Source organism: Hibiscus syriacus, unplaced genomic scaffold, assembly GCF_006381635.1.
Source record: "Hibiscus syriacus cultivar Baekdansim isolate YM2019G1 unplaced genomic scaffold, ASM638163v2 tig00112114_pilon, whole genome shotgun sequence".
In the NCBI taxonomy this organism is placed as follows: Eukaryota; Viridiplantae; Streptophyta; class Magnoliopsida; order Malvales; family Malvaceae; genus Hibiscus; species Hibiscus syriacus.
In genome coordinates, this window is record NW_024063255.1 from 1,489,946 (window position 1) to 1,560,580 (window position 70,635).

Here is a 70,635-nt window from a genome sequence, read left to right on the forward strand (position 1 = left end):
TTACATATATGTATCAAAGTTCTGTTGGAATTGTACCTAGAATCAAATCACATATAAATTATAATTCAAATCTCTGTAATTTATTAATAAAGTAATGATAAATTTTAACTTTCAATATTGACATTTTTTTTGTCAATTTAATATCTGTAATTTGACCTTTCTGGGAATTCTTTTGCTTACAAACTGAGAATATAGTGTTTAAATTAAGACCGCGCTCGTGAATGAATGATATCGATGCTTGTATAAATAAACTTATATTAAAAATAATATTTTGATCACAATTTATAGAAATTTTATATTTTAGCATCGTTTTTTAGTTAAGATTAAATTAAAATAAATTGTATTAGATGTTATAAAATTTTATATACCTTTAAAGTTTAGTGCCTAAACGATGTTGTTTTAAGCATCAACGATCACATTAGAACAATGTTGTTTTGACCACATTGTATTGATTCTAACGGTCCAGTTGTATAATTAAAATCAAAACCAAAATTTTGTGTTATAATTGAAACGATTGAAAGTTCAATATTAAAAATAACATATTATCTAAAGTTTAGTGGTGTCTGATATATTTTATCCTTAAATAACAGAAAATGTAAACGTACATATGAAGTTATTAATATACAAAATTTAAAAAATTCATATCACTTACAATCGATGCGAGAGTGTCTTCATTAAAGGTATCACACCCTATCTAAACTTTGGATTTAAACAAACAATATCATGACAATTTGGGGACTAACGACATAATTTATGTAAACTTTTAACTAGTATGGGTTAAAGGTATCACACCCTATCTGAGTTAAGTATAACATTATTTAATCAAATCAACTCGAATTATAAAAAATTATGTCGAAGATCCCTATGAATTTAGTTTCGGTTATTGAGATTTATGTATATTATTATAATTTACTTATGTAAAGGGGTTTACGGTGGACATGTGTCCATTGTGAGATCCTAATTGTTTTATTGTTAGTTATCTAATTTATTGATGGTGTTCATTTCATATGAGAAATTTCTATTATTAATATATATGTGTTTACCTTAAAAATATTTTTGAATCCATCATTGATTATTATAAATATCCATAGGTATAATAGCAAAAATGCTGCAACATTTACACAAATAGTCAATTTACACCCTTTTTTTTGGACCATTTTGCCTCATAACGTTTAAAATTTTTGGTCAAAACAGACATTGTTGGTTAGAAATCGTTAGTTGACTAATGATCAACCTATATTACTGACGTGATATTTCACACATGTTTAATTGATCACGTGGCATATATCACATAGTCAAAAAGGATGATGTAATATATACCACGTTATCAATTAAACTCATGTGAAAATATCATATCACTAACAAGAGTTGATCGTTAGTTAACTAACGATTTTCATCTAACATGATCTGTTTTGATCAAAAATCCAAATGTTAAGAGTTAAATTCTAAAAAAAATACAAAGTGATCATTTGTACAAATATTTTTATCATTATCCCTAACTAATAATTAAAATTAGTGAAAATTAAACTAATTTTCATTTAAAAAAAATTTTTAAAAAATTTATTTAATGATTATGTGATAACAATTGAATCAGTTAAACAAAAAAAATAGTGACCTAATCGATTTCACCATCAATCCTATTAGTACAACATTACCACCAAAGCAAAGAAAACTAAATATGTAAATCAAAGTCTCTTATTTTCGTTTATTATGTAATTCAAACTTTATGAAAAGTGGAAAAAAGAAACAATACAAATGATGTGTCAAGATCGTCACCGTTGAAACCCATGAGCACACCCAGGAATGGTCCCTTCTTTCACTCAATCAATCAAGTCAGCCATTAAAGAATAGACGTTGGTTCATCGGTCAAGATAATTAGCTCTCCTACCCTATCCAAACTCCTTTAATATATTATATATACTTACCCCATTTCTTAAATCACCAGCTTTCCCACTTTCGTTTTTGCCAAGTTCTAATCTTTGAGATCTTGGGAACTCCAAAGATCCAAACTTTTACAAGCTTAAAGCTTCAAAGGGTTGGTTCCTTTTGCTGTAACGAAAACTGGGTTTCCTTTTGTTTTTGGGTTTTGAAAGGATGAAGGTCACTCTAGTTTCTCGCAGTGGGAGAGAGTTCATCAAAGGTGGCCTCGAGCTTAATGACTCGGTATGCATTTCTGTCTTTATTGTGATTTGTTTGTTTTTAATGGTTTGATTTGAAAAGAAAAATGAAAAAGAAAGGAAATTTGTTGTGTTTTTGTTTTGCAGGCTACTGTGGCTGATCTGCAGGAGGCAATTCACAAGAGAAGTAAGTGATTTCGTTTTAGTTGTTAGATACAAGCTTGATTATTGCTCTGTTTGCCAATTAAGTGCTAATTTACAGAACTATAATTCTGAAATTGTGGAGCATAATTGCTTGTTTGTGGGAATTTCTTGTGATTCTGCTTGTGTTTTTGTTTGGGCGTTCTCCTGCTTCATATCTTCACAAGTAGAGCCAATTAGATGCTCTTTTCACCCCATTTCCATTCAATTACTGAGCTAGAGATTCAATGCTTGTTTGTGGATCATGATTTCCTAATTTTGTTGACCCTTGAGTCCTGATACTTGACTCAGTATGTCAATCTTTCGACCGGCATTTATCGTTAGGTGTTGTGATTGCATCGGTGTAGGCAGTTTCATTGGTCATTAGATTCTTTCTAAACGAGTTTGTGTTGTTCCAACAGCTAAAAAGTTCTATCCTTCGAGACAAAGACTAACTCTTCCCGTGCCGTCCGGATCAAGGGAGAGGCCTGTCGTCCTTAGCTACAAGAAGAATCTCCGAGACTACTGTGATGGGAACGAAAACAGCTTGACCATAGTTTTCAAGGACTTGGGTCCACAAGTGTCTTACAGAACACTGTTCTTCTTCGAGTACTTGGGTCCTTTGATCCTCTATCCCGTCTTCTACTACTTCCCGGTGTATAAGTTCTTTGGATACGAAGAGAAGCGTGTCATCCACCCCGTTCAAACATATGCTTTATATTACTGGTGTTTCCACTACTTCAAACGGATTATGGAAACATTCTTCGTCCACCGTTTCAGCCACGCGACTTCTCCATTATTGAACGTCTTTAGAAATTGTGCTTATTATTGGACATTTGGTTCGTACATTGCTTACTACGTCAACCACCCGCTTTACACTCCTGTCGGTGACCTTCAGATGAAGATTGGCTTCGGGTTCGGTGTGGTTTGTCAACTTGCAAACTTCTATTGTCATATCATACTGAAGAACCTACGCGGTCCTGACGGCAGTGGAGGGTATCAAATTCCTCGTGGCTTTTTGTTCAACATCGTGACATGCGCGAATTACACAACAGAGATTTATCAATGGTTGGGTTTCAATATTGCTACTCAGACAGTTGCAGGCTATGTGTTCTTGTGGTTGCTACTTCTATCATGACAAATTGGGCCCTCGCGAAGCATCGCCGATTGAAAAAGGTATTTCCTTTTTCCACGAACTACTAAATCGGATATTTTTCTCGACACTGATGAAAACCATACTTCCATGCAATGCCTTACACGCCTTAATCTAAAAGTAAATTAGATAAACACGTATGGACTTTTATTTAGTTTGCCGAGCACATACCGATTCGGATTTCTTTGAGCAACAATATTATGTTATTCCATTATGCTTAATCGAATGCATTAGACAAAGCTCTCTACATATAAACTCCTGTAAGTTCATATATGGTGGCAAATTAACTGTTTAGGAATCTTGCTATGGTCGGGGCTTGTTGTGGTTCATTATTCCGTTGTTGATTAAAGTTTACGCTCTCCCTTTTACTTCTTGTCGCTTGCAGCTATTTGACGGTAAGGATGGAAGGCCGAAGTACCCCGGAGATGGATCATTCTTCCCCCATTCCTGTAGAACAGATCGGAGAACATGCTATTTATTACTCTTTTCGACATCAAGTTCACGATGCTGAAGCAGGCTTTTGAGTTTATTGAAGATGAATGTAATGCATTTGACATGCATTAGGATGGATGTTTTTCCAACTTATTTAAAATCATTGGTGATTTACACTGTCAGTGTTGGTTGTTATTTTGATTGATGGATTTTGTTTCAGTTTCATAATGCAGATACCATTATGAGATTTTATCGTCTTGACATCAAACCGGGTTTTGCAAGTTATTCGAGTTCGGTTTGAAATGTAAATTGGATTCGGTTGGGTCATTTTCGAGTCGAGCAATGACCAAATCCGTTGATCTCGTTGAATTATACTCGATTAAGTCATTATCATGTTGAATTTAAGTATTTGCATGGTTCGGATATGATCAAATTAAAATTTGACTTCTTTCAACACTTGAGTTCCTATTTGCTAGTACAGCTAAAACAATGATACAAGTCTTATCAAATGAAACAAAATTGAGGTAATCAGATGAGCTATATTTATAATTTTTATTTAATTTTTTTTTTCAAAACAAATCGAGTGAAATGAAATTCAGAGTGAACATGTATTCGTGTTAAATTTATTTTCTTTGTCAATAATATAATTGCCTTCTTTGTTAAACATGTAAATTTAAGACTATATTGAAAACTCTTTTTAAGCAAAATGAGAGAAAGTAACATACATTAGATTTAATAATTTATTTGTTTAAGATTTTGAATTTTTCATATTTTTTAAATTATATATTTTGATATAATCTTATTGCGAAATATGACTGATAAGAAATAGTGTTTGGTTGTCAGAAAATACAATGCTAAAATAAAAATTATTTATAAATTTAATGATAAAATCGATATACTCTTAAAGTTTAATGTCTAAAATACTATTGTTTTAGGCAATAAAATAATTATACTAAAATAATATCGTTTTGGTGTTATAGGTTACGTCAATAACCTCTAATCTTATTATCACCTCGTTAATAGTTTAACAATAGAATGTTATAATTAAATATAAAATTAAGGGGTTGTTTGTTTGGCTGTGAATCGAATATTAAGTGGTATCTCAAGCAGTTCTTCCCCCAAAAATTAAAACCCTAAAATTGCACTTTGCTCCCTGCTTCTCTCGCTCACCGCTCTAAACCTAAACAGCCTTGAATTGAAGTACTAAACCCAACGTCGGTCGACAACAGCTCGTCAGCCATAGCTTGCTCGAGGACCTCGGTCGCCTCGTCAGCATTCGGTCTGCCCCTGCCACTGTAAGTTCCTTTAATTTCTTTGAAACACATGTTATACTGTTGACACCAAATGGTTCTCATTTGAACACACTTAGCAACTATTAATTGTGTTCCTTTATAATTTGGTTTTCCAAGAATTTTACACCCAAAGCAAAAGATTAGAAGAAAATGGAGGAGCTTTAGTCATTTTTGTTAATTGATTAACAAGGCATTTGAAAAAAGTGTTTCTTGACTGTTAATCTGAGCAATATGGTTGATAAAGAATCATTATTTTTCTTACATGATGTGCTCGGTTCGATTCGGTTTTCGGTTATCATGTTTATAAAGTCGGTTAAATCAATTTTTGAAAATTTTAACTGAACAGGCCGATGGTTCACCCCTAAATGTTAATTCTCCTGAACGATTAACCGTTTGCAAGGATTTCAAGTAGAGGTGGCTGTGACAGCTATTTCGTGGTAGTGTCAATGTCCACGGCTGACGCTAAAGGCTTCCATAGTGATCTAATTTCTCATTTTGTTTTCATCTTCTGCAGCAATTGTTGTAATTATGATGGACACTGAGGATTGGGAAAGTTGTTCAGACAGTGAGGTCTATCTCGAAGACTGCAATGAGGACGATGATGAAGAGGATTGCTACGCTTCTGGGTTTGTATCCAAGTTACAATTTAGGTACTCTTTGTTTTATTAGTTATCTTTTGGATGTTATTTTCAATAGATATCTTTTTTCTTCTACAATAAATATGTGATTTTTTTTACTTATGTTTACTAGTAAGATGCGATCTGCTTAGAATTGTTGACATTGCACGAAACCAAGCTATTTTGCTTTTGTTTTATAGCAAACATATTAGGAAAGTAAAAGTTAGTATCTGTTTTCAGGAAAGATATCTCGAAGGCTCGATGGATTGATGATTTGGCTATGGCTGAGGTTGTTGAAAAGAAGGGCAAGATGTGGGTGACAACTGGGATAGTTCGCAATGGCAACACATATTGCTCCATCGAGGAAACTCTGTAGGTGAAACCCAACTTGACTTAGAATTTTGGTTGTTGAAAGTTTATGTTCTCTATTTTAATTTTTAAGAAATAATTTTCTAGGTTTTGGTTGAAATAGGGGCCTTGCATGTTTTAGATCGAAATGGTATACATCTTTCTTTAAAAGAATTATATGAGAAGCTTTCAGATGGAAAGAGTGGATGCAATTGGGAGCTTTTTGAGGTGTTTAAGCACCTGAAATCTCTCGGTTACATAGTTGGGCGCCATGGTATTGCTTGGTCTGTAAAGGGTCAAAAGATCAAGTCTGAAACCTGTTCACTTGAGAGCAGTCAAGAGTGCAATGACTTGCAAGAAATGGAGCAAGAAAACAAGAATTCCATCCTTCAGTTGTTCAATAATTTGCAGATTACAGAAGTGACTCCGGTTTTTCAGGTTTATCTTCCAACAGCAAGTTTAGAAAGTCTTCACCGGCTGATCCAAGTTTTATTCTTTGCATGAGTAGGTAAGATCATATTGCTTATTCCGAGTTTCAGAAACTCTTGTACGCTCATGAATACGGTGATTCACTGCATACCTTTCATTCATATTATTGAATATCTGTGTTTTTACTGGATTCCCACATAAAATATTTTTTCCTTGATGTCGAATGGCTGACGGTGGGAGTGTATCGGAAGGATGTACTGTTGCTTACACATGACGGTAACTTTTTAGCAGAAGGTCTAGTCATGAAACGACTGTTTGAACTTCTCTTAATTTCTCTGTTCTTCCAATTGCTCTCAACTTGAGGCTCTCCTGATCTTTTCTAGACGACTGAACACTGAATCACCCCCTTTTCATGAATGAAATCAATATTGTTCTTCTCATTTTATTAACACTTGTTATCTCTATAAGCTATTATCTTATTGTAATTCTTTTCCGGAAGTGGTTGAAAAGAAAGTTTATGCAGAGCTTTTCTTCAACTGTTAACCATCATATGCTAGCTTTCCGACTCTATCAGGCCTATTCTATCGCCCTTTATTATTGAACATGATTTCTGTTCGGCTTGGACTCGGGTGTGAGTATTGGATACGGGTATATGGTTGCACTGTGTATTGCATTGATTGATTTGTGAACTTAGGACCGCCTTGCATTCTTGAAATGAGCATGTATTGCTATATGGGGAAATCATGTATATATGCGCTGTTGAGATTCATTATCCGTTAATGTAGAAATTTCACTTTTTGGCTCGACTGTCTTCTTATACAGGGTAGTCCACCATCCAGAGTAGAAATCGAGGCCATCGAAAGAAAACACAGTGCCATCCCTTTGAAGTTCTGTCAAGTAGAAAATGGGCGTGTCAGTTTCTTCTCCTTTGCTAAGGTCGAGCTGCCGGTCTTACCTTGAAACAATTTGCCCTCTAACAGAAGATACACCAAAAGAATTATCGGAGTTGCCGGTCCTTGTGTGAAGCTCCTGGATCGTGTATTTTCATCTTCCTTCAACAGATATTCAGAGATCTCTAGATTATGTACTATACGAAGAATGTTATGTTTGTGAGAAGATTTCTCCTTGTCGTACTCTCTAAGTTTAGTTACTGGTTTTAACAAAAATACTTTCATCGAGGTAAAATGCTTCAATCAATTGTTGTGATGCCGTAAAAGCTCTATCTATTACTTACAAACCATGCTCTACGTTCCACCAGTTAAGATCAAATGACTACGATAAACCATAAACATCAAAGAAATTTTGTCGAGTTTATTCGAAACATACATGTTAGCATTTTGAGATATTACTGATCATTTGAAATATACATACTGCGCGAAGAAATGTAAAACCTAAGTTTTTTCACCATCCTACTAAAGCACATATGGAGCGAACATTTCATCGAAGCCCATGTTCTTCATTGAAAGGAGGATTGAATTATAAGCAAGAATACAGTGGCAGGATTGAATTATCAAAAAAATGTTTTTTATTAATTTACAATTGTTGATGTCATAATAGCCCGTCTAGCTCAGTCGGTAGAGCGCAAGACTCTTCTTTTTCCTTTTTTTCTTTAATGTTTTATGGACCACGAAGGCTAAATCGTTATTAGGCAAAGTTTTGGACGTATTAACATGAACAAATTTATTCATACTACAAATTCTGTTAAAGGAAAAAAGAAAAATATTAACATGAACAAGAAGAAGATCTTCCAACAAATAAACCAACCCCCCCCCCCCCCCCCCCATCACTAAAAATAATAAAAAATTAATGAGCCATTGAAACATGATGACTGTAATTAAGGCTTCTCTGGTCAGGCAAAGCAAGCTTAGCAGTGTGATCCATGAAATCTTTGAGTTCAACAACAGATTTGAAAACCATCTTCAAATCATCAGCACAACAAAAACCCACATTCCCGTTACCTCTAACCGCCGGCCAATCCTATCGACTTCGACCCTCCTGCTTTCCGATTCGAAAACGAATAAAACCACCTTCGGCTTCTTGGTGCGGAGGGTATGCCAAGCTTGGTGAGCCAAGAACCTCACGTTAAATAGTTATATAATCCTAATTTTAGATATAATACGCATCCGATCCTACTCGAACGTATTATAATATCCAAATAATAATATAACCCTAAATACCAAAATATTTAAATGATGCCTCTTATTATGCTTACAATAATTACACACTTAAACATGTTCAAACCTACAACCTCATTATTATAGCCAGCAATTCTTCAAACGTATTTGCAACTGCCGTAACCTGCACAAAAATAAATAAGCAGTCAAATAATTTTTTTAATCATTGGTATTCAAGTTTTTATTTGATTAGATATTGTAAATGTCTATTATGAGATGACATTCTTAATCCAAGTTAATCTATTCACAACACTAAAGATTCGGATCTCTATAACCTTATTTAAAAGGATTTAGTGTTTCATTCCAATAGACCAACTAATTATTGATATTATTAAATAATTCATCACGATGATATAATTCTTTTTATTGTTTTCCTTTTTTGGGGGATGAATGATTTTTTTTTATAAAAAATTCAAACATTTTGAGTTGAAAGAGATAACGGTAGTAGTTATTTGAATTAAACCAGATTAAATGTAGGACTAAATATATTTGAATAAACTATTTATTTAGTCACTCACTTATTACTTAACTTTTATTTTGGTCTTCAAATAATTTTTTTTTTTAAATCATACATAATATTGCGTTTAAGTTCTGTTTTGGTCACTTCCCGTTAAAACAATTAACAGTGGTGTTGATGTGGTGTGATATTATCTTATGGTGAAACTTCAACATCATCATTAATTTTTAACGGTAGGTGACCAAAACGTAACATTAGTATGATTCTGAAAAAATAATAGTTGAGTGACCAAAATAGAAACTAAGTAATAAGTGGGTTACCAAATAAATAGTTTACCCTAGGAATTTAAACATAATGATAAAAACCAAAGTTTTTCCAGTTTACTTGGATCGTTGGCCGTGATCAAACCAGTGCCCTGAAAATCACAGGCGCTTTCCTCGCTTCCTTTAGACCTAAAGTAAGCATTCATGGCGAACGCTGCACGAGACTTGACGGTGAATGGTTCGGCACAAGCGCTACCGGGTAGAATCGGACCGCAGTCTACATCTTGATTGCATGCCCAGTCGAGGTTTCTCTGCAGCTCCGCATCGCTAGCTCCGGGCGTCGGCAGACAAAACTTCTTGGTATAGCCCTCGAATGATCCTCCTCCTCTAATCATTCCGCCTGCGGCGGAGGAGAAGAGGTGGAGCACCACCGTGCCAAGGAGGAGGAAAGAAACGATGCTCAATGACTTCATTATTCCAATTTTATAGTAATTTTTATTTGACTCTTGATTTTGTTTCGGGGTATACTTCGTGGATATATAGAGAAGATGAATCAACTATGGTGACATATGGGGAACTCAGAGAATTAACAGCTTCATTGATCCATAAATAATGTTTCTATAATTCAAAAGTTGATTTTTTTTTCTAACATTGACCAAGTCTCATTTTTAGTTAATAGGTAGGGATGTTTAAAAAATGGGTAAATTACACGTTTAGTTTCTCAACTATCAATTTTATTCCGTTTTGGTCACCCAATTATTTTTTTATTTCAAAATCATACCGAATGTTATGTTTTAATTTCATTTTGGCCACTCGTTGTTAAAAAGGTAACATAACTGTTGGTGTGACATATTTTAAATTTCTTCAATGATGATGTAGCATTGTCTTATGGTGACATGTCATCATCATTATTAATTTTTTAACGGTGAGTGACCAAAATGAAACCAGAATATGATATTATATATGATTCCGAAAAAATATAGTTAGATGACTAAAAAGGAATAAAAATGATAGTTAGAGTATTAAACTTGCAATTTACCATTAGAATTTATATCCAACAGATGCAATAGGTTTGAAATAATTTTTTTGAAAAATCAAATTTAGGTTTAGGGAAAATCATTTTGACCCATTATAGATATGAAGATATCTTATATATTTTTATATTTTTATTATTTAATTTTCACTTAAAATATATGGAAATATATATACATACTTAAATTATGATATTGAATTAAATTCTATTTTGATATATTGATTTTAATAAACCGGTATCTTATTCAATATTTTTAAAAACTAAAAATAAAAAATTAACAATCAAATTAAATGAGTCATGATTAAACTTCTAATTAAATTCTGAGGTAAAATAAAATTATATTTAAACTAAATTAATATCATTTCAAATTTTTTAAATAAAAGATTATATATGTATATATATGTATATGTGTGTAGGAATGTATTCACATTAGTGTATGTATATTGTGCGTATGTGCGTGCGTGCGCGTATGTATGTGCGTACGTGCATTCATGTATGTATATATGCGTGTGTGTGCGCATGCGTGTAAATGTATGTAGATGTATGCGTGTGGTGGGGACTGAAAAGTGAGAGGAAGATTTCTTTTTAAAATTTTTAAATTTTTATATAATTTAATTATATATATATATATATATATTGAAGATTTAATTTTATTCTCTTAAATTTTAAAACTCTTCCTATGTCATAAAATTCTATATCCGTATTTATATCTATATAAAACTTAAAAGTTTCACTTTTTTCCTTAAATTAATGAAAACAAATAGTTGAAATTAATATAAGACAGTGAAGAACTTTAAAAAAAAAAGATTTTTTTCAACTGAACTTTAATATTTTATTCGGTTATTTATTTTAAGTACGAACTAACGAGATTAGAAGAAAGAGGTATTTTTTTTATCAATTTTGTATCACACGAGATACTACTTAAATAAAATAATTTATATTAACTAATTTTATAATTTTTCGACGTTTCTCTTCTCTTCCTCTTCCTCTTGTCCCTCATTTTTTTTTCATAATGTTTAACTTGTGGAAAAAGAACTATGAAATTTTCAATGGCACATCGTTTAGCAGACCCACCGGGATTTTGAAGAACAACTCCTCCTCAGGGTCCGTGGTGCCATCGTTAATCTTATGGACATAATTTTAAAATTTTAAGAGGGGACGAGTTTATAAAATTTCAAGAGATGAAAACAGATTTTTAATATAATATATATATATAATAATCTAAAATATATGATAATTTTAAATTTTTAAGAGGACGAGGTCCCACACGCTCCTTTTGATCCACCCCTAATTAACCTCATTGAACTAGAAACTGTTGCAGAGCTTGCTTGTGGTGAGCTCTATATTGTAAGTGTTCTTCAAGGTGACAATGTTGAAGCTTTTTTTTTTTGTTCATATTGGTGATCATATCCAATGTCCTTTCCTAAAGTGACCTCTTAAGCTTGATTCTGCCAACTATTTCTTTAATCTTTAAGCGATGTTAAACAAGTTATTGAAGTTTGCTTCAGCAGTTACAGTTGTTACATATATTACATCGTAATTTATTTTTTTTAAATAATTCAAATTTTATATTGTAGATGTGATTTGCGATATCACGATGATCTCAAAAAGTTCTATGATACGACCGTTACACTGCATCGCGACTGTAATTTAATATTACGATTTTCATGTTTAGACAACAGATATGACGGCTCATGTAAAGATAAATTATCTCTAAAAAATTGTCGAGAAAAATTATAAAATTCTTCCATTATCTATCAACTTGACTAGAACACAAATCAAGAATCATAAAAAGATGAAATTAAAAAAAAAAGACAAGAGCTATATTATTCACTCTAATATCACCTGAAATCTTTATTAAAATTGCGATAATGAAGTCAATCTTTGAAGGTTAGGATTTCTTGAAGGAGATGAAAGGATTAAATGAATGAAAGTTTTAAACTTAATTAGAGAGTTTGAACTCTATAAGACGAAAGGATCTGATTGACAAATCATTGTAGAGGTAAGAGAGACTCTCTTAACTCAATTTGTTCAATTCACAATCGTTAGGATTTAAACTTCTAACATTGCTTAAGAAATTTAATGTCGTACCCCAATAGACCAACTAGTTGTTCATAATCGTCATGATTTGAATCCTTTACCTTAGTTAAGGGATCTAGTGCCTCATCCCTAAAATTTAAGTGTGAGTATTCTTTCTCGCTAAAATTTAACTTAATAAATTGAATAGCTCCAATATAGATTAAGATCAAAACCTGAAAAAAAATTAAAGAATTAAATATAGTAATCAAATTAGAGTGACGAAATTAAATCTACAACTTATTCACTGTACGGAGATTAATAACAGAATTTCAAAAAAAATCATTTAATCAAATTATAAATAGAATTACATGGCATGATAAGGATATATTTATTTAGTAATAAAACTTTTTTTAGAAAAAAAAAATCAATATTTTTAAGGTTTTTTCTAATATTTTTTTTAGACAAAAATGATATTCTTTAGCGTTTGTTTTTTGGAGCAAAGTAAAACCTTTACTCGTAGCTAATCTTTCCTCATCTCCAATTCTTCAAACATATTTGCATTTTCCATGACCTGAATAGAAAATAAACGCAATTAGATAAAGAAAAAAATGACGAGATTTATTAGTTTAAATAGATTATTAAAATTTAACCCCTAAATCTTAAAAACTGATTTTTTAAATTATGGTTTTGGTCCCTATACTATATTTACATCTAAGATTTGATCATTATACTTTAATTTACTATAATTTTATTCTTCTACTTTCATTATACCCTTTAGTCAGTTCGAATGATTAATATTGTTAACTATTTCGGTTAAAAATATCTCTTGTAAAAATATATTTGAATTCACTAATGATATTATAAATTAAATCATTTTAAATTGAAAGGATAAAGACTAGATTATAAAAAAAATCAAATTTATCTTTAGCTTACTTGGATCCTTGGTGGTGGTCTGAGCAGTGCTTCTAAAATCGCAGGTGTTCTCTATGCCTCCTTTCCTCCTATGGTAATGACTCACGGCGAACGTTGCAGGATACCTAACGGTGGCCGGTTCGGCACAAACGACATAGGATTGAATCGGATCACAACCGATGCCTTGACCGCTTGCCCAATCGAGGTTTTTCTGCAATGTGGCATCGCCGACTCCGTCTTTCGGCACAATGAACTTGGTTTTTCCCATACTATTTACACCTTGGAATGGATCGCCTTTTCCCCTATGAATTACAAGACGCTGCTCTATGACTTCATGAATCCAAATTTATTATTTTATTTTATTGCAATTTTATATTGCTTGATATTGTTTTGGGGTTGTAATTTTGTGTGTGTATATAGAGAATACGGGTCAACAAAAGCGAGGAATATTTCAACGCGATGCGCGGATTGATTTTAGGGGAAGTGTAACTATATTTTAATTTTAATTTAACTTAGATATAATTTAGTTTTTTTTAAAAAAAAATCTATATTTTTACTATATTTGAGTTAATGACAATCTACTTGCTTTGTGAAATTCAGGTTACTCATGAACTAAATTCCCTAAGGTTGGAATTGCGCTTTATGGAAATTTTAATATTTATTTAATGTCAAGTTTTATTTCAATTACACCTTTGTTTTACTTACTTAAATTGCATGTTCATAATCTGTTTGACTTTAATGATTGTCCATGCAGGTCAATCTAATTCCCAAAAAGGTTAGATTATTCGATTCGTGACTAAGAAATTCTGGAAGAATATTTGAGAGATTATTCTGTGCAACTCTAGACATAAAAAGACATGCCCTTCACATGTTAATAATCACTCAACTTTCATTAGTTATATTATGATATAATTAGCTGACCCTATTCTCATATGTAATGGGGGTAAGGGGACAGCTTCCGTGGAAGACTTTCGTTATAAATTGCCCTCAGTGGGACTAAATCCCACGACCACAAGGTTAAGAGCCTTGTGTTCTACCAACTAAGCTAGACGGGCAAGACTATTAATTATATTATGATCATTTACAGTATTGATTAAACACGAAATGGTCACTAGAACGTTATTTTTGTTACATAATTAATAAAATTGTTTAGTGCTTTTTCAACTACCTTTCTAAAATAAACTGGAAAAATGAGGCTATGATTAGCATGTATAATATGGTGAATAAGCAATATTTTCAGATAAGTAGATCTACTAATTAAGAAATAACTTGGTTAAAAACAAACAAAGGAGTCGCTAAAAATTTTAGTCATGCTCGTTAACCACTTTAACACGTTATTTATCTTATTTAATTTTCTAGTCTGTCGGAATCTTGAAGGCAATGAAAGGGTTTGGGTCGGAGAGTGGAGGATGAGGAGGAGGCGACCGTTAACGTCCAACTTAAATGATCATAATTTTTTTACGGAAAAGTACGAGTTTAGAACATATGAATAATAAAGTAATCATTTTGTAACTTTTAATAATCGATGTACTCAACAAAGTTGTGCCCCATAGTTGGTAGATTATTTTATAAATTTTAATAGTCTAAGACTCAATAAAATACAATCCTATAATTGGAGGGACATTCAATGAAAACAGTGACTTAATTGAAAAAAATATATATGGAGGGATATTATTGTAATTATCCCTAAATATATAAGATAAAATTATATATATATTTCGGGTCGGGTCGGATTTTTTTACCCTAAACCCGACCCAACCCGAACCCAAATTTTTTTAAAAAAAAATCCGACCCGATCGGGTCGGGTCGGGTCGGAACCCGTCGGATTCGGGTTGAGTTGCCATCCCTACATCAGCCTTTCATCACATAGTTATTGAACTTTGACAATTGAGTGACCGTTTTGTTAGGAAAAAAATATTAGTGACTATATTATAACTTTTGAAACGTCAGTGATAAAAAGCAAAACTTACTTAAAATTTAGTGATCTTTTATGTAATTGACCCTAAATATAAATTTTGATTAATATAGATTAACAATTAAAATATAATTTAAACTTTTTGTTTATTGTATAAACTATTTTTAAAAAAAATATCTAGAACTGAACTTACGTACACACAGACTATATTATAACTTTTGTTATAATATAGTTATTGAACTTTGACAATTGAGTGACCGTTTTGTTAGGAAAAAAATGTTAGTGACTATTTTATAACTTTTGAAACGTCAGTGATAAAAAGCAAAACTTACTTAAAATTTAGTGATCTTTTATGTAATTGTCCCTAAATATAAATTTTAATTAATATAGATTAACAATTAAAATATAATTTAAACTTTAAGTTTATTGTATAAACTATTTTTAAAAAAAATATTTAGAACTGAACTTACGTACACACAGACTATATTACTCGAATTTGGGTATAAAAAAAGAACAAAATTCCTTTAATCACCATACCATTCTAAGAATTTTTTTATTAACTAATTTAAATATGATTACACATATGGATTATGTTTTATGATAATAATTTTAATAAATAAAAAAATAAATTCTTTTTAATCTATATCCAGAATAAAGAGAAAGACAAGAAGGTGAAGGGAAATCCAAGTAATTTTTTATGGTAGTCCTTAATTGTTTTTGCTTAGAAGTTATCTTTAATTAATTAAATCAGGCCAACGACAGTCTGCAAGCAATTAAAAAAATGAACAAAAATTAAAAATATTATTTATAATAAAGGGTTAATTACAGAAATGTCACTTTTGTTTCAGTTTTATTCTACTTTGATCACTTAATTTTGATAAGATATATTATGGTCACTTATGTTGTTGATTAATTACAAAATGATCACTTGAACACCAACTTCTGTTGCATTGATGATATGATAAGTTAACAAAAATAATTAAATTCTAATTTGACCCCTAAATTTTAACTAAAATATAATTGTTATTTAAACTCTGATCTGATGACATTAATCCAGTAGCTTATGATGCAAATACAAGGCCAAAATATAAACCCGAATTACACTCGAAAACCTCATATTCAATATCTTTTTCTCAAAGCAGAATGTGAACAGAAGAGAAAAGCAAGCATTTTGGCTGACTAAGCCTCCCAAGATCATCCGTACCACACCTTAGATACCTGCAACTTGAGAAAAAAAATTATCTTAACACATCATATCATGATTGAAATGTGCCTCAAGTGGTGATATAATTAAATATTTTGCTAATATAAGAAGACATTATTACATGCTGATTGAGTAATGTATGGAGTTTGATTCCCACGATGTAATCGAGTTGGACGGAGAAGCTTGTCTTGAATAGAAGAAAGTTTGATAACAACATCATTCATGTCCATCCGCTCACTCGGTGATTCAGCGGAACAAGTTAGTCCTATTTCGAATATTGAATTCAAGCAATGAAGGTGGCTGTCATTTCCCATGTTGTTTGCATTGTGGGTGATGTCTGTGAATTGTCCTTCTCTAACACACTCTTGAAGTAAAATGGGATCTATAATCTCAACCACTCGATCGGGCAAAGCTGCCTTAACAAAGATGTGAAGACTTAAACCTTCTTTGAACCTTTCATCAGTTGGCCTTTTTCCTGTAAATATCTCCAGGAGGAGGATGCCATAGCTATACACATCACCTTTCGTTGATAATTCGATTCCCATGCCATATTCTACAATTAGTTCATCGCAAATTATATATACAAATAATTGTAGGAAAAACGCTATAAATAATTATTATAAAAATGAAAGAGAAAAATACAATGTAATTACCTGGTGGAGCATAACCAATAGTTCCTCTTAATCCAAGCAAGCTTGAATGATTAACAAAATGGTTAAACCTGTCTGCAAAACGGATTTTTGCTAAGCCGAAGTCACTTATGTGGCCAATCATTTCATCATCGAGTAGAATATTGCTTGGCTTGAGGTCACAATGAAGTATTGATGTTTCACAACGATGGTGCAGATATTCGAGTGCATGAGCAACATCTACGACCACATTAACTCTTTGGAAGAAGTTTAGGCTTCTAGTCGTCTCTGGTTCGTTCATGCTGATATGTGGATGCAACCAATCCTCTAAGCTTTCATTTGCCATGAACTCGTAAACCAAAGCTTTAAAATCATCGCCTTTATAATCGACACCTGAAATGGTTGTTAATACATTGACAATATTCTGATGTCGAATGTTCTTCAAGGCCTCACATTCAGCCAAGAAACTTCTTGATGCTCCACGATTCAGAAGATTAAACACCTTTACGGCAATAGTTGCTCCACTCTCTTCAAGAATTCCTTTGTATACAGAGCCGAAACTTCCTGAACCAACTAAATTTTGCATGGCGAATCCATCTGTGGCCCTTAGGATGCTTTGGTATGATAACTGTAAAAGCGAATTTTCTGCACAAGTTTCTGTTGGCTTTCGCTCTTTATTCTTTCTAAACCACAAGATGAGGAGACAAGTGAACACCAAAGCCACACCTAAAATCGCAACAAAAACTGCAATTTTTAATTTTAGGCAAGTGTTTGATGATGTTTTCGGGTTACACCTTGACAAGTGCAATTCAAGGATGCCTCCACAAAGCTTATAGTTTCCCTCAACAAATGTTGAACTTGCATTCTTAAAGACTCCTTCACTTGGTATCAGTCCCTCAAAATCATTGAAAGAAAGATTTAAATATTGTAATACCTCAAATCTCACAAGAAATTTTGGAATCTCTCCCGAAAGATTATTATCAGATAAGTCCAATTCCACAAGACCTGTTAGTGAACTCCAAGATGAAGGAATAGGCCCATCAAACAAATTGCCATCCAGTAACAGCTTCTCAAGACTTACGCAACTACCAAGGTTGTTTGGAAGCAAACCTGATAACCTATTTTGAGAAACATAGAGTTCACCAAGATTTTTCAAATTTTCTACTTCATCAGGAAGTTCACCGGTCAAATAGTTTGATGATAAATCTAGCCAAATGGATAAGGATCGAAGCCTAAGTATTTCTCGGGGTATTGGGCCAGTAAGATTGTTATCTGAAAGATCTATTAGAAGTAAATCTTGACAATTGCCTAGACTTGAAGGAATGCTTCCCTGAAGGGTGTTGATACCTAAATCAAGTTTAGTTAATTTTGTTAAATTTCCAATAGAATGAGGAATAGTCTGATTGAGAGAATTCCTACCAGCATAAAATAATTGTAGCTTTTGAAGTTTCCCAATATCAAAGGGAATGGGACCTGATAGTTGATTTTCTGATAATGATAGCAACTCCAAATTGGTGAGATTTCCAATCCTATCCGGGATTCTTCCCGTTATTTTCTTTTGTTGAGCTGCTATATGTAAAAGGGTGCTAGAAAAATCCTTAATGCATCCTGGAAATACGCCTCCAAATTTTTTTTTGGATAAGTAAATTATATTTCATCCAAAAAGAAAAAAACCGCAGCTTAGCTTCTACAAAATGAACTGTCACAAACTAAAACAGTTCCCAGTTTATGTACAAGAATCTATTACCATCATCTACTCTATGTAAACTAAGGCTATACAATTTTGCTTTCACTGCCTCCTTAATTCTTTTTACAATTACCTCACTTGAGCTTGAGATGCCTCTAAAATGCCTATAGTTACGCTCTTCCCAAATATAATACAAAAAACCAGTCCAAGCAAGTTTTAGAATCCGTACTCGAAAAGTTTTTCCCTTCAGGTTTCCAACCATCCAACTAAGGCGTTGATCCCAGGAAAGAGCAGCACAACGAGTCCCACAAAGGCTCAGAACAGTGTTCCAAACATCCATAGCAAAAGGACAAGCAGTAAATAAGTGATCCCTTGATTCAGAGTCCGAACCACATACCAAACAAGCAGCATCAACAGCTAAACCAAAACGGGAAAGCATGTCCTTAGTTGGCAGCCGATCGAGGATGGCCATCCACGAGATTAAGGAGAATTTGGGAATATGGGACGGGAACCATATAAGCTTATGCCAACTCACCTTCTCCCTTCTAACTCTGATACAGTCCCATACCCATTTGCCTTTAATAAGGCGCAAATTAGTACCATGAGGAAACAGGTTACTCGCAAGATCTCGCAGCCTCAAAAGTTTAGCCAAAATCCAGCTATAGTGGGGTTTACAGACTGCTTCCCAGTAACTCGCAGATTGGAAACAATAAGCTTTCACCCAAGCGATCCACAATGAGCCTTTCTCCGCTAAGATATTTCTTATAAGCAACAGACAACAAGATTTGCTCCAAAGAGAAAGATCCCTAAGTCCCAAACCACCCTCAGACTTAAGGGAGCAAATTTAGTTCCAGCCTACACGGGCTCCTCTAGCCGAGGCATCACAACCCTTCCAAAAAAACTGCATACAAAGCCTCTCAACATCCCTAATGACCCCTTTAGGTATGATAAGCTGCCTACACCAAAAATTAAAAATACTGAAGAGGACCGACTTAACAAGCTGCAATCTCCCTCCAAAACTGAGTTTTTTGCTGGACCATTGGCTCAACTTGTCCTTAATTCTTTCAAGTAGAGCAGTGCAGTCCTTACCAGTGAGCTTTCGAGTGACTAGGGGAACCCCAAGATACCAAACTGGAAGCTGAGCCACTCTAAAGCCAATAGCTAACCGGATCTGATCAAGGGTGTTTTGACTCAAGCCACAAGCAAAGAATTCAGTTTTCAAGACATTCAACTTAAGCCCTGAAAGTTCATAAAACATTTCCAAAGTACTTTGGACTCCAAGCACAGATTCAAGGGAACCATGACAAAAGACCAATAGATCATCCGCAAAACAGAGATAGGCTAGTTGGATTCGTTTGCATTTGGGATGATACTTAAAAACACCCTTCATAGCAGCAGTATTCAAGAGAGAAGACAACACATTCATCACTATAACAAAAAGATAGGGTGACAATGGGTCACCCTGCCTAATCCCCCTTGCACCCTTAAAGAACCCCACCAGGCTGCCATTCAAAGAAACATAATACATAGGAGTAGTAATGCAACCATTGATCCAATTACAAAACATTTCAGGAAGACCCATTGCTCTAAGAATGTTCAGCAAAAAAACCCAATTAACAGAGTCAAAAGCCTTTTGGAGGTCTATTTTAATACCACACCAAGGAGAACGACTTTTCCTAGAATATCCTCTAACCACTTCTTGAGCCAACAAAGTGTTATCCACTATATTCATGCCCTTAACAAAAGTTGTCTGATTCTGGGAAATCATTTCAGGAAAGTAGGGAACAAGTCTATCCACAAGGATTCTAGTTATAGTTTTATAGACTACAGAACAACAAGATATCGGTCTAAAATCTTTTGCAAAGAAAGCATTTGAGGACTTTGGAGCCAATACTAAAGTTGTAGCATTAAAAGCAGGCAGCAAGAAAGAAGTTTGGAAGGTGATTTAAACACCAGATTCTTTCATCAGAGGACACAAGTAAATCAGAAAAAGAATACAATCAGATTAGTTATGGGTGAGGATGGACAGAGATATGATACCTTTGATGGTATGGCTGTAGAGTTAGTGAAGTTCTTCACTAATCTTATTGGCTCCACTGACCCTTTGGTTAAGGGTTCCCCTATTGAGAGTTTGAAAGATTTACTAAGGTATTCTCTGCCTGATGGAGATGTTTCTTTTCTCACTAAAGAGGTTAGTAATTTGGAGATTAAAGAGGCTTTATTTAGGCAAGGGAAGGACAAAACCCCGGATCCAGATGGCTTTACTTCTGGTTTTTTCAAAGCTACCTGGGAAATTGTGGGCAGTGACTTTATTTCTGCCGTGAGGTAATACGCCTCCAAAATTATTTAAGCCTATATAAAGAAATTCTAGTTTGGTATTATTGACTAAAGTGCAGACAAAGTTCAAGTCACCTTTTCTCCCATGTCCCAAATGGTTTTTGCCTATGTCAAGGTTAACCAATTTATCCAACTTTTCTAATGAAGGCACGTTACCACTGAGTCTATTATCCCCAAATTGAAGTGCATACAGGTTTGAGGCATTGGATACTGAAATTGGGATTTGTCCAGAGAATTGGTTCCCCTCAATGGAAAAGAAGTCAACATATGTCATAGTGATTTCAAGGTCAGAATGGAGAGTACCTTGAATCTTGTCTTCACCAACATCAAAGACTCTAATATTGGAGAGATTGAACATTGCAACAGGAACAATACCAGAAATTGCATTTCCGGTTATGGAGAAATATGAAAGATTTGTGAGACGCCCAAGAGCTTCTGATATAATCCCAGTTAGTCCATTCAGCATCAAAGCAAGGTTCTCTAGAGACGACAAGTTCCCCAACGAAGGTGGGATACTCCCTCTCAAACTGTTGTTGTAAAACCTCAAGACTTTCAAGTTTGACAAGAGCCCCAAAGAAGTAGGTATTTCTCCCGTTAGCTGGTTGTCTTCTATGTTAACTACTGTAAGCATAGTACAAGCAGGTAAAGTGGAAGGAATTTCACCACTGATTGAGTTATTGGACAGCTCTAAAGTTTTCAATCTTCTTAAACGTCCGATTTCTCGAGGAATCCGGTTGTATAAGTTGTTGTTTGAAAGATTCAACTCCTTGAGAAAGCTCAAATTTCCAATGTAAGGTGATAAAGATCCCGAGAGTTTCTGGTATTGCAGTACCAACTTGGTTACTCTCTGATGCTTCCGGCCGCAAGTAACACCATGCCATTGGCAAAAATGGATGGAATTGTTCCAAGACTCCATGGCTCCGAGCTGATCGCCCGTTATCTTGGCTTTAAACTGGAGTAAAGCTTGTTGGTCGGTGTCATTTCCTCTAACTACAGTGGTTGCTGTTGTTGTTAAGCCAAGCGAGTCAAGACCCTGCAAGTTAAAGTATGAGAGAAGAATCATAACTTCAACAAGTAAAAAAGAACTGGATGCTTCAAAATGCTTTTTTGATACCTCCATTAAACTGAAACAATTTCTTAATTTGAGAGTGCTTGGTTCATGAAAAAGAACTCGAGTGCAATATAAGTAGTTTTGGAACTCTGATTGGTTCAAGTTTTCTGACTTTGAGAGTGATGTGGCTACTTTTTGCCATTGGCCTTCTTTAGTTAGATGAGTCTACTGGGGGTTGGGTTTTATGGTCGTTGTCTTTTTCCTTAACCGAGTCATACTTGCCAGCGTGATGGAAAAGTCGTAAAAAGGAAGTAATAATCCCCGATAATTAAGATAGTAAAAATCAAACTTTTCGATTTGACTAAAAAAAACTCAATTTCAATGGATTCGATTCAAAAAAAATTCAAATTTAAATCGAGTTATAAAATAAAATTAAAATAAACCAAAATTTTTAATAATCAATAGATCGATTTAAGTTTTTTTTTTTAAAGATGATACTTTGTATTAAAGAAAAATACAAAATACACCACCATCATGATTTCATTAAAAAATCTTCCTATACTTAAAAGAGAAAAAAGAGTATACCATAGAGTGGTGAGAAATACATGCACAAATTTTCGATACATTAACATCCCATCTCCCACCCTACCACAAACCTCAATCCAACCGGATAGAAAATCATCTAGACTAACCAAGAAAACACATTGAGCATAAAAAAGTGAGACAAACGCATACACCACAACCAAGGGAAAGCATATAACGAGAATTATGAATATATATATATATATATATATATATATATATATATATATATTAAAAAATGATATCACATATTAAAAAATATGAATATATATATATATATATATTATATGATTAAAAAATTATTTAAATTGGAATCAAATTGAACAATAATATTATAGATATTTAAACTTAAATTCAAATAAAAACTAGAACAATTTAACTCTACTCAAGTCGAATTTTATAAACTCGACTTAAATAAAAAAAAATTCAAATACAATTTGAGTTATGAAATAAGATTTATCAATTCGAATAACTCAAAATTTTTTAACTCGACTGGACCAGATGTTCACATCTACGAATGACTATGGATTCCTCGACTATTTTTTTGGAACAATCCCATAAAGAAAGTCATATTGCCCAATAACTAAGCCAGATGAATTTTCTTTTTCTCCTTCCCCAGTAGAAAAGGAGGTCATCGACGTGTTTTTTTTTTTTTTTGAACAATCCCATAAAGAAAGTCACATTATCCAATAACTAAGCTAGATGAATTTTCTTTTTCTCCTTCCCCAGTAGAAAAGGAGGGATGCGTGGACCACTTTCTTGTTGAAAGTAAAAAAAATGGCAAATTTTCGTTGTATTAACACATCGAATTTGATAACAATAAAATTCAAAATTTACTATTGCAATTTGGTTGAAAAATTAGCATGGGAAAATTATTTATTTAATTCATGTATTTTAGAGTATTTATAATATTAGTCTTTAAACTTAAACTATAAATACCACAACTCATTCAGCTTCAAAATCATCTCAAATCATTCTTGATTTCTCCCAATGCTAGAGAAATTAAAGAGTTTTCTTGAAAATTATTTTATCTTTTTTATCAAGAGAGAATTGTCATTGTTTTATCCTTGAAATATTAACAACTTGAAATATTTAGACCTTCATAGTAACGGTTTCAATGGTAAAATTCCTTCAGAATCCCTATTCTCTCCATAAAGAAATAAACAGCTACGCTGGCACTTTGATACAGACATGCTACCAGGTCAATATCTTGTGGAATCTGGTTGTAGAAGCAGGAGCATGTAAGGTGATACTGATAATAATGATCCCACCTGAGGGTTTCAGGAATTGAAATTTCAACGCGGACAACAGGATTCGAACCTGCGCGGGCAGAGCCCACATTATTTCTAGTCATGCCCGATAACCACTCCGGCACGCCCACACATTCCAAGTTCACACTTTATATTACTTAATCATTAATTAACTTTTCTGGAAAAGGGAAGCTTGTTTTATGCCTTGTGCATTGATGATGTAGCCGTAGAATTGGATTGGACCAAAAGAGTGAAATACATTGGTCTTTAATTAACTTCTTAATCCTCATTCATCTTATTGGACTATAATTATTGGAACATATGGATACATTACATAAAATATATAAAATTATCGATACTAAATGATTTCGTAAATTCATTTCTAATCATTTAACGATCCTAAAAGTTTATAAAATTTAAAATTGATTTACTTTTTTGTATAGATATATGTAATGTAGTTTACAATCAATATTCTGATATAGAGGATACTAAAATTATCAATGGTGTATTCTTTTTTGACAATTTTATTGAAATTTAAATATAAATATTGAACATGAAAACTTGAGATCATAATGATCGAAAATATAACATCAAATATCGCCACAACCATTTTAAAAAAAGTAGTGTACCGTAATAACATCCAACAATCACATCATCATAGATCAACGTTATGGGATACATAGATATCGTTCCAAACACGAACACAAGTGTTATAAGAACTCAGAGGATATTGAATATTCAAAGTATATTGGATTTCACGTCTTCATATATATAATAATAGTGATGACATTAGTTAAATTCAATGGTCATTTTTTATTTAATTATGAGAGGTGTGATAAAAATAAGAAAGTTAAGTAAAATGGATAGAATTTAATTAATGGTGATTGTTTTTAACAAAAAAATCAATAGCCAAATAATAGGGGTTAAAAAAAGAAAAGTTGTAAATAATTTGAAAATCTAATTTGGAACATTTTGAAAGGTCAAATGCTATGGTGCTTTAATGGCTGAAGCTGTGATTTCTCATTGTTGTCCATATGTCATCCTAAATTACTATCCATGGTTGAATCATCTTCTCTATATATACATTAACTATAACACCAAAACAAAATCAAGGGTCAAATAAAAACAAATAAATTTGCAACCATGAAATCACTCACCGCCATTTTTCTTAATTCTCAACTCCTCCTCTTTTTCCTCCTCACCACCGCCTTCTTCTACCTCTTCTGCCCCACCGCCGCCATTGGAGTTAACTACGGCATGGTTGCAGATAACCTCCCTTCACCCGCGGATGTTGCCAACTTCATCAAAACGAAAACTATTTTCGACAGCGTAAAGATCTTCGACACCAACCCTACCGTTCTGCGAGCCTTTGCCAACACCAATATCACGATGACGGTCACGATCCCAAACGGGGAGATCCCCAATTTGAACAACGTAGGGGCGGCGACGGCATGGGTGAACACCAATATTAGACCTATCCATCCACAAACAAAGATCAAATTCATATCTGTAGGCAACGAAGTGGTGCTTCTTAATGATCCTGCTCACATTACTGGTCTTGTGCCAGCAATGAGGGCTCTTACAGGTGCATTGCGTGACGCTGGGCCTGAGTTTCAAGATATTAAGGTACGATGCATGTTTTCAGAGACATTCACAAAATTTTATATCAGAAGTGAATTTTTAAAATTTTAGGAAGAGTAAATTTATAAAATTAAAGGGACTGAAAATAAATTATCAATAAAAATATAAAGAAAAATCTAAAATATAATAATTTAAATTTTTCAAGAGAGATAATTGTTCTTAACGGTCCTCCTCTCCATCCCTACAATCTTCACGTTATTTTGTTAAGAAAATACATAAATAATTCTGAGTGATTAATTGCAAGAAACTTAGAAAGTTAATTGATTTATAGAATTTTTGATAAAAATAATCGCTGATATAGGTATTAGATCGAAGGATTTTGTGGGTTTAAACACGTTTAAACTTGTAGGTTCTAGATTGCTACAATTGGAGGGGTCTAAATGGTGAAATTTCAACTTTAACATTTGAAGTTAGCCATATGGTAAAACTTTATTTTGGCTCCCTAAAAATGATATAATTCCGATTTGGTCTTATTAAAAATTATAAGGTAAATTTATATTTGACTTTTCAAAAGTTCATAATTTTATTATGGATCCCTAAATAGTTTTGGATAAAGTACACTAGAAGTCACTAAATTATGCTCAAATGATCATATTGGTCACTACACTTGCAAAAGTCATAAGATGGTCATTAAATTTATTGAATTGTTACAAAATGGTCATTGCAATATTATAATAAGTGAAAAAATTTGATAAATTTAATGATCATTTTGTAACAATTTGATAAAACTTCAATGATAATTTTGTAGCAATTTGATAAACCTCAATGATCATTTTGTACAATTCAAAAATTTTAATGACCATTTTGTAGTTTTTGGAAGTTTAATGACAAAATTGATCATCTGAATATAGTTCAATGACTAAATAGTAATATTGCTCAGTAACCTCCAATATATTTTACCCAATCAAAATTTTGACTTTTCTGTGACCATAAGAACAATCGTACTAATCAGTTAAGATTCAACTAACAAATTAAGGATATTCTTGGTGTTATAAAAATAATATACACACATCTATATCTATATATAAATATATATATATATATAAATGTACAAAACCCATCATGATTCATCTTGTATTATTATACCAATAACTTGTTGGTCTAGTGGGATGAGACATTAGATATCCCTTAAACAAGGTTAATGGTACGAATTTCTCGTTTGTGAATGGAACAAATTGGTTTGATAGGATCACCCCATATTGGACATCTACAATACTCGATTCAGATTAATCGATTAATAAAATAGATATCAGTGATTATACAAAAAATCGTGTTCTTCTTATAACTATGGTTTTGATTTGCACTGTTTAATTGATCAGGTTACAACAGCACATGCCCTAAACATGTTCCAAGGTGTAACCGTTCCAAGTTTGGCCCGGTTCAGGGTCGACTATGCAAAGTCATTCTTTGAACCATTGCTCCTATACCTTCGAGAAACCAAATCACCACTCATGATCAACCCTTACCCATACTTCGAATTAAACGTGATGGAAAACAACGTGGACTACGCCGTTTTCAGGAAAACCCCTGGCGTCTTCGACCCTTTCAGTAAAAAAACATACAGCAATGCCTTCGATTCGCTTTTGGACAAGACGTTTTCGGCCATGTTGGCCGCCGGTTTCAAGGATGTCGACATCGTCATTGGCGAGACCGGTTGGCCTTCGTTGGGCGATCCTGGGAACTTCGCTGCTACCGTTGATAATGCGGCTTCTTACAATGGGCATTTGATCAGGAAAATCGTTTCCGGCATCGGGACGCCGTTGATGCCGAACAGGACGTTCGATGCTTACATTTTTGCATTGTTTAATGAGAATCAGAAACCAGGTCCTCTTGCTGAGAAGAACTGGGGATTGTTTCAACCAGATTACACACCCGTTTATGTTTCTGGAGCATTGCGCGATGGTCCTGCCCCTAGTCTTAACAATCCTAACTTCACGGTCGAACGCCGTCGTAGGGTCCCTCGAGTTAACAATCCTCAGGTATGATTATAAATTTATACATCAAAACAATGAAAATAAGGAAAATTGTGATTTAACCGGAATAGTGAATGATGTTAATCATTTGAACAATCTAATGACAATATAAAAGTTGAGGGAGCAAAATCAGAATTCTCCCTTTATGAACTGAAAGATTCCAGTAATTGTTCTCAATTTCCTCATTTGATGCAGCCTGCCATGCCTCAACCAGTACCAGCTGCGGCCAATGATAAGAAGTTCGTGTGCCGAAACCTGGAGTTCCCGATGACCAATTGCAGAAAAACTTGGATTTTGCCTGCAGCCAAGGAGCCGATTGCGGTCCGATTCAACCCGGTGCGATTTGTTCCAATCCGGCCACTGTCGCCTCTCGTGCTACATATGCCATGAACTCTTTCTTTAGGATTAGAGGTGTTGATACTGCCTGTGATTTTTCCGGCACCGGCCAAATCACGACAGTCAATCCAAGTAAGCAAAAATATTTATATATATAATCCGAAACCGTTATACTCTTAACGATAACGAATTTAAATTCAATATTCAATTATATTATTCAATTATAAAATTTTATTGTGGATTTATTCTTCGTGTAGGTTATGGCAACTGCCGTTATCCTTGAAGAATTGAATGAGATAACGGTACCTGTTAAGCAAAGGTTTTGCTGAGCTCAAAAAACTTTAGCTGTACAAAAGGATCAATTTATTTCGTAAAAAACTATTTTAAAAAGTGATTTTTTAATGTACTAAAAAAATTATGTTTTGAATATTTGATTGTTTTACAAAAGAAAATATTTTATTTTATTTTTTTTGAAAAATGTACATATTTTAAAAGAATAATATGTAACATTCAAATGTCATTTGTTTTAGTGACCCAAATTATATTTTTTTTATTGATTGAATTATTTTCTGTAAATAAATAAAAATGTAAAAAAATCATTTTTAAAAACTGTTTATTACGAAATAAAAAGATACAGACCATGTAATGTAATGCTGTGTATTCTTTGATGAAATGGCAACGTCTTTTGAAATAAAATTTTAATTTATGTTTTCATGGTTGAATTGTAGAGTAAAAAATATTTTAATATTATTTAAACAATTCGTGCATTTTTGAATTTTAAAATTGTCATTGTTGAAAGAATTTTATTTGAATATCATTTACGATTCAAATATAATAACATATATATGCTATATTACCTAATGTAATTATTTATCTCAAAAAATATTATAATAACGTGTAAGTAAGTAACTATGCAATTAGAGTAATATGAGAAGTCAAAATTATATTGTATATTCATTATTAATAATTAATTATATATAAACATTAAAAAATCCTAAACACAGCTTATCTCTTTCTTCATCTTTGGTTAATAGACGGCAATACTAACTTTGGTGTTGATCGTAGTCGTCGGTATTTTTTGTTTCTATTTTATTCTCTTATATAACATCTTTGTTTTTTCTTTTATGTATTTAGTCGTTTGACCATAGTTTTCGTTTATTTTTTTTCTCATAGTTGGATTTGATATCGTCACGACTCAGGACTGATCAAGATCACACTTATTTGTTATCATGTTGATCTTCCATACTTTGAACCATCTGATTGAATTTGGATACACGATTTGTGTCCGTGGATAGTTTTGATGTGCGGATCGACTCTAATTTACGATTTATTAGTGGTCTTTTAGTATCTTGATCACCTTTTGTGGTTTAGTTGTCGTTGCAGTCATATTTATTCATATCTACTTTTTGGTTATGTTTTTTAACCTTTTTTTATATGGTTCTTGTGTGATATTAAATTACTAGTTTCTTGTTTTCTTTATTATATGAAATGTCCTAATTATATGTTTAGTTTGTAGTTGTAAATCTTTATTGCAATTATGAATATTTCTATCTTTTTATTAAAACTAGCATCTTACAAATACATATATACATATATTAGTGTAAACTATCTATTTGATCACCTCACTTATTCTCGCATTTCTGTTTTGACCACTCAATTTTTTTTATAAAAAATATACTTAACGTTACATTTTGTTTATGTATTGGTCATATGCCATTAATTTTGGTTGTTGACTTAATAGAAATGATGATGTGACATGATATAATAATAAAAATTTTAGTCCTCAAAACTTACACATTCTATCAAATTGATTATAATTCAATAATTTTTACTATTTTAATTGGATAATTTAATAATAATTTGAAATAATTTATTAATGTTTTTGAGGACGTGCGTCTACTTCACGTCGTCGATTTCATCTTCCTTCGCAAATCACAACTTGAGTATAATTCCCGTTCTTTTTTGTTCAACTTCCATCATAGAAAACTCCCAACCAGAAATGCAGAACTTCCATCGCAAGAAACCCCCAAATTGTGAACACACCGTAATTGTTGCCCTACTAATTCTGGGCTACCACACATTGCATCCTACTAATTCTGAGAGTAGCCCATACGTCAAAACGTTAATCATAAATTACGATACATGATTTATTCATCTCTATATATACCACGCATAAACCCAAAACAAATTCAAACATCAAATACAATTTACAATCATAATAATTAGTATCACGAAGTCATGTTTTTTTGCTGGTATGTATTGTTTCGTGTTTTACTCTGCTGTAATAAGTGGCGGATGCACTAAGCCTCATAGGGGCTAAATGCATCCCATTATTTTGAAAAAATAGTTAAATTTAGCTTAATGTACTAAGGAAAAAAGAAAAAAATTACAATTTTTGCATACCTATTAATTTTAAGAAAAGAAAATTAAAATTTTGGACCTCTATTTTTAAATTTTTGGATTCGCCACTGGCTGTAATGTATTGTTGCCGTGGTGTAGCCGTCTGTTTTGGTGGGGTTAGAGTTTCTGGTTTTATCCTTGCTTTTTTTGGAGAGTAGCAGGTTTATTTTGTCGTTTCTTTTCTGATGTTGTTTGAGGTGTGTTTGATGGTATAGAGGTGTATTGTTGTCTGTTTGATCTGTGGGATTTGTTGTGGCTGCTGCTGCTAGTGTTGAAGCTTGGTCCCGGTTTATTCTGATTGGAATTTGGATAGTAGGTTTGTATTTTGTTGTAAGTTTTGGGTTGTCTGAATTGTATGTACTCTTTTATTCTATTTAAAATTAAGGAGTTTTAACGAAAAATTTACATACAATTTGAATTGGTCTACTCGTTACTCATTATTGATAAGTAACTTTTGTCTAAAAAAAATAAAAATCATAAAAATTTAAAATATAAAGGAATTTAAAATTTTAAAATATAAAGGAATTTAAAAATTTCAAAGGCGATTGCCTCCTCGTATTCCCTCGATCAATCCCTAATATCATACAAACTAACAACCAAAGACTCATATAACATAGTGTCAATTATTGAAAAGTGTCAATTATTGAAATGTGCTATTTGCACCATTAATTATCAATTATCTTATCAAAGTTTTTGACAGTTATGACCATATACTTAAATTTCATAATACCTATAGAAGATTCTTAGATTCACATATCATTCAATAGAAAGTTTGTGTCTCAAACTTCGGAAACATGCAAGAATATACCTTAGCAAATCAGATAATAATCAAATGCTCGAATTGAGTTGAAACACATAATTCATCAAGTTACTTAAAATTTTGCATATACATATTGAAATCAAATAACATAACCACTTATAGATTTGATTAAGACTACACTCACTAATTCAAACTTATATATTCTTCAAAATCCTAATATAAAGGGCAATAAAATAAATTAGTCCCAATATTTGTCTAAATTGTCATTTTGACATATATTCTTTTTTTTTGTAGTATTTAGCCTCAACATTTAATTTTTATTATCAAAATAGCCCTTTTGGATAGAAATTAATTGTTAGTGACTAGCATCCAGTCATGTTGTTGACACGGTATTTCCACGTGTGCTTAATGAGTGACGTGGCACATGACACATCATCACTTTGGGTGTGTGTTACATGACATGGCATCACTTTGAATAATGTAGACACAATATGTCATCAATTTAGTGACATGACAAATGTGACATCATGATCTTAGTGATGTGATATGTCATGTCATCACTTGATGATGTCGCCATATCAAGTCATCATTTTAGTGGCATGAATGTAACATGTCAACAATTAACATATGTGAAAATCAACGTTAATAATATGAGTTGATCGTTGTCAACTAATGAATAATTGGACGAGTTTGAAGCATAATAAATAGTTTGATGATCATTTTGTAACTTTTAATAGTTGAGAGACTCAACAAAAGCATTCTATAATGAAGGACAATTTGTAACTTTTAATAGTTAGATACTCAACAGAACAATATACTATAGTCGGGGAACCATTTGTGTACTTTACCCAAATTTTATAAATGTAATGAACCGTAGTTTATCTTCGATGCTATACAATAAACCAAAATCTGTATATAATTGATAATGTTTTTTAACATATATCACAATCTCTCTTTCTTAGTAGAAATTACAAAGGTCATTCTGACTCTTTCTATGGTCCACACATTGCATCCTACTAATTCTGGGCTACCACACATTGAATCCTACTAATTCTGAGAGTAGTCCATATGTCAAAAAGTTAATCATAAATTACGATACATGATTTATTCATCTCTATATATACCACGCATAAGCCCAAAACAAAATCAAACATCAAATACAATTTACAATCATAATAATTAGTATCATGAAGTCATTGAGCAGCGTTTCTTTTCTTCGCCTCGCCACCATCGTCTTCCACCTCATTTCCTTGGCTCAGGTCACTGAAGCCAATGGCAGCGACTCTGACCCTAATAAAAAGATGTTTTGTGTGCCGACCAATCAAGCTTCCGATGCTGATTTACTGAAAGCCTTGGATTGGGCATGCAGCCAAGGCATTGATTGCAGTCCGATTCAGCCGGGTGCCATTTGCGGTAACCCACCCACCATCAGGTCTCGTGCATCATTCGCCATGAATTCTTACTACCGGTCTAAAGGAGGCCTTCCTGGCGCTTGTGATTTCAGTGGCACTGCAACTCTCATCACCGAGGATCCAAGTAAGCTGAATTTGTTTGGTCAAATTTTTATTTTAGTCACTATACTATTTTTAAATTTGTTATTCAGTCTCTAAACTTTAATTTGCAATTATCTATGCAGGCTATGGAAATTGCAAATATGTTTGAAGAATTGGATCAGGGAAGATCAGTTATGACCTATGGCTCAAGAGTATGCTTTGCTATGAACAATTCCAAAAGTGGAGTGATTTAGTTCATATAAGTCACTTCCACATATTAATTTTTAATTTTATTAAAAAAACATCTTTCAAAATAATCGATGTTACAGTTAGAACTCTACTATAGTTTATGATTTTTTTCTATGAGCCGAGAAATAAATGTTGTAATTGTGCTCGAACCTATAATTTATAATAACAAAGAGAAATTTAGTTTATGATTTTTTATAATGTTGTAATTCTCTTTTGTTCTTGTTCTCGTCTTTTTCCCCTCTCTTACACATCTTTTTTCTCATCGAAGTTATTTTAAATTATATTTTTAAAAAAACACTTTTAAAAGTTCGTTTCTACGTTCCTTTCAAAAGTCATTTTTCAAAAACAATACTGATCTCTTTTCAAATTTTCGTTGTTACTATCACTTTCTTCTTGTTTACATAGGGTGATTTGTCATGATTATCTAATTTTTCACCAATGCTAGAATAACAATCAAAATCAATAATAGAATCAATTACATCTTTTCAACATACATTTTTACATCATCACAACTCTTTTCAACTACTATGAAATCGTTACACAAAATATTTTTTTCATCATTTTTTGTTCATTCTTTTCTTAAAATTAATTTAGTCACGAAAATTGTAAAATTAATAAAATATGTAAATATTGAAGATTAAATTATTTATTAAGTATATTTTATATTTATAATTTTATAGAGAGTGTAAATGTTCTAGAGTGATTTTATCAAAATTTAGGATGAACTATCCTACTGATCACTCAACTATGATTGTGTTTTTTATTTGATCATGAAAAATAAGTTTTTTTTTACTAAAATACTAACGTCCGTACGAAATTATTAATCATCTGACGTTAAATTACTAATGACGTTGATAATGTATCTTATTTAAATAATAAATAATTTTCAGCACTTAATATTTAAGCACTCCATCAAATGCTACCCTACTAAAGCACAAACGGAGCATACATTAAGGGGCTTAAAAGAGGATCATCAAATCACTTCATGTTTTCCTGGAGGGCACCAGAAAACCTATGTTCTTCATTTTAAACTTGAAGTATCAACATAAGATTTTCTCACCAGGATTAAATATAAAAATTAAACTAAAATCTAATGATCAAATTAGAATATGATTACAAAAATGTTACAACGATTGTTTCCATTAAAGCCCGTCTAGCTCAGTCGGTAGAGCGCAAGGCTCTTAACCTTGTGGTCGTGGGTTCGAGCCCCACGGTGGGCGTTTCTCTCTTTGCCATTTTCATTCACATTTATTGGTCAGTTCCTTTGCATATCCTTCACAGTTTTGGTTTTGTTTTAAAGATTGGGTCTTCTGTACTTGAGTTTTATAGTGTTTAACTTTAGTACTTCATTCCTGGACTAAATTTTGTTTTGCATCAAGTGGATGTGAAGTTGGAATGACTACCTATATATTGTAGAATGCTGTTTTCCAAGCACAGGAAACTGCAACTAATAGTTGTGGTGTCTGTTACGAATGCGATTGCGTTGTTGTTGTTTCCACTCTTAGTGCATCTCGGTTTAAAGTGTTCATATAAATATGTCGAAAAATTATGAAGACAGATTTTAAATACATCCTAATCATCATTTGTTTGATAAATTATATTAGTAAACGTTACAACGATTGTTTCCATCAAATCCCGTCTAGCTCAGTCGGTAGAGCGCAAGGCTCTTAACCTTGTGGTCGTGGGTTCGAGCCCCACGGTGGGCGTTTCCCTTTTTGCCATTTTCATTCACATTTATTGGTCAGTTCCTTTGCACATCCTTCACAGTTTTGGTTTTGTTTTAAAGTTTGGGTCTTCTTTACTTGAGTTTTATAGTGTTTAACTTTAGTACTACATTCCTGGACTAAATTTTGTTTTCATCAAGTGGATGTGAAATTGGAATGACTACCTATATTTGTAGAATGCTGTTTTCCAAGCACAGGAAACTGCAACTAATAGTTGTGGTGTCTGTTACGAATACGAATGCGATTGCGTTGTTGTTTCCACTGTTAGTGCATCTCGATTTAAAGTGTTCATATTAATATGTCGAAAAATTTTAAGTACATCAGAACATCATTAGTTTGAGGAGTCATATGGGAACTAGATCGACCACAGATAACATCCTACGGCTGTTTGAGGTGAAACGATGGAAGGATAATGTGTTTGAGGATTATATTGGTAGAATTTATAGATGTGAAGGACTACATTTGTTGAATTATTTTAAATTAAAATTAAATTGATTGAATTTTAAAATATGAAGGGCTAAAATTGTCATTATATCAATTAAATATAAGACAAATCATCAATTCCGGTCTGATGTGGACGATTAAAATGATAAATTTGTATAATATTAGTGAATTAATCGATAATTTTTTATTTAATGACAAAAATAGGAGCACAATCATAAATTATATTTGGTTTATGTTTGATTTGTGTTAGATCAGATCTAATTTGTATTTAATTTAGATCTACGAAAAATGATATTCAAATATAACGTTGAGTTAATACCGAATCAACTAATTCTAAGAGTAGCCCGTGTGTCAAAACATTGATCATAACTATCGTTCATGATTTATTCACCTCTATATATTTCGCTATAACCCAAGACAAAATCAAACATCAAATACAATTTGCCATCATAATAATCTATTATCATGAAGTCATTGAGCAACGCTTCGTTTCTTCTCCTCACCACTGTCGTCTTCCACCTCATCTCCTCTAATATCGTTAGCGCCGAACCTGTCGATAACGCAGATATGCTTTGTGTGCCAATTAATCAAGCTTCCGATGCTCTGCTATGCAGAAAGCTATGCAGAAAGCCTTAGATTAGGCATGCGGCCAAGGCATTGATTGTGGTTCGATTCGGCCGGGTGGCATTTGCAGTAACCCACCCTCCGATCCGCTTTTCACTCGTGCAGCATTCGCCATGCATTCTTACTACCGTTCTAAAGGAAGCGATTCCAACGCTTGTGATTTTACTGGCACAGCTAAACTCACCCTCAGAGACCCAAGTAAGCTGAAATTGTTTTGCTCAAATTTTGCTTTTAATCCCTATACTGGTTTAACATTTATATTCGGTCTCTAAACTTTAATTTGCCATAATTTATTCTCCAATTTTATATAATTTGGAGAATCAAAACCATAATTTGAATTTTTTTTTAAAAAAAAATCATCTTTTAGAGTTCAGAAATGAAATTTAACAATCCATTTTTTTCAATAAATCACACTATTGTTGGTAAAAAATTTAAAATTGTTCATCCGACTATTAATAATTTAGTATTAACCAATCCCATTAAAAAAGGTTAAAATATGCTTCAAGTTTCTATACTCATTATACATTTCAAATTTAGTATTCTTGTTTAATTTCTATATATTTCCCTCTTCTTTTAAATTTAACATAGATAAAATTCTTCTACTAGATTCCCTAATGCGAATTTAGAAATAAAAAAATATTAACTTAGCATCTATATAACCAAAAATTGATGTTGTAATGGACTGAATTTAATAAAAAGATTTTGACGTTGTTAATATTGGATTTGACTTTTTTAAAATTTTAAAAAGTAGAGAACTAAATTCCTAAAACAAGAACATGAATATTAAATTCCAAATAAAAATCAAAGACATTATTGTTTATTTCGGTTTTCAACGCAGGCTATGGCAATTGCAAATTTTAAATAATTGATGTTATAGTTATAAATAATTTCGAAAGTATATCAATTTAGTTTGTAAAAGTTATTTGCAAATGTTAATTATATTTTTTTTTTTTAATTATCTATTTAAATAATTGATGTTACAGTTATAACTAACTTTAGTCTATCTATGATTTTTCTTTTCTATAAACTAAGAAATAAATTTGTAATTGTCGAACCAATAATTTATATTAACAAAGCGATAATATGCCTAATATTCATTTTCAATCAAATTCGAATAAGATTAGATTAATCGGTTAATATATATTATATATTAAAAAGTAATTTTAATTATATTAATAATCATTTTTCTTTTAATTGTATGTAAATATAAATGAAATGTTTTAGAATATTTCTCACAATACTCAATTCATTTTGTAATGAGACAAATCAATTTCACGATGAAAATAAAGCAGTTAATAAGTTGAAATAAACAAAGTGAAATAATTCATTTTAATACAATTCTACTAAAGCACGAACAGAGGCATTAAGGCCTTATAAAGACGATTATTAACTCTTTCATAGTTTCTTTGAGGGCACCAGGAAACCTATGTTCTTCATTGAAACATGAAGTATCAATGTGTTAAATATGAAAATTAACTAAAATCTAATGATCAAATAGAATATGATTACAAAAACGTTACAACGATTGTTGTCATCAAAGCCCGTCTAGCTCAGTGGTAGAGCGCAAGGCTCTTAACCTTGTGGTCGTGGGTTCGAGCCCCACGGTGGCGTTTCTATTTTGCCTTTTCAATCACTTTTATTGGTCAGTTCCTTTGCATATCCTTCACAGTTTTGGTTTCGTTTTAAAGTTTGCTTCTTCTTTACTTGAGTTTTAAAGTGTTTAACTTTATTACCTTTTTTCGTGGACTTGGAAAAACTTGCATCAGTGGATGTGAAGTTGGAATGGCTATCTATACTTGTAGAATGCTGTTTTTGTCATTTGTTTTTTGTTTGTCATTGTTGAATGTAAGTATACCAATGGGACCTTGTACGATGGATATCATTGTATTTATTGTACATTGATTAGGGGTTCTTATCTATAGTCTAGACTTTCAGTCAGAAAATTGTAGATTTTGAAATTGATGTCATCAAGTTTCAGTTTATTCGAAGATAAATATTAGGTTTATATTATCAACAATCTTTAAAGTAAATGGTTAAAAATTCTCTATTGACTTGCTCAAAAAAAATATTATATCTATATTAATTTATCGGAGACATTATTCTATCTGAAATTAGAAATTTGATTCGATTTCGACCATGAAAGCCCTACTAGATGCATTTTGGGCTTTAGATTATCGAGCTATTGAGGCTTTTATCTCGTAAATATCTTGTTGAGAATTTGTGTCATTAAGGCCTGCGAACTTTCATGATCAAATATCCATTGAGGTCTAAAAATTATTTTATTTAGAAGCCAATATATGGGCCAATGTCCAATTACATAACCCAAATGCAACCAATTAAAAAGAAATCTTTAGAGTATGGGGTAAGTAAACAAATGGTCCTCCGACTATAGAGTGTGTATTGTTGAGTCTCTTAACTATTAAAAATTATAAAATGGTCCCTTTAACTGTAGAAAATAATTTTGTTGAGTCCCCCAACTATTAAAAGTTACAAATTTGTCACTTGACTATTCATACGTTCCAAACTCGTCAATTTTCGTTAAAAAATTAACGACCGTCTGAGTTGGACGTTAACCTGTTGACTCAACAAAACAACGCTATATAGTCAATGGACTAATTTTTATCATATCACAATCAACATGTTAACGTTCAGCTCATACGACCGTCATTTTTTTAATGAAAATGACGAGTTTGGAATATATGAATAGTAAGATGACAATTTTGTAACTTTTAATAGTCGAGAGACTCAACAAAGTAGTACCCTTAGTCGAGGATCATTTTGTAACTTTTAATTATCTCGAGACTCATAAAACAACTCCCTATAGTCAAGGAGCCATTTTTGTACTTTACCCTTGAATATAATTAAGCTCAAAATTATTTAGGATGTTACTATGGAAAAATCCTCCTTAAAAATTCATAGGGACAAATAAGGAAATAAATGATATAAAAGGTAAGATTTTAAACCAACCAATTGATAAGCAGTGGACCCAAATAGAAAACCGTAGAATTCTGGGGAGGATAAATAAAATCTCAAATAATCAATGCTAAGCCATTACTAGACTCATTTGGTTAATTATTTTTGTGATTACTTAATTTCTTCTTAAAAGAATGTGCATATACCATAAATGGCTTACCATATACAGTAAATCCTCTTATGTAATTAACCTTAAAAATATACGGTAAGTATTTGTTAAAAATTAATAATATTTCAAGATTTTTACTTCAATACCCTTGATGTATTAGTCCATTTCAATTTAAATCCAATATTTTACATTATTATTCTATTAAGTCCATCAAAATTGTTAATCCTTACAACACCAGCTTTCTCTTCCCCTTCCTTTAACTTGTTATCAATGTCCTAAACTATTTTATTCATGTACATACAACATAAGTTTTCTTTTTTTTGATAAATCAAATTTTATTATATAATTGGGTACATATACACATAAATTATACAAATTACTATAACGACAAAATTACCGTAACGTAATTAATACTATTCTAGTCCCCTACCTTGGAGCTTTCATAGAAATCCCCTTTTTAGGCATAATTGGGCCCAATTCTCAACCCAAATGAGGCCCAACACACTTCAAGGGTCCAATTAAGATCCTATATTGACCCAAGGCCACCTTAGATCAACTCTCGTATGCTGACTCGAAAATTTGGGTTGCTATGTTATTTCTCCCTTAAAACTCAACATCCATATAAACAAATTACTTGTGCAAGGAATGTGTCTCCTCTGCTCAGTTTTTAGGAGCAACGATCACCACTAACAGCGACCACTTTGCTAAGAATTTAAAAGAAGTTTGATCATCCATATAGAGTCACTGTGATGACTCTCTTACTTGGGCTGTATTTCATATATATGTACTCTTGGGTGAAGTTATGAAGATAAATTTATATTACCTGTTTTAACCTTGGACATATCTTTAATATACTCGGTATTTTGATGGTTTTCGTGTGGTCGTATTGGTTGTCGAACTGATTAATGATCATCTTCTATTCTTATAATATACATCACTATTTTTATCCGCACCTCGAAACCAAATAAACCATTGAAAGTGCCCATCGAGGACTGTTTTATTCTAAAGGAAATGTGGAAACAGAATTTATATGTCACAAAAGAGATCATTCTGAGTAACAATGGAGGATCATGGAACAGGGTAAGTAACAAAAACAACTAATATACTGTTTTATATTGTTGTTTATATGTAATCAAAGCATATGTTCTTGATGGTTACGAATCAAGCGATCTTAGTGATTAAGGGGTTTGTTGTTATCGCTTGATATCCCAGGTTTGAGCACTTTGTATGCCAAGAGTACAAGCCTTTAGTTGAACATGTCTCATGAAGATGTATGAATAACAGCTTTACGAGATATAATATCTAATATCTACACATAATACGTGACAGCCTGTTCGCCCATCATTGTTGTTGGAAGATCTATTTGTTTGCATTGCTTCTTATCTTCTTTCATCTTCTTCCTCTGTGTTGTCTTCTTTGCCTGATTTCTTTTGGCCTTCTTTGTTGAATAATCTTTTAGTGATCTTTCAATATGTTATCATTCATCATCAATCCATGTGCCTGTGAAATTTTCGCTTGTATTTTGTGAGGTTTGGAGATGTATAATTGTCTTCTTCATAGATACGCACGTCGTTGCTACTGATCAATCCTTTGGGATAGTGGTGATCTTTCAACCTGCAATTGTCAGATGAAGTTATCGCAAACCAATATGTGAATGTTCGTTTTGATAATCATAACTTTTTGCTCTGGAAACAGCAGATTACTCTGCTTATTTATAGTGCCTTTTCTAGATGAGTCCTTGTTTGTGCCTATTTATAGTGCAACAACCAGAACGATATAGGGATTCATCAATAAAAAAAAATCATAAGCATTAGCATTTCCAAACTCTTTCAGTGAAGGTGATGGCGAGTGCTGGAGAGCAACAAGCTAGCTCGAGTAGGAAAAGAAAAGTATCACCTCCACCCGATTTCAGGACGCAACACGCCAGCTTCAGTAGGGGTAGGAGAGTGTCTCCTCCACCCAATTTTAGGGAGTAGCTATCCAGCTCGAGCTAAGCAAGGAATCCGTCTCCTTCACCTTTTTGGGGAGCAATGGTCACCATTGATAGCGATCACTTTACGTATGATAAAACAAAAGAATCGTCAAAGGAGAGATCGGAAGAAACCAAGAGGTTCGGTTCGACATTTCGATAACACTGAACCTCGCTATAGTTGGTTGCTACCTGGTTGGTTGGGTTGCTACCAACTATAGCTAAATTCAGTGTTATCGAAATGTCGAACCAAACCTTCTGATTTCTTCTGATCTCGTCTTTGACAATTCTTTTCTCTTATCATTTGAAAAGTGACTGTTGTTAGTGGTGGCCGCTGCTCCGCAAAACCCAGAAAAGGAGAAACATTTCTTGCTCTACTCGAGCTGGAGATCTGCTCCCTAATATCGGGTGCCTCCCTATTATCGGGTGCAGGAGACACTCTCCTTCCCCTCCTGGAGTCAGGGTATTGCTCCCTAAAACTAGATGGTGGAGACTATTTCATTTTCCTGCTCGAGTTTGCTTGCTGCTCCCTAACACTCGCCATCGTCTTCACAGTGAAAGAGCCTGTAAAATTCTAATGCTTTTGGTTTTTTTTCCCCTGTTGGATGAATGCCTATATCGCTCTGGCTGTTGCACTTTAAATAGGCGCCAGAAGCATTGTATATTTTTCAATATTTGCTTTTTATTGGGACAAATAAGGAAATAAGTGAAATAAAAGGTAACATATTATACCAACCAATTTCTAAGCAGTGGACCCAAATAGAAAACCCTAGGGAGGATAAATAAAATCTCAAATAATCAATGCTAAGCCATTTTTAGACTCAATTGAGTGATTATTTTTCTTTCATTACTTAATTTTTTTTCTTGAAATAAGGTGCATATACCATAAATGGCTGACCATATACAATGAATACTCCATTGTAGTTATCCTAAAAAATAGATGGATCAACAATCAACAGTCAGTTGATCTAGTGGGATAAGACACAAAATTTCTTAAACAATGTTAAGAGTTTGAATTCTGACGTTTGATAATTAAACAAACTGAGTTGGAATGATCGCTTTAGCCTTTGAAATACTCAATTCGGATTAGTTGATTAATAAATTGGATATCAATGATTATACCAAAGAAATATATGGCAAGTATTTGTTGAAATTATAACAATTTAAAGGTTTTTACGTTAATACCCTTGATGTATTAGTGAATTTCAATTTAAATCCAATACTTTACGGTATCATTCTATTAACTTGTTATCAATGTCCTAAAATATTTGTTCAAGCAACATACATAATTTTATTCATGTGCGTAGAGCATAAATTTTCTTTTATTTTGATAAATCAAATTTAGTTATATCTAAAAAAACAAGGAAACTAGTTGTTATAAAAGAACTACTACTTTCCATTCCAACAGTAGAATCCATCCTAACCTGCATAATGGCATTTATATAAATTAAAAGACTTTATGAGACTTTAATTGGCAAAATGGCTGAGATAATGTAAGTGAAAATTTTTAATTCCTAATATAAGCTAACATGAAGATTATTTCCCCATCTAGGATGAATTAAACAATATCAACCTAAAGATGCCAGGTGTTTTAATAGCGTCTTCAAGTTAAATATGAAGATTCCACGACTACATGGTGTCTTCAGGCAAATTGAGAAGATTCCAGAAATGCACGGCGTTTTTAGACCAATAAAAAACCCTAAATCAAAAAATAATATGATAGATGTCTTACATGTGAAAATAATTTTTCCCACAACCCTATATAGGTGAGGAAGCCGCCTTTAATTGTGTTCTTTCCAAATGACATGCACATAATCAAATGTATACACAATAGATTAACCTTAAACATATTTATAAAAACAATGGTTATAATCATTACTCAGGCTGCATTCCCTACATACATGCATGCATATATATACATACATTACCACCAACTTCATAGACACAAACATCACTTCAAGAGTCATCCCTAAAAGTTATCCACGCACGAACGACAAAGCCTTCATTAGAATCGTAAACCAAATTGAGATAAAGATGAAAATTTAAGATATATTATATCAAATCATCTAGAATAAAATTATATGGGGACTATATAAATCTATTGGTAAATAGAAAACAATGAATCTTTTATATCAATTAGCATAGGCTTGTATCTCTTGCTTATATTGCCTAACCTGTTTACATTTATGAATTACAAATAATATAGTAGAGTATATGTGTATAACTAAATTTTTATAAATTCAACTTTGTAATTCTTTCATTCGTAATTAATAGCTTTAGCTTGTTTGAGGAGTATCTTCACAACAAGAGATCCAACATTCATACCAAAATACAATATTAATCACTTTAGTGGACATATGTATTCATAAGATCTTTATTTATGTATTTTAGTATGTAAATTCCATTATTACTGTACTAGTTTAATTTGTTTCAAATTGTCATGAAATTTCTATTTGCATAAATAATTTATAACTATTTGGTATTTTTTTATAATAACATAAATTTATACTGTGAAAAGAAAAGATTTTGAAGTTAGTGTTGTTTCGACAAGTCAATGCAGCATTTTAAGCTCATCTTATGGTGATCGAGTTTAGAGTGTTAACTCCTCCACCTGTAGCATCTTAAGCTCATCTTATGGTGATAGAGTTTAGAGTGTTAACCCTCCACCTGTAGCATCTGCTCATCTTATGGTGATAGAGTTTAGAGTGTTACACTCCACGTAATTCTAGGGAGCAACTCTCTAGCTCGAGTAGGACAAGGAATGTGTCTCCCCCGCCCAGTTTTTAGGAGCAGCGCGAGAAAGGCATCATCAAATAAAAGATCGGGAGAAACCAGGAGGTTCTATTCGGCATTTCGATATACAATTTCACTGCATTGCATCACTAATTTTTACCGCACCTCCAATCCAAATAAACAAATGAGAGTGCCCATCGAGGACTGACTTATTCTAAATGAAATGGGGAAACAAAATTTATGTCACAAAATAGATCGTTTTGAGTAACAGAGACAAGAACATAAAACAGGGTCAGTAACAAAAACAACTAATATACTGTTTCATATTGTTGTATATATGTAATCAAAACATATGTTCTTTATGGCTATGTAAAGATATGAAGCCATATTTCCCACAACAGAATCACATATGAAGAAGAAATAACAAAAAATTCTAAGGACAAACTTCCCGACCTCGTAAAAATAATAGGCTAGGGAAACACATAAGAATCTATATAGTGTAGTAGACTTTCCGGACCAAACAATTCCGAAGCTGTTCTCGTAAAACAATACTGTTACTTACCAACATGTAAAATATTGACGAGAAGCATAGGCATAGCTCCGCAGCTCGAGATAAGAAATGAAGATGTCTGAACAACAAAACACTGCATGTTATTGACTTAATGTGCCATAAGAACCGACCCTTCATTCCAAGGTCCGCACTTATTCACTATCAAGAAAAAGAATAGCTAAAAGAAAAGGCCGCAATACAATTCATCTCTCAAAAAAGGTAAAAAAATGAATTTCAATCTCCCAGTTCAAAAATCTGTACATGTCAGAGAGCCCTGAATGATGAGCGTCTTGCCCTGTCATGCTTCAATCTTCTGGTATTATCGATGTTTATGGGTTTCAGTAGCCGTTCTGCTTCTAATTCAGACTGAAGCGAAGGCTGCAGCCTCCTTAAATGCCCTTTGCACTGTTTATGACAAGAAGAAACATTGCCGCCAATAATATCGTGTTCAATAGGAGCAATCTGTCGTTGGTAGGGTGATTGCCACTTCGCTTGCAAATAAGCAAGAGATCTCCACGGAGGGAACGGCATTGAGTTTTGCTTGAGAGACGACCTAGCGGCTTCAACCATAAGTTGAAGCAATTGTTTCAACCGAGCCAAGGAGCCAACATAGACAACTGGTAGTGAATTCAGTATTTGATAGTAAGAATCAACTGCTCTAGCTATCTCAAAATGGCTTCGGAAGTCGATATCAATAATCAAACGCTCAGAACTCCCATTGTTGTAATTGACCACATCAATATACTCGTGATCACCTGCATATATATGTCACAAACTGGTTTTCTTAAAATTACTAATCTTACGGATTAACATATAAACTAAAACCGTTGCGGGAAGGAAACCCAGAAAGTTGCAAAATATCACTATTTTTACAGCTAGCAAAAAAAATTATTACGAACCATACATTCTAGACTAATTGAACAGAATCTTGAAACTCATTTCATCATGAATGGTATGGATAAACTCTGATACGGGCAACAAAGATACAGATGCAGCAGAACAATGAAATTTCCGCAACAAAGTCTCATGCCAGCGCACAAGCAAACATATGCAGGACAACTTGAAAGAAACAGCTCGATAAGAGTCCTATATTCTACCCCCTAGGCAACAACAAACTCGGGTATTTTAAATGATCCAGAGAAAATACTATATATGTATGTGTGCATCTATATGTATAATTTAGGATTCAGAAGCTACTGTTGTACCTCCTGGAACTTTGCCACAACGCTGCCACCTTGATACACACAGAGCAGCATCATAGCCAGAAAGCCTCAACAGCTTTACAAGATGATATCTAATGCAGCTCGCATTACATGGACCCGAACTCACAAAGTGGAGGTCTGTCTCAGCCATCGATAATACAAGCGAATGAACCACAGACAACAAGTCCAAATCATATTGACAGACCGAGTGCTTATGGTACTGCAACACAACAGAAAAGAACAAAATAATTAGACGGCAATAAAACTTAGTAAATGCTTTTGGTGGGAAAAGAAAGAGAGTTTAAAAGTACAAAGAATCAGCAAATTCCCATGCTTATTGATTCAAAAACAATACTCCGAACTATATAAAATGACACAAACACCAAATTCGGTTATTGTGTCCGACTAACTATATATATACATATAGGATTATAGGGTTTGATGTACTCTCGCATAATCTTCTTGATTATAATGAAATTCTTCTACTATATCGGTGTTTTTTCCCTTGTCAGTATTTTCCATGTAAATCTGTGTGTTCTTATCATTTTATTTCTTATTGCTTTGCAAGCTTTGCAATCGTTTAGTGTCGTTATCTGTAACAATATCGGACTGAGTTACATGAGCTCAGATGACAGTATCCGGAATTTATTCATTTAATTTAATCTAAAATACCATTCATCATTTGTGCTAATAAAAGAGGCAAATCACAATAACAATAACCATATCTGAATTATGAACAATAACAATAAGCATATCTGAATTATGAACAATAACAATAAGCATATCTGAATTATGAACAATAACAATATATAAAGGAGTCTCTAATGTTAAATAAAAAAATCTATAAAGCTTCATATTCATGTTCAATATCAAGGCTTTGTTTCATATTATGAATATATATCCCTTAATTCAGCTAGTTCTTTCACACAAATTATATACATAAAGAGAGAAGAAAATAACAATAAACCTCAAAACCCAATATGAAAAATCTAAAAAATATACAAATAATAAACTACAGAAAAGGAAACAAATATTTTAAAAGGGAAAATGGCTAAATACTAACGGGAATTTTATCAGCAAGGTGGATAAGATCGGAGAAACCCGACTCGCTGTCGCTGCTACACCAAGAATCGGCGCCGCCGCTACCACCGTTGTTTTCCAGGAAATCGCTAACCATCAAAGCCAAATCGTGTTCTCTTTCGTTGCTAAACCCCCACAAACCATTGTTATTCGAATTGATATCGTTGTTCCGATGATCCCCCGTTGATATCCATAAGCTGCACCCCGTCATCGTTCACCAACACACCTCCTCCGTCGTCCGATCACAATTTTCCCCGTTCCCTCCTTGCAATTTCAACACCAACCACCAAAAAGAACTCGAGAGGGGTCGTTCACGTAAGTTTGACTGAAAATGAGAAGATGGGGAAACTGCTCACGAAATTCGACGGAGACGAAGAGCATTTTATTTTTAATGGCGGAGATGTGAAATGACGGAAACGGGCTTGCGATTGTTTTGTTATTACAGATATGAACCTCGGTTGTTTTCTCAATATAAATAATATTTTTGTTGGATAACCAACATTTATTGTACTGTTAATAAGGTTTTGTTCATTTTGTTTTATTTATAGTAATATTTTTATATTATTTGAAAACAATTTAGATAATTTTGTAATCTATTAAAAATAGAAAATTTATAATATAATTAATTTTAGAGAATGATTTTTCGGATATTTTCATAATAAAATGTATTTTTATTCTAAAGAGGGTTCAAAACGTTTTTTTTAGAATTGAGTACGTAATTGGGGGTAGATTCATTGGAATTTCTTTTGGGGAATTTGTTTCTTAAATAAATTAATCTGTACTTTAATTAAAAATAAAAATTTATATTTTGGGACGAGACATTATGTCGATTATATAAGGTTATGAATTCGAGTTTTAAAGTTGTGAATGAAAAAAAAAGTCTAAAGAATTATCCTTATAACTAAAGACAAACCCATGATTTTCTTTTAAATGTACGAATTTAGGAAATTATATTAAAATTTTAGAGGTGTAAAATTTCAAAAGATATAAAATTATATCATCAATATAAAATACAAAAAAAATTATTTATAGGAATTTAAATTTTTTCGGGGGTGCGGTCATCTCTACATGTATGTATGTATATATATAATTATTTATGTAATCATGTATTTAGAAGTTTTTTTTTCCTATAACAAAAAAAAAAGTTTTGTTTTTTGATAACCAAGTCAAATTCAAAGTTTTGAATGTTTGAATACTAATAACTGATAAAGAATTGAATGTTTGAATACTTAACAATTGAAAAAGAAAAACACATTGAATCAGTCAAACTGATCCTTCTATAATATAATATAACTAACAAGTAATGAATGTTTAGCATGTGTAGTTAGTTGAGTAATAAAGGTAGATTTAAACTTAATGTTATTTTATATTTATAAAATGTTAATATTAAGATTATTTATTAGATTTTTTTATTGAATCTGTTTCTCACTTTAAATTATTCATCCAATTTATGATAAAACAAATCTCATTCGATATTTAATCACGTGATTGTTTATTCGTTGACCAACCTTTTCTTCCAACTTTAAATTCAGTTTTTAAGTTGGTTCGACTCAATTGGATTAATTTATAAATTTTTAAGTTTATTCAACTCAATCAAAATCATTTTTAATAAACTTAATTTTGAGCCAAGTCGGATTAAATTCAAATGAAAGGTGAAAAACCTTTTATTCTGGATAATAGTATCTTTTTATAAATTTAAAATTATTATAATACTCCTTCTCACTATAAATTTTTTAATTTAATCACTATTTTATATCATATCAAACAAGATTGAATCAAATTTATACTCTAAAAAATTAAATTGTATCAAATTTGAATAGAAAGAATATGCTCTTTGAATCAAATAGAAACACTAAATAGTATATAATTCTAAAATCAGACTAATTCAACCGAAAGATATATATTTTTTATAATAAATTAAGTTAACCTAATTTAACTCGTTATTTCCATCAATATTGCTTTGGTCAGAAACCTACTTTTACGATTATACACCAAATCAGTCATTAAATTCAACATCGACTAACAATCATAAGTTCGACATACGAGTGATATGCTACGCAGAAGAACAATCGAAGTACATAGTTACTGCTCCTCAAAATCCGAATCCTCAGCAGCGTTGTCCTCCTCCGTTTCTGAATCGCTAACAATATACGTTGTCTTCGTCCTGTTAGCCCTTTGAGGTCTGGCTCTCGGTTCCACAACCACCGCCACTTCTTCATCTTCTTCATCACTGTCGATTTCCTCCATCGAAGGCAGCGAAGAAGAACCTTTCGCCTTACCCAACACCGAACCGCTCTTCTTGTTAAAAGGCGACGCCCTCATTTTCCTAACTTTCTTCTCAGGTGATATCCCTGAACTTTCTGTCACCGATGCAGTAGGCTTCAGCATTTGAGTTAAAAGCTTTTGTTGTTGCTGCTTGGCAGCAGCCGGACCTCTCTTTCTAGCAGCCGCGGCCGGTGGCTTACCGGCTTTGGAATTTGAAGCCGGTTTACGACCACCTTTCTTGGCTGGTGATGCTACTTCCACGTCTTCATCGCTGATGTTGATTTCGCCTATACTTTCTGAAATCTCAGTGAGAGATATGGTAGGGTTCTTCTTACCAGCAGGTGCCCTTTTGCTAGGTTCTTTCTTTCCGGCAGGCTCTTGGGCCACTTCAGTTTCCATATCTGTGACAATATGATATGATCAACATTCATTCAATGAACAAATCTACTACGACAGACAGACGTACAACTTTATGTCAGGTTCGAATTTCAGACATTATTTTAGAAATTTAGGAATACGAATTTATGAGGTACGGCCGCATTTCCGGTACCCTCGGTGCATCCCTGACTACTACCATACATGGAGTCGAATATCAAAGTTTAGGATAAAAACATACTAGCAGAATGATCAGGAGAGGAATCAATGTTGTGCTTGGCTAGACGCTCCCGTAGATCGGGAATATCGAAGTCGCCGTCATCGTCATCGCTGTCAGCCTGCCATTAATATGGACGTAACAAAAGATCAGTTGAAATACCAACCATGGAGAGAGTATAATACATATGAAAACAACAACCGAACCTTCGTAGCCTTCTTTGCACCAGCCCGGCCTTTGGGTTTCACAACAGCAGCAGGAACATTTTCTGGTTCAATCAAGTCGAAGAACTCATCATTTTCGATTTCGAAATCTTCCATGTTAGAGTGAAAAAGGAATAAGAAATTAGGATCACAAGAAAACCTGTTTCCATTGAACTGAGTGAAAAATCTGAGGTTTCTGTAACAGCTTGGTCTTTCTTAGTAGGCTTCCTGGTGTTTTTAGTTGCTTGTCTCCCGGCAGCCTTCTTGCCAGCTCCATTCTTCGCTCGGTCTTGACCATGCTGTTCTTCAGCTTCCCGATCAGCTTTATCTTGCTCCTGATTAACCAAAACATCATGAGAACGTCAATATATGACAAGTAATCAATTCAAGAGGAAAACTAGTTCAGGGTCCATACATCTAGCTGTTTCTCAAGTTCATCAAGGTCATTCAGCCATAATGTCTTTGGGGTTGATTTCCTCCAATACTCAACCTCATGCTGGAGTTTATCTTTATCCGCAATAAGCTCACGAACCTTCTCCAGGGTCAAGGTACCGATTGCCATCGACAACAAATAGTCATAATCACTCTCGATTGCTGCAGCGCTAGCCTCGAAGTTGTCCTCAGGTTCCTCACCATCGATATCACCAGCCACGGCTATTTCCACCACTTTCTTCTTCTTTGGAAAAGGAGTAAAACCTTTCTCTTTCAGCTCAAGGAATAGATCAGCTCTCTTCCTATTGTTCACAATGATGTCCCCCTTTACAACATCAAGAATGAACCTAACTTTGTTATCCATTTTCAACAACTCCAGTTCAAGAGTGTCCAACACATGTTTCTGTAGCAAAAGATAGGTTCTTTAGTAATCAATATATTGATTCAAACATTTCAATAAGCTAAGAACAAACTCTAATGTCCTTACCCTGCGTTTCACGTAAAATTCCAACCTCAAGTGAAAAAATTCCTCAAGGACTGCATATACACAAATTAAGTTCAGTCAGTGTCACAACTTGTTATTCATTACTATAACCACTAAACAATATAGGGATTAGTTTAGCACTTACTTTCCTCAGGGTTGTCGTATTTCTTAATCACCCCTCTTGAATCGAACAGGTGCATGTTACTCGTGCTAACCATTGTTGTTAGTTTAAACTTCTTCAGCAACCCGTCTTGCTTGGCCAACATCATGTTCTCCATGGTCATGATGATCTCAAAGTCTACGGTTTTATCATCACTGAATTGTTTGAATTCCTACAAGCAGCTTACAACATCATGAGATTGAAGTTATGATGATAAATAAGTAAATAGAAACCGTCATTTGAAAGTAGAACAAACTACCTTGATGAATGAATCATTTGAGGTTATGACAGATTCCAAGAATTCCTTATAATCTTGAGTCCATCTACGGATTGGAAGTTCCTTTATTTTTAGTGTGGTCTCATTAACCTCCTCTATCTCTCCAGTTATGGTGTAGGTGACACCAGATTCCTTTGATGCAGTCTGCTCAATTGTCCCTTTGAAACCTCTGTACCATGGATGCATGGGCTCCATTTGTTCATCATTGAGCAGGCGCCTCACATTTGCTACAATGTCTCTCGGATTGTAGTTTGGAATGAAAGAACTCCACCCCGTCCCGATTCCTTCACTTCCATTGACGAGAACCATAGGTATAATAGGTACATACCTAAAAATTCAGGGGAAAAAAGGCATTAATTTTATGCATTTGCAGTTCCAGCGGAAAGTATTAGTGACTGAGACATTGAATTTACCAGGAAGGCTCAATTGATTGACCGTCTTCATTCAAATAGTCCAGCAGACCATCATCTTCCTTGGGGAATAGATATCGGGTAATTGGAGAAAGACTAGTAAATATGTACCTAGCACTTGCAGCATCTTTGCCACCCTGTGACATGTGAAAGCAGCAGTCTAAGTGGTGAAAAGAGCACTAATCATATTGAAGTGATAGCCTGAGACGAAAATCAACTAACCTGGTTACGAGTACCAAATTGACCATTTGGACGAAGAACGTTTATATTGTTGCTGCCCACAAAATCTTGAGCCATTCCGATAATGGTACTCATAAGACTCTGTTCACCATGATGGTAAGCAGAATGCTCTGAAACATAACCTGAAAATTGAGAAACCTTTGCCTCTTTTACAAAATTTCTTTTAAAGGCACAGAAAAGGATCTTCCTCTGACCAGGCTTCAAGCCATCAACCATAGAAGGAATTGATCTTTGAAGATCAGCAATGGAAAACAGAATAAGTTCCTTGTTAATGAAGTCACTATAATTGACGAGCTTCTCATTGTGATCAAGGTGCGTGCCAGGCTGCAATACATAAAAGAAAGAAAATTTCATCAAGAGGCTCGCAATTTAGATTTTCTAGAACAAATGCATTTAAAGTAACATAAACTGATCATAATAAAGACCTCAAAATGTCGCAGCCAATTCTTCCTTGCTTCTATCTTCTTCTTACTAAATGCAAGCTCGATCGAATCCCCATCCTGATCACCTTCCCATACAAATTCTTTCTTGTGCTTATTAATTTCTTTAAAGTAATCCTTCCCCTCAGCTGCTGTGCTGGTTCCCAACCCCTACAACAAAATGTTCATATGTTAGGAAAGGCTACAAAGGCATAAACTAGTAGAGAGAAAATCAATCCTGCTTAAGCCAGAAACCTTATAGTACTTAATGGTCCAGCCCTTTGTATTACCACCCAAACTTTCCTTCCAAGCTTGGTACTCCGGCATGGAATAAAACGGTATCTCTTCCTTCTTTTTGTTGACCATGCGAGAAGCCTGTGCAAAAAAACAATAGCATAAATAACAAGAAAGCTTGGTGCAAGATATTCGACATGAAAACTCTAGCGATCATTACCTTCACAATAGGAGTTATAAACTCAACCATGAATGATTTTACTTTTAACAATGATGGCCAAAAGGAATGAATAAAATTGATCAGCAAACCCTTAATATGGGAGCCATCATGATCCTGTGAGAAAAGCAAGGTGATCAGTCACTAGCATGAACACAAGCAAAGATATTAAATAAAAAGCAAATTCCACGAGAAAACTGCTTCAGCAGCACTAACCTGATCGGTCATTATCATCAAATGCCCGTATCTCAAGGATTTGACATCTGTGTACTCTTTGTTCTGTTGGAGTCCAAGAATCCGCTTGAGATTTTGTATTTCAGCATTCTCCATTAACTGCTTATGGCTGGCTTCCCTCACATTGAGAAGTTTACCTCTCAAGGGGTAGACGCCATAGTGGTTTCGGCCTACAACAGATAGCCCAGCCAACTGCAAAAAGTAAACACTGTTAGTGACAAAAAGATTCACATAGCAACACTGCAACATAGTAAAACTTGGAATTGGAGATATTAACAAATCATAACATACTGCAAGAGATTTTGCTGAATCCCCTTCAGTCAAAATCAATGTGCATTTTTCAGAATTCCTTCCTCCAGCATCATTAGCATCATCTAGCTTGGGAATCCCACGAATACTTCCTGACTTGGTTCCATCGGTCTTCTTAAGATCTTTGTTATGCTTGAATTCTGCCCACTGGAGCAAACTATCCACAATTCCAGACTTTGCAACTGCAATGCAGTTAACCAACCATGAAGCAGATTAATTAGCCCTTTACCGCTTCTCTATAACTAAACACAAGTGAGCTTTTTTAACTAACCTTTCTTCAAAAAATCTTCTGAAAGTTCACATTTAGAGCCGAAGCTGCTCTGACGAAGTGTCAAAGTTTCCTTGGTTTGAGAATCAAAAGCAGGATTGTCAATAAGAGCATTGACAAAAACCCACAGATGGTTTTTCACATTATGTGCTTTGATGTTAGCATTCTTGTTCTTCTTATTTATGGCATTCATTACATAATTAGATATCTGATTGGTAACATAGTCGACATGGGTTCCACCCTTGATTGTAGATATCCCATTAACAAAGCTGACCTGCAAAGTACAGCAACAATAATGAACATTATTATAATATAAACAACTCTTAAAATCAGTCCAAAAAAGTTAAAAGATTGAAAATAATACCTGCTGAAACTGCCCTTCACTAATACTCACACAAACTTCCCATCTAGCATTAACCTTCTCGGGAATCCTGGAAAAATAAACATCTTTAAATGAGAATAACCCCTTCAATAGGCATATGCAACAAAAACACAATGGAATCAATAATACAGACCTTGGGAGAGTTTCAGTCCTAGTTTTAGAGGCGGCGCTAAGGTAAAGGTTGACATAATCGAGAAATGATTTCACTGGAATGCGTTTCCCGTTCAACTCAACCTTAACAGTCTTGCCAAGACAGCCAGCTAAATCAAACACCCTCTTCCTCATCAATGCAACCACATCTTCCTCCAAGTGAGTCATATTAAATTTGGCTAAGTCGGGCTTAAAAGTAACCTTTGTCCAATTCTCACCCTCCTTGCATTTCGTTATAAAAGGCTCAGTTTTGCTTCCCATATTGTTTCTAAATACCTACAAGACGAGTCAGAAGTTTGAGAGGAAATCAATTTTCAAACCAATATTCAATTATAAAAAAATCAACACTGTCGCAGAGAAATCGGAACTCAGGGGAAAATCGGAAAGAAAGAAAATATTACCTGCTTGTACTTCTTCTTCCGCTTTCCATCAGCGGTCTCGATAACAAACTCCGTTGAAAATATATTAGTAAGCTTCGCACCGTAACCATTTCTCCCACCGGTCGTCTTCTTAACATTATCGTCGTAATTACTGCTAGTCAACAAATGCCCAAAGATCAACTCCGGCACATAAACCTTCTCCTCCTGGTGAATCTCGACCGGAACCCCATCTCCGTTGTTGTAAACGGATATCAAGTTCTGCTCTGCATCGATCACCACTTTGAGAGAATCCATAGTCGGATCCCGCTGCTTGTTGTCGGCTGCATTTACTAAGATCTCGTCGAAGATCTTGTAAAGTCCCGGCACGTACTTGATCTCGCGATGGATCATTTCATCGTTCTCGTAAACCCACAGCTTCTGGGCGTGTTGCTCGATCGAACCGATGTATGTGTCCGGCCGGAGGAGGATGTGCTCTAATTGGGTCTTCTTTTGGTAGGTTTCTTCTATGGTCTTCGAGGCCTTGATGTTTGCGTTGTTGCCGCTTTGCAGCGGAAGGTTTGAATCAGTAACCATGGCGGATTTGGGATTCGTTTAGGGTTTTGCTCTGCTGGAAATGTTGATCGGAGAGTAACGTTAGTTCTATAGTTAAGTAAAAGCCCGAGTACATTTGAATTTGAAATTCGAAAAAATGGGCGGGATTTGTTAAAATTCTAAACGAGAACCAAAAAGCTTCTCATCACTACGAATCTCAATGAGTTGGATGATCGAACGGTTGTGGTTAAGAAATCATTACAATTCTAGAAGTCGCGTTTGAAAATTTATATATCCGGTAAAAAATTTCATGGTAAAATGATTAGTTAAAAAAAATAAGAGTAAATTGTACGCTTAGAATCTCAACTATTGTTCACTCAAATTTTTTTTCTCAAAACCTAATTAATGTTTAATTTTAATTTAGTAATTTTCTGTTAAAAATTTAACAGCGATGTTGATATGTCACCATAAAATAATATTATATCATAATTGAAAAAATAAAAATGTCGTGATAGTAGTTCTGTTAATTTTTAACATTATCTTACCAAAATAAAATCGAAGCGTACCAAAATAATAATTAGAGTATTAAACTTATAATTTATTTAAAAATATAGTGAAAAAGATTATTTGAAATTATTAATAATTTGGAATTTATTATATAATATGTATTAAATTTGTTTTAATAGACAAAGTCGTCCCTTTTATACGGCTTTTTTTCAAATAATTTTATAGATAAAATTATGCAAAAATAGTGAATTGGGAGAAAATTTTTCATGAACACTTCAATTTATTTTTAAAAAAAATTGGGGTGATTTTATCGTGCGTATTTAAAGTCATTTAGATTATTTGATGTCTTCATGAACATATATAGAAGATCCGATGTCTTTCTTGTGTTTTTATTATCGGTACACACTCATGTCTTCTTAGACCATTATGAATATGCATATTATTCCATGCGTCATTTATTAACAACGCAAAAGACATCTACTACTCCGTGCTTCTTTCATATTTTTTAATTAATGTGTCTTTCATGTGTTGCTATTTAAAGCACCTTATTTGAGAAAATAATATCAATACTAAAACATATGAATTTTTTCACTTCCTTATTTGGTCGGTTTTGCTCAATTTTATAAGATTTTTTCTTTAAAATTTAAAGGGAACTCGTCGTCCATTTTTCTGGTGAGTTTTTTTATATTTCTAATAAAAAAAAATTGTCGTGTAATTTAGATAAAAATTTTATTGTATGTATGACAATCATGTGATAGTTACGACGACATTAAAAAATCAAAACAATTTATTAGAAAAGCACGATGAGTTTCAAATTTTTTTTTATAAATGATCATACGAAGTCGTAGAGAATGGAGAACAACTTTACGTCAATTATCAAGATTGTATGACGATTTTGGTGCATATCATTAAGTCAATCCTAATCTCCAAATAATCTCGAACTAAATTTAATTTAGGGATTGTTTATTTGGTTTTAAATTGAATCATTTTGTGCTGAATGTTAAACCGTTCAGCATTCAGACTGTTTGTTTCTCACCTCTAAATGATTCAGTATTGATTGATTTAGCAAAACAGTGCTAAATGATTCAGCACAGAAGTATATTCTGAATGATTCAGAGTCATTATCAAATATCATGTCACATTCAGAGTTAATTCATACAGAGCCTCTGAATCATTCAACATTTGAATCATTTAGCTCTTAATCATTCTGAAATAAACAAACATCCCCTTATTTTTTTCAACTACAATGTTTCTCTCATTCTAACCTTAAAATATATATTTGCACATGAAATATATAAAGTTATATATATATATATATATATATATATATATTCAAGTTCCCCTTAAAAAATAATGTTTTTGGTTTTAATTACAAATATAAATCATATCTACATATGATTACAATTATTATTGTAATTAACAATATTAAGATAGTCACAATCAAAGTAATCATTATAATGTATAAATTAATGTACTGATGACTTAAATATATTTAATCTTGTTTAAAATTATTGATATTTAAAATATAGACTTAATATAAAAAAGTATTTAAATTATATATATATATATATATATTATTTAAGTGTTTATTTTTTGTCGATTTATGTGTTTAACGTTATAAACATTACTATTTTAATTGTCTTGCAATAACAATCATTAAAAAAATTCGTTAAATAACATGCGTCGTATTTCTATAATTTAAAAAAAAATTATTTGAAAATAAAATACTTAATTTTGTTTTTAAAAAAATTTAAAAGTATATTTAAAAAAATAACCCAAAATTTATCTAAAATATCAAAAAAGTCTCAAAATATTTAATTCTAAAGCATAAACCCCATCGACGGCCGGCCCTATCGTCGTCGCTGCCTCTACCGCCTATCTACCCATTATCGAACATTCCCTTGTCATTGTCTCAAATCCTTCAATCCAAAACCTAAACCCAAATACCAAAATTTAATATTGGGTTCACCAGTGTTACTGTCGGAACTATCGTTGTTTTCAATGTCGCCTCTACTTTCGCCGTTGCTGCATGAATTTACCGGTGTTCTCAATCGGATTGTAATTCGTAATCCCAAACTGTCGCAATTTGCAATTTGCAATCCACGAAAGTATGGATAGGGCATTATGTGGGTGGGCGATGGTGGGGCCAACGGATGGACGAGTCGATAACGATCTACAAGAGAGGTGCCAAGAGCAGCGACGGTGACAATGGCGTTGATCGTGCTCAGCAAAGGAGATGATAATTTTAGGCTTATGGTTGATTTTAGAGATTTAATCCCCTATCGATCAAGTAACATCTTTTGAGGTGCATAAGTTATTTCTCTTTGATTTTCGTTCTGACTGTCATGTCAAGATGTTCTGGAGTCTAGATTCATGAGCTCTTCTTGAAATAGAACTTTTAATAATTTCTCGCTTGCTTTTGTTCACTATATTTGTGGTTATTTGGTTAACTTCATAAATCTCCAGTGAAACCAAAAATAAATATGCTGTTTCATATGGTTGTCATTTGCTTACTTTCGATACTCATCTGATGTTTCAGAAGTTTTCCTTACTTTCTGTTGAGAATCTTATTCTATTTTATTTTTCAATTTCTGATCGCAGAGATATATCCGTTACTAGTTCTCACCTTTATGGGAGGAACTTTGGCAAAAGTACTAGCTGGCTGATTTTCTTATGTGCATGGTTAACCTCTGTTGGGATTCATTTAATACTGGTGATTAACAAGGGTTCTTTTTTTTTCTTTTTCTTTTTCCTTTCCTCTCTTCTTTTCCAGGCTTGAGAAGGACGGGAGCTGTAAGTCCTTTCTTTTTAATTTTAGGAGCATGCTGTTTTGGTTTTAGTGCATTCTGATTCATTGGCTCATTTTAGCTGGCCTCGGATTCACTAATCCTCTAGTCAATTCCGTATGGATGGTGCCTTGCTTCAGTGCTTGCTCGAGAACTTGGTTTAACCAAAAGTCAAATAGTGGAATGGGATGCTTTAGGTCCAGAACCATGTGATATGATGGAGTTTCTTTCTTTTATAGTCAGAAGTGTTTGATGATGTTTCTATATTATTAATTTCTCTTTTGATGAGGAAGATGATGTAATTTTTTTTTCATGTCTTAGGTGTTACTGAAAACATTTTGTTCCCTAATGCGAGCTTCCGTGCCATCTCAGGAGGACCAAACTGAGATTGCATTTTGGTTTTAAAAGATGTGGATGTCCTGGATCCTTGGAAAGTTCATACTTTAGCGATATTTTGTTCTTAACTTGAGTTCTTTCCTTTCTTGAAGGTAATATTTATGTTAGATCTGATTCCTATCTAAAGTTGTGAACAGCATGTAGCAAAAGCCAGCTGGGTTGGGATTTGATTTGTGTGAAGAAGAGTATCATCACAATAGAAGATATCGCTTGGAGATCACCCTCTGTATTGAGACGGGAAAGATGTGAAAATGATGGTCAGGTTTGTCGGACAAATGGATAGGAGCTTCTCCAGGAAAAGCCATCGGTGGTGCATGGTAGGTTGATGTTTTTGGATCCCTATAATAACTGTGCTTCTTGCCTATTGGGATTAAACTGTCGTTCCCCTCAATATTTCTTATGCCTTTCATGCTCTACTCGTTGGTGGTTATAGACATACGATTTAAATGTGTATTTATCTTGTGGAGGTTGTTTTTATTTCTTTGTTTTACGTCCTATACGAAATGTTCAGTGCATTATTCTTATATTGTTACTCTAACGAGCTTTAAACGCTGTGTCCATTCTTATTTGAGTGTATGGCATCAAATTTTGTGTTGCACCATACTGTACGAGTAAATTTGAGATCCAGACACATGGGTATAACTATAAACATTAGGGGAACTGCACTTTTCGTAATTAAATAAATTTATTTGATTTGAATGATTGTTTATAAAAGTAATATTTGTTCATCATCTTTCTTAACAAACCTAAAATTTTAAGAAAAAATAAGATTAATTTCCAACACTGAAACCGGTTGATAAATTTATTTATTTCAAAATTTCTTAATGTCGATGAAATTATAATACATTAACTTACCGCCACCTTTCACTTCTAAACAAGTGTTCGAGCTTTCTCACAAAAACATACAAACAAACATGTAAAAGCCAAAAAAAAAACGCCATAGCCCACCGTTTCTCAAACTTGGCTTGCTCTTTCTGACTTTTACAATGATGATGGGTTTTCTATTCTCCTTTTCATCTTTTGTTTAATCAATCAAACTTTTGTTTACCCTTGTGGGTGACAGCCGAAATACCTCAAGATTTGCATGTAAAAAACATTTTCAACTTTTCACTGTTTTCTGAGTTTCCTTTCCCTCAAATTCTTCTCTGTAGTCTCTATTTTCTTCTCCGTTTTCCTTTTGGATTGAAAGAATTAGCAAATAGCTAAACACCCTGAGCTTTTTTTCCCCATGGGGTCTTGCTTTAGTTCCAGAATTAAAGCTGAGAGCCCTCCTCACAATGGTATGCTTTCTTTTTTCCCAGATTTTTTAATCAAGTTAGCTTCTTTTGAGATGTTTTTGAAGTACCCTTTTTGAGATGTTTATGTGTTTGATGTATTGCAGGGGCTAATTCAAGGTGTGTTAATGAAACAAGTGGTTCAAGCAGCCAGGTTTCAGTGCCTAGAACCGAGGGGGACATTCTTCAGTCTTCCAATTTGAAGAGCTTTAATTTCGGTGAATTAAGAACAGCCACCAGGAATTTTCGACCTGATAGCGTTCTCGGTGAAGGCGGTTTCGGTTGTGTTTTCAAGGGTTGGATCGATGAGAATTCATTCGCAGCTTCTAAGCCTGGTACTGGCATGGTTATTGCTGTTAAAAGGCTTAACCAGGAGGGTATTCAAGGCCACCATGAATGGCTGGTGAGTTTTACATTTTCCCCTGTTAAAAGGATTTGCAGTAGCTTCGGGTTAAGCTTTTACTATATATGTGCGGTTTGGTTTGAACAAATGCATATAGTTGTGGTATGATTCTCAACATATATGGAAAATTTATAAAGGTTTGAACATAGTTATGTCGAATCTGCCTGAGCCTGTGTAAGGTAGGTTCGAACAACAATGGTGAAAAGAATGAACTCATCGAAACATCCTTAAATGTAAAATGGTACTACTTTGTTTGATGAAGTAGTTTGTTATTGAACTTATGGAGTATCTTACGTGTGTGTGTCTGATGCATATATACATATAGGTGTGGTATGATTCTCCACATATATGGAATAGGGTTGAACAACAATCATGAAAACAATGAACTTATTGAAACATCCTTAGATGTAAAATGGTACTACTTTGTTTGATGAAATAGTTTGTTATTGAACTTATTATCTTTTATGTGTGTGTGTGTATCTTCCCCAAATAATTGCTTTGCCTTAGGTTAAGCTTTTACTATGTAAATGGGTATGGAGTATGACCCCTGTATTCGAGACATATTTTAGTATGGGGCACAGGTATGATTTGCCTAATATTTGATAACTTCGAAAGCCATGAACATATTCCTGTAGGAGTCATATCCTTATCCGCAAAGTCCGAATAACTTAGGTTTGAACAACAATGGTGAAAAGAATAAACTTACCAAAACATCCTTAGATGTTAACTACTTTCTTTAAAGAACTAGTTTGGTATTGCTTCCAAATGCTCGACTGGTGGGTATCTTTTATATGTATGTGTATATATATGGGATAAGATCCTATTACACAATGTAAAACTCTTTTATTTTTATACAGATTTAGTACCGTTGGATGAGTGAAAATAGATGTAGGATCCTAAATTTGAGTAAAACTTAAATAGTTTTACATTATGTAAGTAGATCCTAACCTATATATATGAGCTCTGCAGTAGTTTCAGAGTCCTATGTTTTATATGTATGTGTGTGTATATATATATATATGGGATAAGATCCTATTACACAATGTAAAACTCTTTTAGTTTTACACAGATTTAGTACCGTTGGATGAGTGAAAATAGATTTAGGATCCTAAATTTGAGTAAAACTTAAAGAGTTTTATATTATGTAAGTAGATACTAACCCATATATATATATATATATATATATATATATATGAGCTCTGCAGTAGTTTCAGAGTCCTTGCTTAGCCCTTTGATTAAGCTTTTACCACTTGGATATGGGGTATGAGCCTGTATCCAACTGATATTTCAACATGCTTATCAGTATGCTTTTCCAGTTATAAGGAAATATAGAAAAAAAAATTGGACAGAGTTGTGTTGGAGTTGAAGACATATCCGTAGCAGCTCGAGTCCATGTAATGTAGGGTTGAACAACAGTGGTGAAGGAATGAACTTACTGAAACATCCTTGGATGTTTGTTTGATAAAATAGTTTGATATTGCCGTCAAAGTCTTGATCATGAGGGTTTCTAGGGCCACCATATATGCACACTAGTTTCAAAATCATTGCTTAGCGCTTTTGTTAAGCTCTGCACAAGTAGGCTTGCTTAATTTTATGTGATTCGAGAACGAAAACTTCATCTAAAGGTTGGTCGAACAACGATGGTGAAAGGAATAAACTTCTTGGAACATCCTTCGATGTTAAGAAATACAACTTTGTTTGATGAAATAGTTTGTTAATTTTAATGATTCATGTGGCTTGTAGGCTGAAATCAACTATCTGGGGCAGCTTTATCATCCCAATCTCGTGAAGTTAGTCGGCTACTGCTTAGAAGACGATCATCGGCTTCTGGTTTACGAGTTCATGCCGAAAGGCAGCTTGGAGAACCATCTTTTTAGAAGTGAGGAGTTCATTCATTTAAAACTTCCTTTAGTTAATCAGTTCGATTGTCTCCGTTTTTAATGGATATATATCTTATTGCAATGAAGCAGGGAATTCTTATTTTCAACCACTTTCTTGGAACCTTCGGATGAAGGTTGCTCTTGGTGCTGCCAAGGGTCTTACATTTCTACATTCCGATGAGGCAAAAGTGATATATCGAGACTTCAAAACATCGAACATCTTGCTTGATTCGGTAACGCCAGACTTAATAAGCGAAATTCTCTATTTGTACTTTCGGTTCTTGCAGCTTTCTCATATCTTTCTTGTTCGAAATGTAAAATGACAGAACTACAATGCAAAACTCTCTGATTTTGGTCTAGCTAAGGATGGACCAACCGGCGATAAAAGCCATGTCTCGACTCGGGTGATGGGTACCTACGGCTATGCAGCTCCCGAGTACATTGCAACAGGTAGCTTTTCAACTTGACAACCGTCTTTCTGAAGCGAATCAAATTTTAACTTACTTTGTTCTTATCAAGGCCATCTAACAGCAAGAAGCGACGTGTATTGCTTCGGGGTTGTTCTTCTCGAGATGTTAACCGGAAAACGAGCATTGGACAAGAACAGACCGTCGGGAGAACATAATTTAGTCGATTGGGCCAAGCCTTACCTTACCAGCAAACGCAAGATGTTCCAAATAATGGATGGTCGTATCAAAGGGCAATACACGCAGGAAGCGGCGTTAAAAGCTGCTTATCTCGCACTGCAATGCCTTTCTGTAGAACCCAAGTATAGACCGAAAATGCCTGCCGTAGTGAAAGCACTAGAGCAACTTCAAGATTCCGGCAACGACAAAGGAGTGTCCGAGCGATCAATCTCAAATGATTGAGAGTCTTTGAATAGATACTATCTTGTATTCATCTCATATTAATAACAAATATCTTATAATTTTAATATAATGTTGATTTTATTGAAAATATGTTCAATCTATAGTAGTAGGCTTACACTGATGAAACAAGATATTTTTCGATGAAAGTATTAAAAACTTTTAGTATTTTATAAATATTTTTAAATTTTAATTTTAAATAATTAATAATTTATTATTTATAATTTTGACAATTTTAATCTTATAATTTTTATTTAATTTTTGAATTTGAATAGTATTTTTATTTTTAATAGTTTTTAATTTTTTTTAATATTTTAATATTTTTTCTTAAAGATTAAATAAACTCTTAAATTTTTGTAAAAAACAATAAAGCCTTTAAATTCAATTAGAAAAAATTAATTAAGACACTTTGTCGTATTATTATTCACATGTCAACTACCGATAATGTCACAATGGACCACTATTTTAGTATAATTAACTATCATGCTAATATTGTGATATTCGATGACGGTTTTTGTCGATAAGAAAATTACACAAAAATCGATTAAATGAATTTAAAAACTAAATTAATATAATTAAAAGATAAAGTCATATTTAAGTTTACTATAAGAAAACATGCCGACATAATCATGTGATTAATTAAGCAAGTACTGAAAATAAGAAAACAAAACAAAAGCAGATGAATTGTACATTATTAATGCTTAAATAATTCAGAAAAGGATTAAGCTCTATAATTACTTTGAAACTTTATTCAATTGTACACCTTTAGTCGTGTTGTTTACATCCATATTTCATTGAGTTAAACTAGGTTGTGGTTCAATTTTTTTTAATAAATTATTTAGGACCATGATAAAATACGTAAAATTGTTTTTTAAATCGAAATAAATATTTATTTAAATTAAAAATGTGTCGTCAAAGAACCCCATCAAAGTACAAACGGGGCCGGCACTGTAAACAAGCAACAACAGCTTGATTCGAGTCAGAAATCACATCGGATTTATCTTTTTTTCCGACTCTTAATACGTCTACTTACAATAATAGTATCATCGTTCAATTTTCCAGGGCATCTCGTAATTTTTTTTTTCCGTTTTGAGAATATCTTCGATATTTTTCAATAGATTTTTGAGTATGATAACTTCATCAAACTGTTTTTTATCTGGCAATTACGATTTTACTTGCTTCAGTTCATTCTCACAGTTCTCAACATTAGTCACAACATCTTTCATGTTAAATTTCTCTGATTTATGATTCTTGGATTCCATGGCTATACGAGTCTTATTCATGTTTTGTCGAGTTCCTGATTATTAAAAGTTATACAATTATGACAATTGTATGATAATTTTCATATCAAATAGAAAAAGGGAAAATTACACAAATAGTCCATTGACTATAGAGTGATGTTTTGTCGAGTTCTCTGATTATTAAAAGTTATAGAATGGTTATCCGGTTATTCATGTGTTTCAAACTCGTCCTTTTTTGTTAAAAAATGATAGTCGTCTAAGTTGGACGTTAACCTACTTATTGGGATATGATAAAATCATATTTTAATGATATTTACTAGCATCATCGTTGCTTTGAAGCAATGACTTTACGACATAATGTTTCAAGCACTAGCTCGAGCTCGAATACAGACGTTATGGGTTCGAGCATTAGCGATTGTAAGAGTAATTTGAACATTCATTGTCAAATGGTCTAAGAATATCTAGAACAAATACTATTTTATAAAAATCTTAGTTTAATAAAAAAGAATATTATAATCAAAATTTAATTATTTTTGTAATCATTAGATTTCAAAGTTGATATTTAGAAACATTAAGGAGACATGGCAGATGTACATACAAGTTCTTATATTATGGTGTAGTGCATTTTGGTTACTCTATTTTTAAAATGGAAAAAATATATTTAAGGGTTTCTCTTTTTCACTAACTTATTTTTTTTAATATTTTTGTCTCTCTTTCCTTTTTTTCCTTTGAATATTGTTTAGCTATAGGTGATACCAATTTTAATATTGATTATCGATCACTCGTGATTATTATTTTTCTGATTTAAAATTGAAAATTAAAAAAAATGACATAATATGAAAAAAATAAAATTGGCACCACGTCAAGGAATGGTCTTGCGGGTAGAATCGGTGAAATTTTTAGAAATAGTGAAGGGCTGACCCTTGGGTCCTTCTCGGAACCAATCGGCCGTGGTCCCCCTGCTCTAGCTGAACTTCTAGAGTTGAAGCATGGGTTGTACTTGTTCTTCTCCCCTAGTGCTACTCTCGATCACAGACATCGTTGAATGCGACTGCAAGTTAGTGATTGATTGGGTTTTCAACTTCGGGTCCTCTCCCCTGGTTAGCGCTATTGCAGCTACCATTACGTCCAAGAATGGTTTGCTTCGCCACATTTCTAGAGCTTGTAAGATGCTAACACTCTTGCTAAGAGATGACTAGGTTAATTGTTGTAATATTTCCTGGGCAGTCTGTTTTTGGTTTGGTTCATGGAGGATTTGTCCATGTTCTACCTCTTTTAGTTTATTCACTTATTGTAATTTGACTTCGGTCCGGTTAGTTTTATATAAAAGTTTATAGGTATTATTTTCCTCCTTTCGTTATTAAAGTTCATCCTTGATATGAATGAGGTTTTTAACGATGCCACCTTTCTATCAATTTTTTTAAATAAGAATCTATATCATTTTGATACGGTTTTTTCTGTTCTTATGACACGTTTCTATGTGATTTCTTATAGTTTTTTTGGATGGTTTGAAAGTTAAAGTGTCTAGAGGTGTATTTTGAGGGTACGAAATGTTAGGAAAATAAACCGAGTACAAGTAATTTCCCTATAACCAGATTAGTGAGAATGCGAAATAAAAGCGGAAAAATAATACCCGAAAATTGATAACGAAGTTCAGCCAATTGTGCTTACGTCTCCGGGCTGCTGCAGATCTTTTACTAAGAGAGAAAATTTACAGGTGTTTACAAAACACTCACTACTCACAAGAAAGCTCTCTAGTATAGGAAGAAAGAAATGTTTTGGGATGATTTTGAAGCTAAATGGGTAAGGGTATTTATAGTAGAAACTTAGGGACTAATCTTTGAAAATACCCTAAAGTGCAATGACTAAAGTGAATTTACCCATTCCTATTTTCAACAAACATCTACCAAAATTTTACCAAACTTTGAAAAACATTTTTCAAAGAAACATTTACCAAACTTTGAAAAAAACATTTTCCAAAGTTGGTTGCCAAACTTTGAAACTTTTAACAATCTCCCACTTGAAGACTGATTTTAATATGTCTTCACACCTCGATCAATGCAGCAGCATGTCTGGTCTTGTTATTCTAGCATGCCAACTGAAGTTGAACACAACTTCAGTTTATCCGTAGTCACCGTCTTTGTCAACATGTCTGCCGGATTTTGAGCTCCACTAATCTTTTCAAGTTTCAAAATCCCATCTTCCAGAAGAGACCGGATAAAATGATATCTCAATTGTATGTGCTTTGTCCTGGAATGAAAAGACGGATTCTTTGCTAGATGGATAACACTTTGACTGTCGCAATACAAGATATTGTTTTCTTGTTTCTTGCCTAACTCTTCCAAGAAACTTTGCAGCCAAACCATCTCCTTGCTGGCTTCCGTAACAGCGACATATTCTGCTTCAGTTGTGGAGAGAGCAACTATCTTCTGTAGTTGAGAAACCCAACTCACAGCAGTTCCTCCTAGAGTATAGACATACCCTGTAGTGCTCCTTCTGATGTCGACATTTCCGGCTAAGTCAGCATCTACATAGCCTGTCAGTATCATATCTCCACCTTTGAAACAAAGTGCTTTGTTTGTGGTACCCCGAAGATATCTGAGGATCCATTTGATTGCTTCCCAGTGTACCTTGCCCGGATTATTCATGTACCTGCTAACAGCTCCCACTGCATGAGCAATATCTGGTCTGGTACAAACCATGGCATACATCAGACTTCCAATTGCTGAGGCATACGGCACCTTCACCATGTGTGCACGTTCTTCCTCCGTCTTTGGTGATTGGTCTTTGGAGAGTCTGAAATGAACACCTAAAGGTGTACTTACTGGTTTAGCATCTTGCATGTTGAACCTGGAGAGTACTTTGTTGATGTACTCAGCCTGTGATAACATCAAAGTCCCCGACTTTGTGTCTCTCTTGATCCTCATCCCAAGAATCTGCTTTGCAGCGCCCAGATCCTTCATAGCAAACTGCTTCGACAATTTTTGCTTCAAGTGTATAATCTCTTGCATGTCTGAGCCTGCAACGAGCATGTCATCAACGTACAATAATAAAATAATTAAGCTGTTGTCGAACCTCTTGATGTAGCAACAATGATCTGCTTGGCATCTGATAAAACCACTGCTACTCATGAAACTATCGAACTTCTTGTACCACTGTCTAGGAGCTTGTTTTAAACCATACAAGCTCTTCTTCAACCTGCATACCAGGTTTTTCTTGTCTGCCTCTATGAAGCCTTTTGGCTGCCTCATATAGATTTCTTCCTCCAAATCACCATGAAGGAAAGCTGTCTTTACATCTAACTGCTCAAGATGTAAATTCTCTGCAGCTACAATTTTCAACACCAGTCTGATTGTAGACAATTTTACGACTGGAGAGAAAATTTCATTGTAGTCAATACCTTCTTTTTGCTGAAAGCCTTTGACAACCAATCTTGCTTTGTAGCGTTTGCTCCCATCATGCTCTTCTTTGATCCTGTAAATCCACTTGTTGTGGAGCGCTTTCTTGCCTGGTGGTAATTCAGCTAATTCCCATGTCTGATTTGACATAAGCGAGTCCATCTCATCTTTCATGGAAAACTCTCACTTGACTGAATCCTCCACTTGCATTGCTTCATCATAGCACTCTGGTTCACAATTGTCAGTCAGCAACAAGTAGTGTAAAGAAGGAGAATACCGTTGGGCTGGATTAGGAATTCTGGAGGAGCGTCTCAGTTCTGGTGTGCCTGGTTCTTCTTGAACTACTTCAGGATTGATCTGAACATCATTTCCAGAAATCTCCTCGAACTCAGCAAATTCCTTTGTTTCAGCTTCGGTATTACTTGATTCTGCGGTTGACCTATCTTTGTACATCACATTTTCATTGAAAATGACGTCTCTGCTTCTGATGATCTTTCGATTTTCGTAGTCCCAAAACCGGTAACCGAACTCATCACCACCGTAACCAACAAAGACGCATTTGTTGGACTTGGCATCAAGTTTACTTCTTTCAGCAGAGTTTATGTGTACATAAGAAATACAACCAAACACTCTTAAGTATGAAAGGTTTATTTCTTTCTTGCTCCAAGCTTCCTCTGGTATTCCGCCATCCAAAGGAACTGAGGGCCCACGGTTGATCAAGTAAGCTGCAGTGTTGATAGCTTCAGCCCATAGAAATTTGGGCAATCCGGCATGTATCCTCATGCTTCTGGCACGTTCATTCAGAGTTCTATTCATGCGCTCTGCTACGCCATTCTGCTGCGGTGTTATGGGAACTGTTGTCTCCATCTTGATCCCATTGTTTGCGCAGAAATCTCTGAATCTACTGTCTCTGTATTCTCCTCCATTGTCAGACCTCAACCGCTTGACTTTCAAACCAGTCTCATTTTCCACCATGGCCTTCCATTTTCTGAAGGTATCAAAGACTTCTGATTTCTTCTTCAGAAAATAAACCCACACCTTCCTTGTTGAATCATCGATGAAGGTGACATAATATAGTGAGCCCGCAAGAGATGGAACTGGGGATGGTCCCCATACATCAGTATGAACCAACTCTAACCTTTCTGCCTTGGGTGTCTTGCCAATATTTGCAAAACTGACTTTCTTTTGTTTGCCAAAGATGCAATCCTCGCATAGTCCGACATCTACATTCTTTAGATCCGGCAGCTTCCCTTTTGACAGAAGTATCTTCATTCATTTCTCGCTCATATGGCCAAGCCTTTGGTGCCATAGGTTTGATTTTCCATCAGCATCTGCTACTGCAATGATATTCTCTAAATTTGAGGTTACATAGAGAGTACCAGTCTTCTTACCACGAGCAATGACGAGTGCTCCTTTGGTAATCTTCCATTCACAGCCTGAAAAGGTTGTGCTATATCCTTCTTCATCAAGCTGTCCAACAGAAATCAGATTTCTTTTGAGGCCAGGAATATATCTCACTCCTGTCAGCTTCCAGGTGGTCTGGTTTGGCAACTTTAGTCGGATGTCTCCTTTTCCGACGATCTTTAAGGTTTTATCATCAGCAAGATGAACCTTCCCAAAATCACCACTGACATAGTTCTCCATGATTTCTTGGTATGGGGTGGAGTGGAAAGATGCCCCTGAATCCAAGATCCATGATTCAATCGGACTGTTGACGCTTAGAATCATGGCATCACCTGTCTCCTCTGTCACGTTGGCAGATTCCTGTGCACCGGTATCTTTCTTCAGTACTCGGCAATCTCTTTTGAAGTGACCCTTCTTGCCGCAATTATAACAGGTAAAATCTTTATTTCCTGTTCTTGATTTGCCCCTTCTGGATTTTGATCTGCCACGATTTGAATTTCTTTCTGAATTTCTCCCTCTAGACTCGGTGTGCAAGGCTGAGGAGGTTGATGCTTCACCCGATTCTCTTCGTCGAATTTCTTCACTCAATACCAGATCCCGAACATCGTCGAATTTTAATTTGCTGTTTCCCGACGAACTGCTGACTGCTGTAACAGTAGCATTCCAACTGTCTGGTAGAGATGATAAGAGAATTAAAGCTCGAACTTCATCATCGAACTCAATTTCCATTGAACTCAACTGGGTTGTGATTGTGTTAAGTTCATTTAGGTGTTGTGCCACCGATGCCCCTTCCGCCATCCGCAAATTGAATAATCGCCTCATCAAATGAACTTTGTTTGAGGCCGATGGCTTCTCATACATACTGGAGAGAGCCGCCATAAGACCCGCCGTGGTCTTTTCCTTTACTATGTTGAAAGCAACATTGCGGGATAACGTCAGTCGGATAACTCCGAGGGCTTGTCGGTCGAGAAGAGCCCAGTCTTCATTCTTCATGCCCTCTGGTTGCTTTCCTAAGAGAGGTTGATAAAGATTTTTCTGGTACAGAAAATCTTCAATCTGCATCTTCCAAAAGCCAAAGTCCGCACCATCGAACTTTTCAATTTTCACCTTCCCTTCATCTACAGCCATCGCTTCCACTCGAATCTGGCTTCTTTTGGATCGTTTCTGACAATTCTTGCGAACCACCGTGTATTAGAACACCACTGTCGACAAACTCGTATCGCCGACCGAAATTTCACTATTCACAAAATTCACTATTCACGTGAATAGTAATGAATAGTAACCTCGCAGAAAAATTGACAAAATTCACAACCAAAAGCTCTGATACCAGTTGTTAGGAAAATAAACCGAGTACAAGTAATTTCCCTATAACCAGATTAGTGAGAATGCGAAATAAAAGCGGAAAAATAATACCCGAAAATTGATAACGGAGTTCAGCCAATTGTGCTTACGTCTCCGGGCTGCTGCAGATCTTTTACTAAGAGAGAAAATTTACAGGTGTTTACAAAACACTCACTACTCACAAGAAAGCTCTCTAGTATAGGAAGAAAGAAATGTTTTGGGATGATTTTGAAGCTAAATGGGTAAGGGTATTTATAGTATAAACTTAGGGACTAATCTTTGAAAATACCCTAAAGTGCAATGACTAAAGTGAATTTACCCATTCCTATTTTCAACAAACATCTACCAAAATTTTACCAAACTTTGAAAAACATTTTTCAAAGAAACATTTACCAAACTTTGAAAAAAACATTTTCCAAAGTTGGTTGCCAAACTTTGAAACTTTTAACACGAAAGGTCACTTTAGGGTCGTTTCTCCGTCATCTACGTCGTTATGGCCGTCGAGGAAACTCAACGGCTCTCTGCAAAGGAGAAGAGAGGGGAGAACTTTTAGATCTTTTAGAGAGAGAACAAATTACCACAAAAATAGAAAATTTTGGTGTTATATCAAA

General features: G+C 33.8%; 7 protein-coding genes, 1 long non-coding RNA gene, 4 other non-coding genes and 2 pseudogenes across 13 annotated transcripts; 8 read left to right on the forward strand and 6 right to left on the reverse strand.

Annotated features, from left to right (window-relative positions):
- Positions 1-1,909: 1,909 nt before the first annotated feature.
- LOC120174730 lies at positions 1,910-4,125 on the forward strand (annotated as a pseudogene).
- Positions 4,126-5,016: 891 nt separating this feature from the next.
- On the forward strand, positions 5,017-7,742 carry LOC120174687 (annotated as a pseudogene).
- Positions 7,743-13,031: 5,289 nt separating this feature from the next.
- On the reverse strand, positions 13,032-13,798 carry LOC120174566 (major pollen allergen Ole e 10-like). Its single transcript, XM_039181369.1, has 2 exons — positions 13,448-13,798; positions 13,032-13,085 (listed from the first exon to the last, which is right to left on the reverse strand). Exons 1-2 carry the CDS (start codon positions 13,692-13,694, stop codon positions 13,060-13,062), a joined length of 273 nt encoding a protein of 90 aa, XP_039037300.1. The 5' UTR covers positions 13,695-13,798; the 3' UTR covers positions 13,032-13,059.
- Positions 13,799-16,643: 2,845 nt separating this feature from the next.
- LOC120174688 (probable LRR receptor-like serine/threonine-protein kinase At3g47570) lies at positions 16,644-24,185 on the reverse strand. Its single transcript, XM_039181457.1, has 4 exons — positions 24,030-24,185; positions 21,196-22,231; positions 17,199-18,794; positions 16,644-17,098 (listed from the first exon to the last, which is right to left on the reverse strand). The coding sequence occupies exons 1-4, from the start codon at positions 24,183-24,185 to the stop codon at positions 16,644-16,646; spliced, it is 3,243 nt and encodes a 1,080-aa protein (XP_039037388.1).
- TRNAS-AGA lies at positions 24,131-24,212 on the reverse strand. The gene has a single exon. It is a non-coding gene; the product is annotated as a tRNA-Ser (tRNA).
- Positions 24,213-25,195: 983 nt separating this feature from the next.
- On the forward strand, positions 25,196-28,391 carry LOC120174577 (glucan endo-1,3-beta-glucosidase-like). 2 transcript variants are annotated; one of them, XM_039181376.1, is made up of 4 exons: positions 25,196-25,707; positions 27,042-27,672; positions 27,936-28,163; positions 28,289-28,391. In XM_039181376.1, exons 1-4 carry the CDS (start codon positions 25,225-25,227, stop codon positions 28,312-28,314), a joined length of 1,368 nt encoding a protein of 455 aa, XP_039037307.1. In that variant the 5' UTR covers positions 25,196-25,224; the 3' UTR covers positions 28,315-28,391. The 2 variants fall into 2 exon arrangements, with proteins under 2 accessions (XP_039037307.1, XP_039037306.1); XM_039181375.1 differs by lacking the exon at positions 28,289-28,391 and having other exon boundaries at positions 27,042-27,701; positions 27,891-28,098.
- Positions 28,392-32,357: 3,966 nt separating this feature from the next.
- On the forward strand, positions 32,358-32,911 carry LOC120174578 (major pollen allergen Ole e 10-like). The gene is made up of 2 exons (XM_039181377.1): positions 32,358-32,727; positions 32,828-32,911. The coding sequence occupies exons 1-2, from the start codon at positions 32,379-32,381 to the stop codon at positions 32,851-32,853; spliced, it is 375 nt and encodes a 124-aa protein (XP_039037308.1). The 5' UTR covers positions 32,358-32,378; the 3' UTR covers positions 32,854-32,911.
- A 1,169-nt stretch (positions 32,912-34,080) lies between these two features.
- TRNAK-CUU lies at positions 34,081-34,153 on the forward strand. The gene has a single exon. It is a non-coding gene; the product is annotated as a tRNA-Lys (tRNA).
- Positions 34,154-34,566: 413 nt separating this feature from the next.
- TRNAK-CUU lies at positions 34,567-34,639 on the forward strand. Its single transcript has one exon. It is a non-coding gene; the product is annotated as a tRNA-Lys (tRNA).
- A 2,625-nt stretch (positions 34,640-37,264) lies between these two features.
- On the forward strand, positions 37,265-37,337 carry TRNAK-CUU. Its single transcript has one exon. It is a non-coding gene; the product is annotated as a tRNA-Lys (tRNA).
- A 6,606-nt stretch (positions 37,338-43,943) lies between these two features.
- On the reverse strand, positions 43,944-46,690 carry LOC120174718. Its single transcript, XM_039181487.1, has 3 exons — positions 46,325-46,690; positions 45,265-45,481; positions 43,944-44,814 (listed from the first exon to the last, which is right to left on the reverse strand). The coding sequence occupies exons 1-3, from the start codon at positions 46,550-46,552 to the stop codon at positions 44,324-44,326; spliced, it is 936 nt and encodes a 311-aa protein (XP_039037418.1). The 5' UTR covers positions 46,553-46,690; the 3' UTR covers positions 43,944-44,323.
- A 1,662-nt stretch (positions 46,691-48,352) lies between these two features.
- On the reverse strand, positions 48,353-54,570 carry LOC120174703 (DNA topoisomerase 2-like). Its single transcript, XM_039181472.1, has 19 exons — positions 54,019-54,570; positions 53,601-53,893; positions 53,450-53,516; positions 53,089-53,359; positions 52,800-52,999; positions 52,491-52,700; positions 52,278-52,391; positions 52,079-52,198; positions 51,830-51,994; positions 51,387-51,728; positions 51,168-51,301; positions 50,737-51,082; positions 50,463-50,649; positions 50,321-50,370; positions 49,817-50,236; positions 49,562-49,736; positions 49,405-49,466; positions 49,223-49,319; positions 48,353-49,007 (listed from the first exon to the last, which is right to left on the reverse strand). The coding sequence occupies exons 1-19, from the start codon at positions 54,568-54,570 to the stop codon at positions 48,424-48,426; spliced, it is 4,389 nt and encodes a 1,462-aa protein (XP_039037403.1). The 3' UTR covers positions 48,353-48,423.
- A 4,768-nt stretch (positions 54,571-59,338) lies between these two features.
- LOC120174706 lies at positions 59,339-59,536 on the reverse strand. The gene is made up of 2 exons (XR_005521194.1): positions 59,426-59,536; positions 59,339-59,391 (listed from the first exon to the last, which is right to left on the reverse strand). It is a non-coding gene; the product is annotated as an uncharacterized LOC120174706 (long non-coding RNA).
- On the forward strand, positions 59,431-62,670 carry LOC120174704 (receptor-like cytoplasmic kinase 176). The gene is made up of 6 exons (XM_039181473.1): positions 59,431-59,497; positions 59,599-59,894; positions 61,638-61,773; positions 61,865-62,007; positions 62,101-62,224; positions 62,294-62,670. Exons 1-6 carry the CDS (start codon positions 59,446-59,448, stop codon positions 62,641-62,643), a joined length of 1,101 nt encoding a protein of 366 aa, XP_039037404.1. The 5' UTR covers positions 59,431-59,445; the 3' UTR covers positions 62,644-62,670.
- The last annotated feature ends 7,965 nt before the right edge of the window (positions 62,671-70,635 follow it).

Excerpts from the sequence above, each read along its gene's own strand:
- LOC120174566 (XM_039181369.1), bottom strand. The coding sequence starts at position 13,694 with ATGGGAAAAACCAAGTTCATTGTGCCGAAAGACGGAGTCGGCGATGCC. Across the intron at positions 13,086-13,447 it reads GACCACCACCAAGGATCCAA|GTCATGGAAAATGCAAATAT; the intron begins GTAAGCTAAAGA and ends TTTTCTATTCAG.
- LOC120174688 (XM_039181457.1), bottom strand. The coding sequence starts at position 24,185 with ATGACTAGAAATAATGTGGGCTCTGCCCGCGCAGGTTCGAATCCTGTT. Across the intron at positions 22,232-24,029 it reads TTCCACAAGATATTGACCTG|GGTCTTGACTCGCTTGGCTT; the intron begins GTAGCATGTCTG and ends TTTAACTTGCAG. Across the intron at positions 18,795-21,195 it reads AGGCTTAAATAATTTTGGAG|GCGTATTTCCAGGATGCATT; the intron begins GCGTATTACCTC and ends AAAAATTTGGAG.
- LOC120174577 (XM_039181376.1), top strand. The coding sequence starts at position 25,225 with ATGAAATCACTCACCGCCATTTTTCTTAATTCTCAACTCCTCCTCTTT. Across the intron at positions 27,673-27,935 it reads CTTCACGGTCGAACGCCGTC|TTCGTGTGCCGAAACCTGGA; the intron begins GTAGGGTCCCTC and ends AATGATAAGAAG. Across the intron at positions 28,164-28,288 it reads AATCACGACAGTCAATCCAA|GTTATGGCAACTGCCGTTAT; the intron begins GTAAGCAAAAAT and ends TTCTTCGTGTAG.
- LOC120174578 (XM_039181377.1), top strand. The coding sequence starts at position 32,379 with ATGAAGTCATTGAGCAGCGTTTCTTTTCTTCGCCTCGCCACCATCGTC. Across the intron at positions 32,728-32,827 it reads TCTCATCACCGAGGATCCAA|GCTATGGAAATTGCAAATAT; the intron begins GTAAGCTGAATT and ends TTATCTATGCAG.
- LOC120174718 (XM_039181487.1), bottom strand. The coding sequence starts at position 46,552 with ATGACGGGGTGCAGCTTATGGATATCAACGGGGGATCATCGGAACAAC. Across the intron at positions 45,482-46,324 it reads ACCTTGCTGATAAAATTCCC|TACCATAAGCACTCGGTCTG; the intron begins GTTAGTATTTAG and ends GTTGTGTTGCAG. Across the intron at positions 44,815-45,264 it reads TTGTGGCAAAGTTCCAGGAG|GTGATCACGAGTATATTGAT; the intron begins GTACAACAGTAG and ends ATATATATGCAG.
- LOC120174703 (XM_039181472.1), bottom strand. The coding sequence starts at position 54,570 with ATGGTTACTGATTCAAACCTTCCGCTGCAAAGCGGCAACAACGCAAAC. Across the intron at positions 53,517-53,600 it reads AGGACTGAAACTCTCCCAAG|GATTCCCGAGAAGGTTAATG; the intron begins GTCTGTATTATT and ends TTATTTTTCCAG. Across the intron at positions 51,083-51,167 it reads CAATCAATTGAGCCTTCCTG|GTATGTACCTATTATACCTA; the intron begins GTAAATTCAATG and ends CTGAATTTTTAG.
- LOC120174704 (XM_039181473.1), top strand. The coding sequence starts at position 59,446 with ATGGGGTCTTGCTTTAGTTCCAGAATTAAAGCTGAGAGCCCTCCTCAC. Across the intron at positions 59,498-59,598 it reads TGAGAGCCCTCCTCACAATG|GGGCTAATTCAAGGTGTGTT; the intron begins GTATGCTTTCTT and ends GATGTATTGCAG. Across the intron at positions 59,895-61,637 it reads AAGGCCACCATGAATGGCTG|GCTGAAATCAACTATCTGGG; the intron begins GTGAGTTTTACA and ends TGTGGCTTGTAG.